This window comes from Benincasa hispida, chromosome 5 (assembly GCF_009727055.1).
Source record: "Benincasa hispida cultivar B227 chromosome 5, ASM972705v1, whole genome shotgun sequence".
Lineage (NCBI taxonomy): Eukaryota > Viridiplantae > Streptophyta > Magnoliopsida > Cucurbitales > Cucurbitaceae > Benincasa > Benincasa hispida.
In genome coordinates, this window is record NC_052353.1 from 1,454,708 (window position 1) to 1,526,796 (window position 72,089).

General features: G+C 32.4%; 5 protein-coding genes across 10 annotated transcripts; 3 read left to right on the forward strand and 2 right to left on the reverse strand.

The window, feature by feature from the left end:
• The first annotated feature begins 25,387 nt into the window (after positions 1 to 25,387).
• LOC120077463 (protein XRI1) lies at positions 25,388 to 29,236 on the forward strand. Its single transcript, XM_039031342.1, has 9 exons — positions 25,388 to 25,684; positions 26,344 to 26,399; positions 26,503 to 26,619; positions 26,770 to 26,909; positions 27,772 to 27,844; positions 27,946 to 28,048; positions 28,132 to 28,172; positions 28,270 to 28,353; positions 28,567 to 29,236. The coding sequence occupies exons 1-9, from the start codon at positions 25,662 to 25,664 to the stop codon at positions 28,842 to 28,844; spliced, it is 915 nt and encodes a 304-aa protein (XP_038887270.1). The 5' UTR covers positions 25,388 to 25,661; the 3' UTR covers positions 28,845 to 29,236.
• A 2,051-nt stretch (positions 29,237 to 31,287) lies between these two features.
• LOC120078795 (homeobox protein 9) lies at positions 31,288 to 32,613 on the reverse strand. The gene has a single exon (XM_039033113.1). The coding sequence runs from the start codon at positions 32,517 to 32,519 to the stop codon at positions 31,380 to 31,382; it is 1,140 nt and encodes a 379-aa protein (XP_038889041.1). The 5' UTR covers positions 32,520 to 32,613; the 3' UTR covers positions 31,288 to 31,379.
• Positions 32,481 to 37,237, forward strand: LOC120078004. The gene is made up of 9 exons (XM_039032170.1): positions 32,481 to 32,616; positions 32,786 to 32,845; positions 33,061 to 33,145; positions 33,361 to 33,420; positions 35,398 to 35,532; positions 35,796 to 36,534; positions 36,616 to 36,725; positions 36,776 to 37,018; positions 37,069 to 37,237. Exons 1-9 carry the CDS (start codon positions 32,601 to 32,603, stop codon positions 37,235 to 37,237), a joined length of 1,617 nt encoding a protein of 538 aa, XP_038888098.1. The 5' UTR covers positions 32,481 to 32,600.
• Positions 37,238 to 52,788: 15,551 nt separating this feature from the next.
• Positions 52,789 to 54,996, forward strand: LOC120078782 (cytochrome b5, seed isoform). Of its 4 annotated transcripts, none has more exons than XM_039033088.1 (4): positions 52,789 to 53,107; positions 53,653 to 53,736; positions 54,445 to 54,511; positions 54,620 to 54,996. In XM_039033088.1, the coding sequence occupies exons 1-4, from the start codon at positions 53,024 to 53,026 to the stop codon at positions 54,868 to 54,870; spliced, it is 486 nt and encodes a 161-aa protein (XP_038889016.1). In that variant the 5' UTR covers positions 52,789 to 53,023; the 3' UTR covers positions 54,871 to 54,996. The 4 variants fall into 4 exon arrangements, with proteins under 4 accessions (XP_038889016.1, XP_038889017.1, XP_038889018.1 ...); XM_039033089.1 differs by having other exon boundaries at positions 52,792 to 53,107; positions 53,653 to 54,077; XM_039033090.1 differs by lacking the exon at positions 53,653 to 53,736 and having other exon boundaries at positions 52,800 to 53,107.
• A 1,358-nt stretch (positions 54,997 to 56,354) lies between these two features.
• LOC120078050 (BTB/POZ domain-containing protein At5g48800) lies at positions 56,355 to 60,329 on the reverse strand. Of its 3 annotated transcripts, none has more exons than XM_039032236.1 (4): positions 59,899 to 60,329; positions 59,053 to 59,119; positions 57,642 to 58,814; positions 56,355 to 57,094 (listed from the first exon to the last, which is right to left on the reverse strand). In XM_039032236.1, the coding sequence occupies exons 1-4, from the start codon at positions 59,973 to 59,975 to the stop codon at positions 56,561 to 56,563; spliced, it is 1,851 nt and encodes a 616-aa protein (XP_038888164.1). In that variant the 5' UTR covers positions 59,976 to 60,329; the 3' UTR covers positions 56,355 to 56,560. The 3 variants fall into 3 exon arrangements, with proteins under 3 accessions (XP_038888164.1, XP_038888166.1, XP_038888165.1); XM_039032238.1 differs by having other exon boundaries at positions 59,053 to 59,212; positions 59,899 to 60,321; XM_039032237.1 differs by lacking the exon at positions 59,899 to 60,329 and adding an exon at positions 59,744 to 59,763.
• Positions 60,330 to 72,089: the final 11,760 nt, after the last annotated feature.

Here is a 72,089-nt window from a genome sequence, read left to right on the forward strand (position 1 = left end):
GAGCAGCCGTGGGTCATCTGGTAAATGAATGAATATTATCTAATTTTTTTTAATTTAAATTTATTTTAAATATTGTCTAATTGTTTTATAATTCACAGAGATTGAACAATAGTAGTCCGAGATCGATCTCTAATATGTTTTTAATAAATGTTTTAATATAATCTTTTATATTTATTTAATTCATTATTTTATTTCTTAAATTATGTTTTGTTTATATCGTATTAATATAGCCTTTTACTATCGCCTATAAATGACCAATCAAATATTATTTATACTCACAATCCAGCACTTCAACTACTAAGGTAGTCTTAGTGACAGAACTGAGTCGAACACAAGGAACTACTGAATTTCTCAAGTAAACGAGTTAAAGCCCGAGAGTAACCGATTGGGGGGAGAGGGAAGGGTTGAACTTGTTTTGTTGAAAAATTAAATTCAATTGCATGAAATTGGTTGTGATGACAATAAGAAAATTGACCTAGCTTGGGTTATAAAGGAATTCCCTCATTCAAATATTAGATCATAGAATTCTCATTATCGGAATCATGTAATTGCTTATACCTAACCAAATTAATTGGAAAAGCCAATTAATTTGTCTTAAAAAACTAATTAGTCTAATTCAATCCAATGAAAAGCATGCAAATTCAAGTTGTCCTAATTGCATCAAGATATGGGGCAAGTTAGGTTGAATATCTAATTTTCAAGCACCTAATTACATATTCATTTGATTCGATTCTAGGTCGGTTAGAACAATACTTATCCAATTTGATTAACAAGCTAACCTAACCTACTGCTTCCAATAGACTAATATACAATCAAGTGTTACAAATCATATGTTAATAAAAAAGCAATAATCATAAAATCATCAAACGTATGAAAACATGAAATTATTCCATTAAAATAGAATCGAATCAACAATCACAATATAATACGGTTTGCAAACTCACAAATACATGAAATTGGGGAAAATCCTAAAAGCCCAAGCTAGAAAGTATTACCTTAGCCCATTAACGACACGTTGATCAATGAATTTGAGTTCCGATACATCTACTGACCAAAAGTATGAGAAAAAATGGAGAGAATTCGAACTTGAAACGGTAAAAAATCAGACATAATCCAACCTAGGCAACTAAATATCCTATTTATAAAATCATAATGGCATATCGGCACTAGGGTGCAACGTCGTGGCACCGTATGCATTACACACAAATGAGGCATTCTGCCTTACAACGTCGAGCACGACGTCGTAGGGTACCGCAACGCTGTGAAGGAAGGGGAAAAATCTTCTTTCTTCACACTTTCCTTCTGAATAGTTACAATTTGAATCAATTTTGCCCGTTTTAGCTCCATACCGATACTAATGCCTGACTCTACCCTTAATGTGCTTTTTTGTTACAGGTTTGCGACGTGGAGCGATTAATCTTGTTCCCAAGAGGAGGAAAATGGAGACGTCATCAGTCCTAATTGAAAAGGTGTGATTGGGCACCCAAAATGATAGGATAAACAACATGCAACGCAAGCAAACATAATCTATAAACACTCTAATTACATTTAATTTAAGTTATAAAAGTATGCTAGAACACATTTTTCAAAAGTGGGTTTCAAGTTACATACCTTTGATTAATTCTCCCAATTTCAAGCTGCTCTTCACGTGATTCCAGCTCCAATTTGAAATTGAACTGCCAAGAGATCTTCTCTACTATTCTCAACCTTGAATTTGAGTGGTGGAACTCCAATTAGAGTGAATTTGTGAAGGGAAAAACTGGGTTTTTAGGTGAAGGTGAAAAACTACTGCATAAATTGATTTCAACAACTTTCAGCAGCTAATCCCCATATTCATCATAAAAAATTGGAGTGTTTCATCACTTTTCTTCATGTAGGCACACCTCCAAGTGGTTAATGCCAGCTCCAATTTATTGAAGAAGGTGAGCTAGGTGGATGATCCAAGGAGGAAACACCTCCTACTCAATAGAAAGTGGGGATTTTCCACTTACTTATTATTTGAATTTCCATTTTCTTTTTGTTTTTAATTCCAATTAATTCAAAGATTAATCAAAATCAAAATCACAATTTCAAAATTTTGAAATTTGAAATAAAATAAGAATTTAATTTAATTTAATTAATTAAATAAATAATAATTTAATATAAAATATTAAATTAATCACACACCTAGTTTTAAACATGAATACTATTCATGTAATTAATATTTAAATATTATAAACTCTCAAATTTCGTTTAATTTTCAATCAATTAAACGTTAATTAATTATATCAAATATAATTATACAAACCCTAATTTGAATTTGAACTTATTCAAATTCAAACCTCAATTTTAATTTGAACATTTTCAAATTGAAATTGATATCATTCCAAATTCATTCAATTTATTAATTCAAGGTGTTCATGTTTTACGAGCTAGTAAAGGGACCTTATAGACCTATAGATCATGAGCTCCAACAATTTAAGATTAATTGGCTAAAACTCTTTAGATCAAATTAATCAGTATTCGTTAACTATCAAGTCACATCACTATAGCTCGATAGTTGCACTCTCCTCACCGTAGATATATTTGTGTCCACTTGATTTAACCATAGTCAGTAAGTTAACCCTTCATAGGTTGCTCGTAATAACATTTGGGTCAATATGTTGTTTTACCTCCAATATAACGTCTTGCTTCTTAAGTTCCACTGATCCTCTACTGAACAATTCGTTTGTGATCCATTCATTAAATCGAATCCCTCTCGGGCCAATGAGAGGGTGGGGCCCCTTGTTCAAGACTTGGATTCAGTATTAAGAGAACAACCTTTCTCCTATCCCTAAGTCGGGTAGACGTGAATTTCGTCTTACACCCTATGTCCCTAGTTATCTACCCGGTCTTACCCCTGAAATAGGAGGCTTATTAAGCTGACGTTTTTTGAGCCAACCCTCACCTATGCGAATCTAAGGATAATCTCGAATAAATAGGAGTTCATAGTTAGCTCAAGATTAAGATCGAGTTACCTAGGTCATCTAAGCGAAATAGTTAGTCTTAAGTAGTATACAACATTATAAAGTAAGAATGACCTGTTTCTTGGTCTGATCTTATGCAAATTCATTGTATAGGACGCCCCTACTCTTCATGTCAATACATGAACGAATTAGGATCACTTCATTTGTAGCACCTTTACAACAAATTGTAACAACTTCAGAGTGGGCCGCATCCGAGAGTGTTACCAGAATAAGGCACTTTATGTCCATCTTTACATCTCTACATAAAGTTCAAGTACTCATGTAATAGCCATGAATCTTAGTTTATTGGATTTAGTCTTTATAAGTGCAATTTATAGATTCAATAATAACTTTATTGAAAAAATGTTAAATAACATCTTTATTGATAATTGAATATGTTTAACTTTACAAACTGCAAGTTTTAAGACATACAACCCAACAATACTCCCACTTGGACTAAAACTCCAATGGATTAATATGTATAAATATATACAATATTGAGATACAATGAGAGAATAACTATAAAAGAATATATACAATAAACTAAGGCATCAGATACCCATTATTTCTCCCACTTGCCCTAGTTGTAAGTATCTCGTAGACCTAGTCCTACTAAGTGACCCTCGAACACTTTAGTCGAGAGGGCCTTTGTAAATGGATCAACTAAGTTGTCTTGCGAGGCTATCTGCATGACAATCACGTCTCTGTGTACAATCTCCCTGATGAGATGGTATTTTCGCTCGATGTGCTTTCCACATTTATGGCTTCGAGGTTCCTTTGAATTTTCAATCACTCCACTATTATCACAATATAGGGTGACTGGTAGGTGCATATTTGGAACCACGTCCAAATCAGTCAAGAAATTTCTGAGCCATACTGCTTCTTTCACCGCTTCACTTGTAGCTACATACTTAGCTTCCATTGTGGAGTCAGCAATATAACTTTGTTTGATACTTCTCCACACTACTACTTCTCCATTTAGAGTGAATACTGACCCCGGAGTTAATTTTCTTGAATCTATATCGGTCTGAAAGTTAGAATCAGTGTATCCAGTAAAGATCAGATCCTTAGCACCATACACGAGCATATAATTTCTCGTTCTCCGAAGATACTTGAGAATGTTTTTAATGGTAGTCCAATGATCATATCCAAGATTGGACTGAAATTTGCTGACTATTTCAACTGCATACATATGTCGAGACGAGTACACAACATGACATATATTAAACTCCTTATTACTGATGCATATGGAATTCGTTTCATATCCTCAACCTCTTGAGGTATCTTAGGATTTCGTTCATTTGAAAAATGAATTCCATGTCTGAAAGGCCACATTTCTTTCTTGGAATTTGACATTTTATATCTAGATAACATTTTGCCAATATAAGATGCTTGGGATAATACTAAAATCCTGTTTTTGCGATTCTGAACTATTTGAATCCCAAGAATATAATGTGCCTCTCCCAAATCTTTCATTTGGAATTGTGTAGCAAGCCATCTCTTAACATCAGCTAGAAATTCTACTTCATTTCTTATGAGTAGAATATCATCAACATACAACACCAAAAAAGCGACAGCTTTGTTAACGATTTTAACATTTTGTTCAAAACCATAAGATTTGATTACAATGTCAAATCTCATATTCCAAGATCGAGATGCATGTTTCAATCCATAAATGGATCGATTAAGCTTGCAAACTTTTTGCTCTTAACCCTATTCTATAAACCCTTCTGATTGAGACATATAGATACTCTCTTCAAGATAGCCGTTTAGGAAGGCTGTCTTGACATCCATTTGCCATATTTCATAACCATAAAATGTAGCCATAGACAAGAGTATTCTAATTGACTTTATCTTGGCAACTGGAGAGAAGTTTTCTTCATAGTCTACCCCCTCTCTCTAGGTAAACCCTTTTGCCACAAGCATTACTTTGTAGTTCTATACCTTACCAGCTTGGTCTCATTTTTTCTTGTAAATCTATTTGCAACCGATGAGTTTTATCCCGTCAGGTTGATCTACAAGATCCCATACTGAATTGAAATACGTAGACTTCATTTCTTGGTCCATGGATTCAATACAATAGTCTTTATCCACATCATCCATTGTTTGTTTAAAAGTCAATGGATCCTCTAAGCCATCATCTGGTATAATGACTTGAGTTTCAGTTAAACCCATGTACTGGTTAGGCTGTTGCACAACCCTCCCACTACGTCGAGGCACTCTCAACTCTTGAGAAGGATGTGAAGTACTAATTTCATCAACAACTCTTGTTGATGGACCTACTCTATCAATAACTATTGTTGATGCATTTGTCATTTCTTTGGACATTTCTTCTATTACTAGCTTACTGCGAAGTTGATGATTCTTTATGTGGTCTTCCTTTAGGAAATTTGCATGTGTCGATACAAATACCTTTTCTCCCCGAGGATCATAAAAGAAACCATCTTTTGTCTCTTTGGGGTAATCTACAAATAGGCATACTTTTGAATGTCGTTCCAGTTTCTTAGGATTATGCATAACACGTGTGCTAGGAAATCCCATATTTTGAACTGATGTAAACTACCTTTACGTCTTCTTTAGAGCTCATAAGGTGTTTTAGAAACACTTTTTGAGAGAACCATGTTCAATATATACACTGCAATCTCGATTACGTGTCCCCCAAAAGAATTTGGTAATTAGGCATAACTTATCATGGAACAAACCATATCTAACAAGGTTCTGTTTCTCATTTCTACCACACCATTTTGTTAAGGTGTGCCAGGGGCTATGAATTAAGATTGTATTCCATGTTCTATCAAATAGTCCTGAAATTCAAGTCCATATACTCACCACCTTGATCTGATCGAAGTATTTTAAGCTTTTTACCTAATTGGTTCTCAACCTTAGCCTTATATTCTTTGAACTGTTCAAATGTTTCGAACTTATGATGCATTAGGTAAATATGCCCATACCTTGAATAGTCATCAACGAAGTTGATGAAATATTCATACCCTCGTCTAGCTTTAACATTCATAGGACCACAAAGGTCTAAATGTACCAGCTTTAAAGGTTCTTTGGATTTAAAACTTTTTCCAGAAAAAGATCTTTTTAGTCATTTTACCCTCATGACAAGATTCACACGACGATAATGAACTGTCTTCTAACTAATTTAGATAACCGTTCTTAACCAGTCTCTCAATCCTATTGAGGTTTATGTGTCCAAGTCTCAAATGCCAACGATAAGCATTTAGAGAAACTTTCCTTTTCTTATTATGAGTATGAGCTGTTTTAAACATCTCTATGTTCAAAATAGCTTTTACCTCAGTCAGTTTTAACAAGTACAAGTTATTTTCTAATTTTACGAAACAAACATTGATATTTTTCAAAGTAATGAACACTTCATCATTTTCGAAACAAACTTTATAATTTTGTTCCAGTAAACAAGAGATAGATATTAGATTCCTTTTCACATATAGAAGGAATGTAATAAACATTTTTAATTAAAATGTATTTATCTCATATAAATCACTTCATATCTCCCACTATTTTAGCTGAAACAACCTCCCCAGTCCCTATCTTAAAGATTACTTCGCCTTCTATAAATTATCTCCAGAAACTTGTTTCCCGAGAGAAAGTACAAATATGATTAGCGGCACTTAAATCTATTATCAAGGTCTTATCATTTTCCACCAAACATGTTTTGATGAAAAGTGATGACGGGCAAAAATGTACGTCATTATAAGTCTTTTATTTAGAATTATGAGGGCTGTTAAATAGAATATGCGGCAATTATACTAAAGATTCATGAGAAAACGAGCTTGCGTCGATCGACATTAAGAATCTTGGCTAACCCACTATTATGCGTTACTTTACGTCCAATTGTCTATTTTGGTAGCTAACTCAAGAATCGATCGCATGCGATGAATCTCGCCATCGCAAAGGTGTTGCATACGCGATCGCATATGTTTGACGTATGGATGTTGCGACCATTAACCGCATGCGTCCATCGCATAGAGGTTGCGGCTACAGAGTATAACCATAATAGAGGGATGACTGCAAGGGAGGTGGAATGCGATGATACTTCGGAAACCAAGCATGAACGCATACCTCAGGAGTATCAAAAGGTGATGTTGACATTTCACCTACCACGCTGTTAGTAGCAGAGATTTAGAGCAGGTCCATCACGCTGTTAGCAAATTAAATTCAGATAATGACCATTAATGTTGTCGACGATCAAGCTCTATAAATAGAAGCCTTAGTGCCCATCTTCAAAGGTAGAGACACGACAACGGTTAACGTGTAATAAGATGCATGGGAAAATAGATAAAATATGGGGATGTCTTCACCGCATCAATAAGCTTGATTGCAAGGGTAACCCTAGCAAACGCAAGCTAAGCGATTATGCTACACACACTTAACGAAGACGCACGCGATGTATATGCGATAGTGTCGAGAGACCTTATTTCTAAGTCTCTATTCCTGCTAACGTGCTTTCACACACAAACAAGATGACCGCATTCCACCATATCCTACTTCTGGGCATGCGTTGTGACTGCATCCTATAGACTGCATGTGTTGTGTAATAGCAAACAGAGCTTATCTCTAAGCCTCTATTATTGCTTATGTGATCCAATCTGACTCTCTCAAGCCTAGATTTGGGTTTTGGACTACTCTCTCAAGTATGCCTAAATGATGAATGATGCGCTCATAAGACAAGGTAATCACATAAACATGGTTGACATAAGATTATTCCTATCTCTAGGAATACTGCTTACTTTGCTTAATGCGTTCAACTACTTACCCTCTCGGGCAGTTGGTCGCTGCTGATTCTACTCATAGACAAGCATTATGTTCGCTTATAGACAAGCGGTACTATAACTTCACACTTAGGCAAATAGGATTTTCTCACGACACTCACGCAACGTACACCTCTCGGTGGTTTGCTACATGCTTCATATGTCTATGCCGCATGATTAAATATGCAATACTCTAGCAGTCTTACTTAGTGGTGCAATGAAAGTAAATGATGTTGAGTAAATGAAGATGGAGATGGAATCAGAGGAAAATATAGAGATACATTGATCACAAAATGTATTAATCTCTTAAGCCACAATGTAATACAATAAAAAGATAGAAGGGATATGGAGGGCCAGATGGAAGCAATGTCTTGCTTCCATCAGATGTGTGTCAAGGCTGCTGGTGGTGCCATGGACGGGCGGTGGAGTAGCCTCTCTTGAGATCTAACTCCAGCGGAGCTCTGGTCGTCACTCAAAATGGAAGGAGGAATGAAGAATTCTCAAGAATATATCCTCACACTTTCATCTAGATCACAAGGATCTGCCCTAAGGCAGAAAACCTTCGATGCCTTCAGGCAGGGAACCTTGGATAATCTGAAGTTGGGCTCTAAGGCTTCTATTTATAGAGCTTGATCACCAACAACATTAATGGTCCTTCTCTGAATTTCTGCTGTTAACGGCATGATGGACCTACTCTGAATCTCTACTGCTAATGGCGTGGTAGGTGAAATGTCAACATCATCTTTTGATACTTCTGAGGTATGCGTTCATGCTTGGTTTCTGAAGTATCATCGTATTCCACCTCCCTTGCGGTCATCCCTCTATTGTGGTTATATCCTATAGTCGCAACCTCTATGCGATGGACGTATGCGGTTAATGGCCGCAACATCCATACGTCGAATGTATGCGATCGTATATGCAACACCTCTGCGATGGCGAGATTCACTACATGCGATCAATTCCTGCGTTGCTACAAAAATAGACAATTGGATGCAAAGTAACGCATAATAGTGGGTTAGCCGAGATTCTTAATGTCGATCGACGCAAGCTCGTTTTCTCATGAATTCTTAGTATAATCGCTGCATATTAACGCATAATAGTGGGTTAGCCGAGATTCTTAATGTCGATCGACGCAAACTCGTTTTCTCATGAATTTTTAGTATAATCGTTGTATATTCTACTTAACAACCCTCATAATTCTAAATAAAAAGCTTATAATAACATAGATTTCTTCCAGTCATCACACCCTCAACTTAGAATCATGCTTGTCCTCAAGCATGCTTCATACTTAGGAAATTCATAATTCACCCTCTGGCTTTTCCTTTGCGATGACCAACCTCTTAGAGTATAATTCACTCATACTTCTAACCTTGGCAGCAGTGCTTTTCTCAACTTTGGCTACTTCTTCAAAAAGATCTTTTCTCAGCTTAAATTAGGCAAGCCTCTACTCAAAATTTTTTTACTCATGTCCCGCAACTTTGCGTTTAGCTTTTAATAATGTGTTCGTTTAAATCGATTCAAAGCTTTGCGATTTATTATTAGAGTGCGGCATTGAACCTGGTTACGCTCTTCTTTTTGGCTTGGCCCCACGGGTGTCATGCGGGCAGCCAACTTCGGTTGCGTGCCATATTCAACTTTGGTTAGCTTTTAACAAGTAAATCATATTTATCTTGTTGTTCGAATTTTGTATTCTCATCTATATAGTTCAAAACTTTAGATGATTTAGGAGATGGAAGACAATCCTCCATTAAAACTTGTTTTGAATCATCATTCGCTAGTATTTGTATGTTAAATTGATTTTACCATTAACTAATTCAGAAGCGAGTATTCTAGAAGAATTTGACATGTTGAAATTTTTAAACAAATTCTTAGTAGTAAATTGCAACTAAACTCAAAAACAAGTTTTAGCAAAAAGTAATAATGTACCCATAACCATTATTTATTTGCAACGATACTATAGTGAGTCAGAATAAGTGCTACCAAAGGGCAGTCAAATACTCTTTCACTAAACCAAGATATTTTTTACTAAATACTATCTCCAGAATAACTCTTATTCTTATATTTGTTTAGTTACTTTTTTTGGTCAGAAATTACTAACACTTTAGTATTTCTGTAAGTATAACCCTCCGTTTTCAGATTTCAGAGGTCGGCCCCAATGATGCTACCGAATTGGAGAGTAAAGGTGGGGAATGGAGCTAAGAAATCCTATCCATTTTTGGAGTTTGAGTTGTTCCGAATCCTATGTTACAATCTTTCGAGGGAATAGTCGTTGTTAAACGACTAGCAAGGGCTACCTAAAGCTAACCAGCAGGAGAACCATAGGAATTTCACGGTCCAAACTAACGAAAGAGACCTCGAGATACGTTGACACATATCCTTTACCTAATTACTATGAATTATTTCTCCTATTCACTTTGATCTTGACTCATACAAACACTTTCCGAATGGAGCTCACTTCCAGGGTGACATAAAGCGTCATATGAATCTCACGGTGTAAACATTTTAGGGACATGTAAGTTAAAATCATATATTTGATTTTTATTTGAACGACTTCCTCTTATTCACCTGAATCTTGATTCATACAAATGCTTTCCGAATGGAGGTCATTCCCAGGGTGACACAAAGTATCACATGAATCTCGATTGTGAACTCTTAAGGATGTGAGAGTTAAAATGACGTATTGTATATGTTATTAATCTCCCACTGGAGTGTCCAAATAACTTTATCATATAAGTTATTAAACTCCCACTTAAGTGTTCTACTATTTATTTGGGTATATCTTAGGTTTATTTCGACTAATTAAACAAACCTAAGTCTATGTGATTTATCCAAGTATAACGCTTATAAATGGATTTTAACCTACGAAGTCTAGGTGATAATTCGTTTTATTACCTCACATCGTTCGCGTATGCTTATAAAACCGGTTAACAATGCTCAATTATTCGACATAATCCCCAGGCAGGAGGTGTAATGTAGACCATCAGCTTAATAACCTCCAGCCTTAGACAGAATTATATATCGGTTGAGTTTGTAACCGTGATTTATAAAATAGCGACCTATTTTAACTATTTAAAACAAGTGTTTAACCTCCGTGAGCATGCAACTTTTCTCTCATTCGTCGTCAGCCCTAGCCGTCGAAGTTTATTCTCTCTGAAATCGCTCGACCTCCCTCCTCCGTAGACCTCCATCGACGTTTTTGCAAATTTCTTCTCTCTGAAATCGCTCTGTCTTCCGTCCTCCGTAGACCTTAATTTCTGAAAATTTCAAAGCCCTCCGATCAGACCGACCATCAAAGTTCTTCGATCTCACGTCTCATCCTCAGGTAGATACCATTTGTATCTTTCTTGTTTGGTTTTTTTTTTTGGGGGTGGGGGGCGTGTTTTGTTTCGAAGTCCTCTGATCTGAAGTCGCTCGTTTGTTTTGTTTCTTTCTTGTTTGGTACCATTTATTTCCATTTGTCTCGGTCTCAAATTGGAAATATAGTTTAAACACATTTATTCTCTCTTCTCTATTTGAAATAATTAGTTATCCGATGTTCTAAAATTGAAATATTTTGAAATAATTAGGACTTCAATTTCACTGATATTTACAAATTGTTAATGAAGAGTTTTATACAAATTTTAAATATTTGCAAATATTTCTATCAATGTCCCAATAATTTGAACTAAAGACGTGACATTGCCCTAATTTGAAATAATTTGAAATATTTCTTCTTTCTTAATGTCTTAATTCCATGCAAAAATAATTTGAAATAAATTTCTATCAATGATTTGATTACTTTGATTGAATTATGTTTGAACTATTACTTGTTGGTTTTGTTTGATTTTTGTGTTTACTTTTAGTTTGGGTTTACCCCTTCAATATGAATCTTCATACCAGTGTTTACTTTTAGTTTGTATATTGTAGGTAATAGGTAGTAGGCACAATGTCGACGAGCTTGACCAATACGAATAGTAATATTGAGACTGAGACTGCTAGCAAGATCAACAACTGTTCTAGTGTGAACGAAAATGGTGATGTTGTTGTTGAGATTAGCATGCCTTCACCAGAACTACAACCAACTCAAAAGAAGAGGAAAAATACGTCTATGGTATGGGATCATTTTACTAAATGCTCTGAATGTAGTGATGATCATCCACATACTAAATGTAATTACTGTGGTATGGTATATACATGTCATCCAAGAAGGAATGGAAATTCAACTATGAGAATGCATCTTGAACATTACCGTAAAAAAAATCCTTATCAGATAAAAGACAGTGAGTTAGATATAACTCAAACGAAGTTGGTATTTAAGAATAAAGATAATGATGGAGGCGATAATACAAAAACAGTGAATTATAAGATGTTTACTATTGAGAATGCTCGAAAACTAATTGCTGAGATGATCATAATTGATGAGTTGTCCTTTAAATTTGTGGAGAACGAGGGATTTAAGAGGTTTGTGAAAGAGACCTTGATGTGAACCAGATCTTGTTATTCATTCTCGAACTACAATTGCTAGAGATATTTTAGGAATATCTGTTAGGTTAAGAGAACAGTTGAGAAACATTTTTGTGGAGGAAGGATATAGGGTCTCACTTACGACTGATACTTGGACATCTATTCAAAATATTAATTACATGGTTTTGACTACACAATTTATTGATAGAAAATGGAAGCTACATAAGAGAATTATTAGTTTCTCTTTGATTGAGAATCATAAAGGGGAGACAATAGGAAAAGAGGTGGAGAAATGTTTGAAACAGTAAGGTATTGACAAGGTTTTGACATTAACTGTTGATAATGCTTCATCAAATGATGCGGCAGTTGCTTATATAAAGAAGCATTTTAAACATGGATTTGTGTTGACTAGGGACTTCTTGCATGTTAGGTGTTGTGAACATATATTGAACTTGATTGTCTGTGATGGTCTGAAAGACGTGAATGATACATTGACTCGAATTCGAAATGTCACGAGGTTTGTTAGATATTCTCTTGCTAGACTTTGCTAAATTTAAGAATTTTATTGAAGAGGAAAATATATCTACAATGAGTATTTTGTGTCTTGATGTTCGAACTAGATGGAATTCTACATGATGCAACTGAAAAGTTTGAAAAAGCATTTGAGAGGTTAGAGGACTACGACACAGTCTACATGAATGAAGAGAGTAAACTAACCACCAAAGATTGGCAAAATGCTAGAATTTTTACTAAATTCTTGTCTGTATTTTATGAAGTAACTGTTAGGCTTTCAGGGTTTCTTTATGTTACTTCCAACACAGCCTTCCATGAGATTAGTATTGTTTAGAATTGCATAAAGAAATATTCAAGTGTAGTTGGTCCTGATAATTTGCTTTTGCATGACATGGCTTTGAAAATTCAAGAGAAGTATGATAAGTATTGGGGGGAAAGTGAGAAAAAAATTTCCTTTTGTATGTTGCTTTTTTTTTTTTTTTTTTTTTACCCACGCTACAAGATGAAATCTTTTAAGTATTGTCTGAATCGATTATTTTATATGGATACCGCAATAGAAGTAGGAAATAAGGTGGAGTCTGTTTTGAGAAAACTGTTTGCTGAATATACTTTGTCATTGCTTACCCATCCTTCATCTTTATGTTCAATTTCATCATCTCAAGTATTTAAGGATTATGCAAGTATGAGTCAACCTTTGGTTTGTAGTGATAGTAGTAGTAATAGCTCTTTGAGTACTACATCTTCATCTAGAACTACTACTTCTACTGTTAGTACTACTTCAGACATTTTTTGTTTTGATTTTGAAGATATGGAGGAAGAGGATACACTAAGTGTGGATACAGAAGTTGATATTTACTTATTGGAGCCTCGTATTAAATTTGAGGAGAAATTTGATATCTTAGATTGGTGGAAAGGAAATTCTTCTAGATATAAGATTCTTAGCCAAATTGCACGAGATCTTTTAGCAATTCCGGTATCCACAGTTGCTTATGAGTCTGCATTCAGTACTAGTGGGAGAGTAATTTATCATTTTCGTTCCACGTTAGCTCAAACCATAGTTGAGGCACTTGTATGTGCGTAAATTGGTTACTTTCAAAAGTAATTAGCATTGATCTTCAAAGATATCTGAAGGATATTGTAATTGTTGAATAAGGTTCGTATCTTTAAAACATTCTTTCTATTCGTCAAATATATTTATATAATTAGTATTTTAATGAGAATCATTTTTGTAGACTTCTGAACAGGTTTAGAGGTGAAAATGAAGGAGAGGAACGAGAAGGAGAAGAATGAGAAGGAGAAAAATGTGAAGAAGAAGGTGGCTTGAACAAGTTTGTAATTTTTGTGTTTGGTGGACTTTGGGACTTTAATGTTTGTAGTAATTTTATTTATGTTTGATGAACTTTGGAACTTTTATGTTTGTATTGTAGTACTTATATTTATGTTTGATGGACTTTGGAACTTTTATATTTGTAGGACTTGTATTCACTATTTATTGTGGTGGACTTTGGAACTTTTATATTTGTATGACTTGTATTTATATTTAGAGATGTGCACTTTGGAACTTTTATGTCATTGTTTGTGGAACAAGAACTTTTTATGTTTGTAATACTCATATTTTTAGACTTTGAAATAATTTGTAAATTTGTTGTTGAACTTGTAGTGTTATTAGTAATCTAGACTAGTAATACCAAACAATTACTTTATTTTTAAATTTGTTGTTGAACTTATAATGTTACTATCGAACTATACTTTTAAATACATTGTGATCAAATTATAGAAATTCAGAAGACATGAAAAACCAGGAAAAACCTAAAAAAAAAAAAAAACGAATCACGAAACCCAACAGCATAATGCAGTTTGATTTGATTTCAGAAAAAAAAAAATTTCTAAAATTTGCGGTTCGGTTCGGTTCGGTTTGAGTGTAAAACCCAACCGTGAACACCCCTAGTACAATATCCACTATGCAATCGTGTTTTCCTTCGTTTCTCCTCCGAATTTGGTCTCGTTGTCTCCAGAACGTCACCGAAAAACCCACGAACGACTCAAAAAACATACAATTACATATTCGATCGCGATAATATGCCCCAAAACACAGGCTCTTACAAATCAAAAGGTAAATTGAAAGCGATAAATCTATGTGACCAATCCCGAAATATCCAATAATCATAAACCATTCATCACATGAAGAATTGGAATAGAATGCAAACCCACCATATGATTGCAAAATTAAATCTAGAAAATTTTTAAAAATGGGACCAAAACCACGCTCTGATACCAATTGAAGGAACCTGTAAAGGTCATGTGTGAAAACGTGGGGATCAATCCCAATTTTAATTTTACACAAAAACATAAATTACAGTAACAAGATTATGAAGAATTATAAAATTCACAACATGCCAAAAGGAAACAAAAGGAAAATTAGGGTTTAGAAACTCTTACCTTTGAAGAACCTTCACGTTTTTTCTTGGATGAGAATCACAGGAGTTGTAAGCTCTTGGAATTTTGGTGAAGGAAACGTTTTAGAGATAAGACAAGAGGACAAATTTTGTGTGGTATAAATTTATGTGAAAAACGTAAATTTTTTACATTGCTCGAAACTTCTTGGTATAGAAGAATGAATGATCACATCCCACTCCCCACTCCCTACTGAATGTGATAAGAAGAGAGATTTAAGGGGAGGGAAGTTATTTTCCTCCCGCTTAAATTTAAAATTAATTAATTTTAATTAATTATATATAACTATATGTTATATCATATATAACACATAACCTATGGTTTAATATCGTATCATATATAATATAACCTATAGTTTTAATTCTCTCATCGATGACATTTAATATAAATCTCATTTATATTGAATTTAATTATATGAATCCAATTCATATAATTAATATTTGAATCATATTCAAATATTTATTTTCTCTAAAATAAATTTTATATTTTAATATATCAAATACATTATAGCAATTATATCATATTTAATTAAACAAAATTAATTATATCATATATAATTAATTCCCTCAATTAATTAAAAAAATTTAAATTAATCCAAAATTGATTCTTATTTAATCCTTGTTAAGCTACAGATGGGACGTCATGGACCTATAGCTTGAAGCTCCAATGATACTTAAATAATTAATTAAACACCTTTAGTTATATTATTCAACATCCATTAGTTGTAGGACACTTCACTAAAAACCAACAACTACACTCTTCACACTACAAATATATTTCTGTGTCCGTTGGATATAACCAGTCAATAGTGCGATTACCCTTCACAAATTGTTCGTAAGTACATTTATACAAAAATTACCGTTTTGCTCCTGTAGTTACATCTAACTCTTTAAGTACGACTCATTTCTCTAATGAACAATTAATCATAGTCCAACTATGACTAAACCCCTCTTGGGCTAGGAGAGGGTGTGGTGCCACATTGTTCAAGCCCCAAAATCACCCTTAAGAGAGCAATTTATCTACTTACCCCGACCTTAGAGAATGAGTGAATTCCATCTTGTGTAGCTATGTTCCCAACTTCCCAATCAAGCGAATCCTCATAATGGTAGGTTTTTTAGTCGGCGATCTAGCCACTTTCACCCATACAAATCAAAGAATTGCTTTCATAGATAGGAGTTCACAATTCACTCAGGATTCAAGTCATGTCACCTATAGTCATCCTAGTGTAATGTAAGTCTCTATTATGAACTGTGTTATATAATGAGACCAGTCATTTCATGGTCCGATCTTATACAAACTCCTTTGTATAGAACACTTCCGCTCACATGTCTCCACATGAATGATCAGGATCATATTATTTGTAGCACTTTACAACAATTGCAACACCTACAAAGCGAGCCTTATTCATAGTGACATCAGGATAAAGTATCCAACATTATCCATCTACTACAGATCATTTAGATTATCACTTAAACATGATCTATCTGTATGTCTCTACATACATGTTTAAGTTATAGATGATAACCTTGGATGTTAGTTTATTGGTTTGTGGGTTTAATGCTACTAAATATCAAATAAAATATCTCATATTTTATTAAATAAATAAAATGTTTATATAATACAATTAAAAACTACATGACCCAACGAGATTTAGGGCATCAACCCCAACAGAAGTTATTTATGAGTTCAACATGCATTTTCAGTAAGCCTATGCCTATGTTTTATAAGCATACTTGATGTTACAAGGCATTATGTGATAATATACAATTTATAAAGTATGATTAGCTCATATGAGCATTCTGTTTTATGTTCATTAAATGCTTTCAATGTTTGCGCCTCGTATGGACCCTACTCCAATGTTGGTATCGAAGATATGATAAGGTATCCATATTCCAGTTATGTTAGGGATTCTTGATACCGAGAGTACGGTAAGGTGGTTAAGGCCCAATCCAACTCTGCATGCATGTATGATTTATGTCATTGAAGTTAATGAGATCAAGCAAAAGGGCTCTCTCTTAACTCAGACTAGGAGGTGATTGAGCAAAGGGCTCTCACTTCAGTCTAAGATAACGTTGTAAGGATTGAGCAAAAGGACTCTACCCCATGTTCAGATAGTAGAGTAGTGCCATTTTACAGTATTATACTGATAAGCTTTATTTCAGGATTTTTATTTAATATCATTTTATGTTTTCTAGTTATATTTTATAAACCTTGATGATGATCGTGTAAGTGTTTATGAAAACATGTTTATGTTATTTATGAACAGAAGTATGTTTTCCTAAATAGTCACTCACTAAGTATTTTAGTCTCACGTTTTTAAATGTTTTCTTCTCCAGTAGCGATTGATGTCCTGAAGCCGAGTAGATTTGCCAATCAATCACTGAACAAGATTTCTCGGGAAACTTGAGAATTAGGTGGTTTGCTATGTTTGTTTAACCCTGGTTTTGTCTATATATGTCATGGGGATTCAGGTTAGAGTTGTGTCAAGGATTGCAAGCTCAAATGTTTTATATCGTTATGTCTATTATTGAAATAAATGTGAATTTTCTATGCACTGTAGCACCTGAGTTAATAAGTTGGTGTTGAAGTTATGCATACATTGAGTATAAGTTTTTGAACTATATAACAGGTTAACAGGTGCTCAGGAAACATGATTATAAGGGTATATGGGTAGTAGTTGTCATAAGAGAGTTGACAATTATTGTCTTCACATCTCTTCTCGGATTAAGAGGATAATCAGGGGAGGGATGTGACGTCAAGAAAGTACTTCTTCAGATTTTTGAGAATAATCTTCTCTCCTTTTTCCTTTCAAAATAAAATACGTTTTTTTAAAGAGAGTAAGGAAGTCAAATTAACTTCAATTTAAAGGTGTTTTAACGAGAGAGTAAGGAAGTTAAATCAACAACTTTCCTTTTAACTCTCCTTAACCATGGGGAGTTAAAATTGAATCAGAGTTAAATTAAATTATATTTAGATTAATTTAATTTAATAAATAATATCAATATTAATTAATTAAATATTATATATTTAATTAATATTACATTTGAATCATATTCAGATATATTTCCCTCCCATAACCAATAGTTTTAATATGGATACCATTCATATTATATAGTATCTAAATCCTAGTCAAAAATATTATTCTTTCATATTATATAGTTTAATTTTGAATCTAATTCAAAATTAAATTTATAATATAATGTATATATAATACACATTATATTAATTGTATCACTATGATCTAAAAGGTTGGAGGTTCAATCCCCCATCCTGCAATTGTTGTACTTGAAAAAAAAAACTGTATCATATACAATTAACATTTAATTCCTTCATTATATGAACCTCATTCATATTAACTTAATATTTGAATCTTATTCAAACATTAATACTCTCATATTATAATGTTTGATTTTGAATCTAATTCAAAATTAACTTTATATTATAATGTAGTTGTATACATTATATTAATTGTGTCTCATACAATCAATGCATGTTCCCTTATTTAATTTGAACAATCAAAATTTATCCAAAACTAATTAATTCTCGTTTTATCCTTAGTGAGCTAGCAGAGGGACCTAATAGACCTACAAATTAGAAGCTCCAATGATTTGAGATTAACTAATTAAACTTTTTAATTATGTTAATCAACATTCATTAACTCTGGGTCACTCTACTAAAGATTCACAACTGCACTTTTCGCACTATAGATATATTTCAGCATTTATAGATATAACCGTTATCAGTAACTTGATCCTTCACGAATTGCTCGTAATTACAGTTGAATCAAATTACTGTTTTAGCTCCGTAATTACCTCTTACTCCTTAAGTGTCACTTATCCCTATAATAAACAATCAGTTTATAGTCCAACTATAAACTAAATCCCTCTCGAGGTAGTGAGAGGGTGAGACTTCATTGTTTAAAATCCAGAATCAGCCCTTAAGAGGGTAATTCATATACTTACTCTAAAGATGGGACGAAGTGAATTCCATCTCGTATAACTATGTCTCTAGCTCTCTACTTGAACGAGTCTCCCAGATGGTAGGCTTATTAAGTCAGTGGCACGGGCCACTCTCACCTATACAAATCAAAGGTATGTTCTCTTAGACAAAAGTTTATAACTCATTTAGGATTGAGATCGAGTTACATTCGATTATCTTATGAATATTAATCTCTTCAGTCAACGGTGTTCTAAAGAGAGATTAATCATTTCGCAATTCGGTCTTATACAAACTATTTGTATAGGATATCCCCACTCGTATGTCTTCACATGAACGATTAGGATCAAATCATTTGTAACACTTCACAAATATTATAATAATTACAAAGTGGGTCGTATTCATAGTGTCACAAGGATAAAACGCCTTACTTTATCCATATACTACATACCATTTAGGTTATTACTTAAACATGATCTACCTATATGTCAACCATATACATACTTAAGTTACATAAAATAATCTCGAATCTTAGTTTATTAGATTGAGTTACAGCTTAAATGTCAAATAGAATAACTCATTATTTTATTAAATAAATGAATTTTGTCTATATATTATAAACCATGAGATTTATGGCACGACCCCCACAATCTCCCGCTTGTCCGAAAGCTAGTGGGGTGTACAAAACAATATATTCCCTAAATAAATTTGAACATTTCAAATTATTCTTCCAAAACTTTTGATCCTTATTAATCCGTTGTAAGCTAGCAAGGAGACCTTATGTATATAACTCTAATGATCCGAGATTAATTAATTAAACTCTTTAATTAAATTAATCAACATTCATTAACTATGGAAAAAACACTATACCCATAGTTGCACTATTATGCACTCTTATACCCACAATTTAACCAAACTGTAATTACGAACAAGTTGTGAAGGATTGACTTAAGTGTAATGGTTAAATCAATGGACACATAAATATTCTACCGTTTATAAGAGTGCAACTATGGGTCTTTAGTGGAGTGTCCATAGTTAATGAATATTGATTGATTTAATTAAAAAATTTATCAATTAATCTTGTATCATTGGAGCTTATAACTATAAGTTCATTAAATCCCTCTACTAGCTCACAACGGGTAAACAAGGATATTGATTTTGAAGGAATTTGAAATGTTTAAATTATTTAACGAAATTTATGTTATTGTATATGATACAATTAATATAATATAAAGTTAATTTTGAATAAGATTCAAATTAAACTATATAATATAAGAGTATTAATACTTAAATAAAATTAAAATATTAATTTAATATGAATTAGATTCATACTTAAACTATATTTTAAAATTAATGTAAATGAGATTCATATAAAAACTATAGATTATGAGAGTATATATATATATATTAGAATATGATTCATACGTGTACATTGAATTAAATAAAAATTAATATATAGTTTAATTAAATTAGATTTGATTGAAGTATATTGATTTTATTTAATTAAATAACTCTCTTGTAGTTGCAGGAGAGTGGAGGAGTGGGGTGAGGGGAGTTACGTGTTTGTTTTGAATATATCTATGCATTTGATAGTTTTTTTGAAGATATTCATTCAAGAAATAATACAAAAGACTTACACCTCCCCCTTTCTTAATCAATCTCAAAGAAAAAGGCAAATCTACATAGAAGTGTCCTATGGAAATCCATTCTCTTTCATTTGGATCCCACAATCCATCCAAGTCCAAGAGGATAGCTGAGAAGACTAACTGGTGGTGTTTTGTTCGTGAGATTGCTCATGCTACTGAGAATTCATCAAGAATGGGAGAAGACTTGAAGAAATTGTCCTACAAAGGTAATATTCTTCTCCTTTCAATCCAGTAGGAAACATGCTTAATCTTGTGGTTTTTTTTTTTTTTTTTTTTTTTTTAAATGTTATGTGAATTAATTCTTTAACAAAAATTGGAGTAAAGCAATCACACGCTTCTGCAGGGGATTCGATCTCTTCAGGAACTACTCATCTACTTTTCCTAAACGGAAATGAGTGAATTTCATTTTGTGAAATTACGTTCCCAACTCCCTGTCCCAAAATGGTAGACTTATTTAATCGATGACTCGAGTCACTTTCACCCATGCAAATCAAAGGACAAACCCTCATAGACAGAAGTTCATAACTCACCCAGGATTAAGATCAAGTTATATATAATCATCTTGTATAATATTAATCTCCTCAATCAATAGAGTTATAAAGAGAGATTAATTATTTCGCGATTTGATCCATACAAACTCATTGTATAAGATACCTCTACTTTGATGCCTCCACATGAACGATTTGGATTACATTGTTTGTAACCTTTATAAAGTGGGTTGTAACCATAGTGTTACTAGGATGAGATACCCAACCTTATCCATCTACTATGAACCATTTAGGTGTTATTACTTGAACGGAATCCACTGTATATCAACTACATACTATTCAAATCTCATGAAATAACTTGGGATTTTGTTTATTGGATTGAGGATGGGTGCCTTATTCTGATAACACTATGGATACAACCCATTTTACAAGTGTTACAAATGTTGTAAATGTTATAAGGTCATCGGAGTTTGTTGTCGGAGCCTAAAATTGGTCATTAGAGTTGGTAGCATAGAGGTGGTCATTGGAATTGAGTCATTAGAGTCATCATCAGAGGTAGTTGTCGGAGCTCGGAATTGGTCGCGCGAAGGTTGTCGGAGCCCGAAGTTGGTTGTCGGATTTTAACTGGAGGTGGTTATCGGAACCTGGAGTTGGTCGTTGGAGTTGTAACCAAAGGTCGTTGTTGGAACTTGAAGTTGGTCATCAGAGTTGTCATCGGAGGTAGTTATCAGAGCTTGGAGTTAATTACCGAAGTGTGACAACAATAGTCGCTAACAATGGTTGATGGGTGGAACCATTAAAAATATTGGAAGAATAGAGAGTGAGAGTGAGTTGGTAAAATATACCAACTCAACTCCAATATTTAAAGTTGGTGTACCAAACGCTGAGTTTGTATATTATACCAACTGAACTCAGGTTGGTGAGCCAACCACCCCTTAAATCTTTTCTATTTATCGAACTAAAAAAAAAAGTATTTTTCTTTCATATCAATTACTTGATTATTAAATAAAAGGTTAGAAAAACCGAAATTGAAATGATTATCAGAACACCCAAAATGGAAAAAATAATCCAATCAAATGAATGTGCCCATAAAAAAAAATGAACTAAAGATTTCGAGGGAATAATCATGGAGATGCAACCTTACATTTATTAGAATGGAATTTGAAGCATTAATAAATAAATCATATTTGGAAATAAAATATTGTTTAATTTGAACCTTATTCTCCGGATACCAATTGGCTGAAAAAATTAAATGCTCCAACGGCTCAATTCAATGTGCGCGTGACACTAGTTGGTATAAATCATCCACATCCTGCCGTACACGTGTGCAGTGCAGTGGGTATTTATTATATTTACCTTCTTACTTTTATTATTATTTTTTAGTGTGAAAAGTTGAATTTTCAACTTTTTTTTAGCGATGTCAATTAATCCTAATAATATTTTTAATTGAGAAAACAATAATCGTTTTACAAATGGTTGAAAAAACCATCCTAATAAGTGAACATTATACGTAATTTCAACCATCATTCTTTTTGTTACAAAAATAAAACAATAATTTATTTTTGAAAAAAAATTACTACATGAAATTTTTTATTAACAACTATATTTTCTTTTTTATTTCATATTTAAAAAAACAACACTAACAAATGTATAATGATTATGTGTAGTCTAGGTTATATGCAATCTCATGTATTACTATTTTTGTTAAAAAAAAATTATTTACAAAAATTACTACATGGAAAATTTTTATTGGCAACTATTTGTATTTGATCCAAACAGGTGCAGTTCAACAAAACTCAAGTTCAATTGTTTGCAAAATATTTATTTTGATCATTGTATTTTAAAAAAATGACTAATTTAATCCCTACATTTTCATTTTTATTTCATATTTAAGTGACTGTTTTAATAGTTAAATAACCAAATGAACTAGAGTTAAAAGTATATGAATAAAAAACGAAAGTATATTTACCAAAATGAATCGAATTGAAAGTATAGAGATCAAAATAAATGTTTTAAAAGTATAAAACCAAAATGAAACTACCCAAAGATATTATTTTAAATCTTTATCTATTTCAATAAGGATATCGTTTTTTTCGGACTAAAATCTAATATATATCTTTTTATAAAAATCTTGAAAGTTAACCTTAACCTTTATTTATTTATCTATTTATTTGGGAGAAGAGGAAGAAGGTGAAATTCTAAAGAAGAACCAAATTAGGGTAAATTAAGGTTTGTAGGTGCTATTTATGTCTTTGACTTGGGTGAAAAAAAAAAAACAGTTTACTTTTAATTCACTAATTTAAATAATTTATATTTAAGATAAGAATTTTCTAAAAGAAAAGTGATTGATTGATTAAAATATGTGAATCTAGAGGGTCTTTTTTTACCAAGTATATTTGAAATATGAGTGATTTCAAAATTGATTCATCGTTATATTACAATAATTATTTTAAAAGTATATTATATCATTTCGATTTGTTGTTCTATTTTTATGAAAAATCGCTATCACTTTTCATCTACATTTTTTTTTTTAAAAAGAAAGATTTTACAATTAATTATATTTTCTTCGTTATTCCTTCTCTAAATTCTATTTTGTTATAAAAAAAATAATATATGTATAAATATAGGAGAAAGAAAAATAAAAGGGAAATATTTATTGACATTCATCCTCTAGGACTCTTTATTTTTTTTGTTTCTTTCCTTTTTATCCCTTAACCTAATTTGACTTTCTAAATTTAGTTGGATCAATTATTTAACTATACTATTGAAGATATGTCTTTTAAACTAATAACTACTTTTACTTTCATTTTAAGTAAAAAGAGATATAAAAATGAAGTGGTCACAAAAAAGTTGAAAAATGCACTAATTTTTCAAATAATTAAGCATTTAGATGGCTTAAAAAAACCACTATATGATAACGATTTTATTTTTATACATATAAATTTAATTTATTTTCACTTTTTAAAATCATATTTAAAATGGGAAAAAAAAAGTCTTGAAAGTTTAGCTATGATCATAAAAATGTATCAAGGAAGTGTATTATTATAAAACAATTTTTTGAAGCATTACATTTTTTAAAAAATAGGAAGTTTAAATTGTTCTTTGGGCTCTTCATATAAAAATGACCAATTTATTTACAAATTTAGTTAAATGACAACAAAATTATATTCTACCATTTTGCAATTTTGTTATATTTAAGAACATTTTTAATGATTTTGCTATTTAAAATAAAATTTCGTTCTCTAATATAGAAAATTTAAATATATTATCAATAAAGAAAGACATTAAAGTTGACATTTAAAATATATTTAGGTAGGTCAAAGTTTTATTTCTTTATTATTTTTTAAGTTCAACAATAAGTAGAAATGACGACTTAATCTTTGACTTTTTAGTCGAAAATATATTAACTATTTGATTGTGACATTATATTGAAAAATATTTTCTAACAACTTTGCTGTTTCAAATAAATTTTCTTAAATTTATCATTAATTTCTTTAATTAAAACATATATGTCCTTATTATTTAGCCATTTATTCTAATTAAAAATAAAAAGGTATCTCAATAATCAATAATCATAATAAAGTTTATTACAATTTCAATTCTAAACAATCTAGTAATCGACATCAATATGCCCACGATTCCAATTTTAGACAACTCCAGTAAAAACAACAAAAGAATATCAATTAGATTTATTTCTATTGATTTTCATATAATTGTTAGTAAATGAATCATTTGCAAATGTATTTTACATGAATCGTAAAAAATAAAATCTCATTTCGTAATTATTTGATTTTTTATTTTTGTTTTTGAAAATTAAGCTTATAGACATTATTTTTTCCTTCAAATTTCTTCTTTAGTTATCTACTTTTATTATTAATTTAAAAAACAAGCGAATATTTGAAAAAAAATATTTTTATTTTTAAAATTTGACTGATAATTTAAAAGAAACAAGAAAGTGTTTAATTTTAAAAAATAAAAATAAAAATAAAAAACGAAATAATTATCGAAGAAAACGTAAACAAATAAAAACTATAGTTGGATGAATAATGGTTAAAAAAAAAAGTGTGGAACCCATAGAGTAAAAGCGTGCTGTCACTGTCACGTGGCTCTGTGTTTTCTCTTTGATATCTCTTTGTGTCCCTTTGGGAAGAGGAAAATTGAAAAATTAAAAGAGGAGAGAAAATATCGAAAAAAAGGGGGAAAAAAAAAAAAGAAAAAGAAAAAGAGGACTAAGCGCTGGTTTGCGAGTTACTCGGTTAGTGGGCACTTTTCTCCTTCTTCTCCGCCCATAAGCCCCCATTATCTAGCAGACACCAACACAAAAATCCAGCCACCGAACTCTGTTTCTCTCTTCAAACCCCTCTTTTCCGATCGCATTCAACAGCAATTCATCAGGGTCGTTCTTGTGTCAATCTTTCAACCATGGATGATACCTCCACGAACAAGTAAAATCATCACCCTCTTGCTTAATCTGTTTGTTTCTTCGATTGTTTTGGTTTCTGCGTGTTTATTCTAAGATTTCTTGTAATGGGTCTTTTTAGGAGGATCCATCCCTTGTTGATTTTTTTGTTTTCGAGGAAGTTGCTTTGGGGTTTGTTTTTAGATGGGTGTGGTGGAGGAGGGGAGACTTTTGGGAGTTTGTGGTGGGATTGAGTTGGTTTTTTTTATTAATCCTGATTTTTTGCTTTTTATTTGAGGTTGCAATTGGGATGAGGATGGGGTTTTGGATCTAACTGAAGTAGTGGGTCATTGCATTACTGTTTCCTTCGTGCCTTTTTTGTTCGTGTTTGACTACTTGTGTTGTCACCAATGTACTATATCATCGAGAGCTAATTACTTGTTATATTGTTTGTAGTGTTCTTGCAGTCTTGTCCTTTCTCGGATCCCAATTGTTTATTCAATTCTTTTTCAGATAAATGGTTGTTATTATGTTAATTTGTTGAGATAATCCTCCCCTATGGTTTAATTTTCTCCTTTTCAACATTGGTCTTTCTGTAGTTTGACTTGCTTAGTTGAGATTGAACTGATTATTTTCCATTTCTCTTATGTTAATACGTGTTGCATGTATATAATTGTACGTTTCTTTATCGATTTTTTTAATTAGGGATTCTTGGAATTGGGAAGGAGACGGGTATACCATTCAGAAGGATACTGATATAGGTGAGTGTTTCCTGGTTTAATTTGTTTATTATGCATGATCTAATTACCTAGTGTTAAACTTGCTTATTCTTGAAACATCCTTTTGTTTAATTGTCATGAGTAGAGATATCAGAATGCCTGTGGGATGGGGTATCCGAAAATGGCGATCTTTCGTATGTGTTTGATGAAACAACTCCTGTTAAAGCTTGTGGGGACTTGGCATACCATGTTACGTGTGGTGGTAAGGAATTTACACCCTCCTCCAACCCCTCATTTCCTTCCCAGTAAATCACTTTTTTTTTTTCTTTTTTTGTGGTAATGTATACACTTGTATTTAGTGTAAAGAGTGCTCGGTTCTTTGTCATTTTTAATGTGGAGAAGTGGGATTCAGATGATAGGAACGAGAAATCAGAAGAATCCAGGGAAACTCAATCACAAGCGAAGAGACGGCGGATGTTGCAGTTTACTGCACAAGATTTGGAAGCTTCCTTCTGCCGTGAAGATTTGTCTTCTAGATTTCTAAAATCACATGTAAGTGATATGCACATCCTGTTTTGTTTTGTTTTTAAAAAAATCAAATTAAACAAGCATGATGTATGATCGAAGATTTCTAAGATCACATGTAAGTGATTTGCACATCCTGTTTGTTTATTTGTTTGTTTGTTTTTTAAAGTCAAGTTAAGCAAGCATGTTGTATGACCGAAATAATTCAGATCGACTTGAGTCCAACTTGTCAATTGTATAACTTGTTATACGTTATTGCTTATCAGGATTCATAATTGTTTTCCTTTCCTTTCCTTTCCCTTTTTTGTTTATATTTTATAATTGACAACTTTAGTGTTTAGGAGAACTTTATGTTGACAACTTTATGTTGACAACTTTATGTTGTTTGCGAGGAGCTTACTGACAAACTTTAGTGTTTAGGAGATGGGCTTTAACGAGGAGCTTTGTTGATAGGGGTTCCATTTTCTTTTTTAAATCTCTTAAAGAATCTAAAATATTTAGAGACCGAAAGCCTTTCTCATTTGTATTTTCTTTAAAGCTACATGATTTACTATCTGATTGTTCCCTTGTAAGTTCAGTTCTCTTTCAATGCCTTGTAGTAGATCCTCTTAGATACAAAAACTTCCAATATGATGTTAGACTTGTCAATTATAGAATTCATGTGAAATTTGAAGTGTTCTTTTGTTCTGTATCCAGAGTAAGGATGTTTCTCATTTGTATTTTCCTTAAAGCTACATGATTTACTATCTGATTGTTCACTTGTAAGTTCAGTTTTCTTTCAATGCCTTGTAGTAGATCCTCTTAGATACAAAAACTTCCAATATGATGTTAGACTTGTCAATTATGGAATTCATGTGAAATTTGAAGTGTTCTTTTGTTCTGTATCCAGAGTAAGGATGTTTCCAGTCCGGCTGCTCTCGCCGAAGTTTCATACGGGATTCCTGAGTGTTCTGAACTCTCAGGTTTGTCTCAAACAATACACTACTTAAATGTAAAAAATATGTATTGATGTCCTTGTTTGCTTGCTTCTTGGATTTGTCTAATCGTTATGTATTTGTCTTAGATAATGTGCTCATCTCTTGTCATGAGAATTTGGATCACTCACCTGACGGTTGGATTGCTGAATGCCTTAATGATGCTGATATGCATTGTAGCCCTGAGGATTTGTATGTATTTTGTGTGCATCTGAATTGTCTTGTTTGAAATTATTAATTTAAATTATATAAATGCCTTATAATGTGGAACTCAGGAACTTTGTTGGAACTTCAGACATTCAAATTGATGTATCAGGTGACATTTATTTATGTTTTTTCTTTCTTTCATAGTAAACTTTTTTTTTTTTTGAAGTGTCACTCTTGTTACAACATTAGTTTATTCGAACTTGTAGAGTTTTGTGATGGTGCACCTGAGTTCAAATCCAATGCAGTCCAACATCATCCTACTCGAGCTCCTCCGAACATAATCTTTAAAGGTTCTATTCTGCTCAACATTTTTAGTTAACATTTTTCCTGAATAGTATGAGATCGCTATATATTTTATGTCAATGGTAATTGATGACATCTTTTGAAGGTTTCTTTACGGTGGTGACACACCATGTTCGATTTTGTGTCAGTTGTCACTGATGATTCTTTCACTTTTATCCATCCAAATTAATGTCTTGCAAACCATTTGTCTGTATGTGCAGGTCGGAAGTCATATATTAGAACTCCCACTAAATTGGCTTCTTCAGTTGCCTACCCATTTGCCTTTATCAAGCCCTGTGGATTCCATGGAGATGTTACCTTGAAGGACATAAACCAGCGGATCCGCACACCTCCACCATCAAAATTGAAGCATCAACCCGAAGATCCATCTCAATCTTACCCAACTTCAGCTTTCTCTGGAAAGCCTGTAGTAGGTAAAACCAAGATTCACACTGAAGGTGGAAAGGGAAGCATCACAATCATGAGGACCAGAGGTTGAACAAACAATGGATAACGGTTCTCGCTATCCAAACTTTCCTTTTTGCTGCCTGTTGGTCCATCCTTGAGGGATTTGTAAAATGTTAGGGCCATCCAAGTAGTACAGAAGGTGATTAATTTCCATTTTTGGTGGGGATAGATAGAAAGAGAGAGATGTGTAGGAGTACTAGAGTTGCTCTTGGAATCCCTAATCATATAACTTCATTAATATGTTTATGCTTCCAAGTGAACTCTTGTAGGTTGTTCGAGTTCTAGTTCGACACCGATAAGATTTATGTCATTTTTAGACTCGAAAACACTCATTTTTATGTTTATTATCAAATCATTCCATTCCTTTTGCCTTGTGAAACTCTTCTGTAATGCTTTTGCTGAAAAGCTTAAAAAATTGCACTCTCTCTCTCTCTCTCTCTGCTTTTGTTTGGTTGACCATGGAAATATGAGAATCAAATAGGATCTTGTTTCATAGGCTTTGGTTAAAGAGAATAGCGGAGGTGAAAAGATGTGCTTGAGAAGCCCTGCTCTCTGAGCTTGTGCAATAGACTCTTCTTTTTATGCTTCATAAAGAAGTTTGGATAATGTTTTTCCACTAGAAACTTTTATCTCAGGATCTGCCCTCTGCCTCTGATGAAGATTCTTTATTTCTTTTTTTACTGTCACTTCTTTTGTTTTGTTTGAAAATTTTAGTATGGCATAATAAATAACTTTTACTCTATGTACTAGGTAGGCTTATTTTGGCAAGTGGGCTACTTGGGCCTGGATTTCTTTTAGAGATTTGGCCCAGTTCTCTAAACCCTAAATTTGTCCAATACCAATTAGATTAAGTCAACATATGTAAGTGTTAAAGTTAACAAGTTCAAAAAAATTGGTTTTTTTAGTTTAGCAGATGGGATGAAAGATCATACCTTTTATTATTTATTTATTTATTTTTCAATCAGTTTAAAAATATACGTAGTAGTGAGGATTTGAACTTCTGACTTAATTTGTCGATAATTTATGTCATTCACATGTTAAAAAATGTTCATGTTAATAAAAGTAATAATTATCTTATCTATGGTTTGGTTATACTACCCACAGTTGTACTCAAACTAATAAAAAGAAGTATGGTTAACTTGTGACCTAAAATTTGAAAGATTGAGATTAAGAGGAGAAGAAAAGTACACAATTATTCGATCTTTATGCTCATCAAACAAATTATAGGTTTGTTTGGATTAGGGTTGACAAAAATTCTCGTGGGGTGGGTCCCCACAGAACTCCGCCTTGATCGAGGTGGGGAATCCCTGGTTAATCGGAGATGAGGGTCAAACTGGGGATTATAACTGAGTTCTCAGTCGGAGATGGGGAGGGTATCCTCGCCCCATCCTCGACCCCGATTGATTTTTTTGAATTTTTAGTATATAATTATATATATACCCTATAAATGTATATTAGTTTTACAAATATTTATTTAATTATATATAATTGTATATATAACAAAAGAACCGGGGATGGATCCCCGCGGGGACCCGTTTCTCCTGACGAGGAATCTCCATTCTTGTCCTCGCCTTCAATTTGCAGGGACGGAGGCAAGGATGGGGAAAATACCTCCCATGGGGGACGGAATGGGGAATCCCCCGCCCCTTCTCGGTCCTGTTGCCAACTCTATTTTGGATTGACTTGAAAAAAAATGTTTTAAAATTTTTTTGTCTTTATTTAAACACTTTTGATAAGAACTTATTGAAATACACTTAAAAGCTATTTTGAGTGGTTGTCAAACACAACTTCTTCCAAAAAGACTTATTTTTTAAATTAAACATTTGAAAATGTATTCCAAACACACCATAAAATAAGCTAAGTTATTTTAAAAAAAACTTTTGAAACTCACTCTTGGTCTTTATAAACGTTTTAAAACTATTCTCAAAACTATTAAAATGTTGGATAAGTAATCAACATGATAGTGATACAAAGTAACATGAAAATGATTAGACATTTAGACACATACACTCATGTACCAACATTCTAAGAGGCTGTTTGGGGCGCTGAGATAATATAGGATGTGAGAAGTTCTGATGTCCGAGGAGTTTTGATCGAGTATGATCGAGTATATATGATATACAATACACGGAAAAAAAATGATAGTGAGATACAAAACACGTTCCAAAAATGGGCCCACAAACAATTAAAATTGGTGAGATAGGATAATAGACCTCTAAACACTGAGATTATATAGGATGTGGGGATATATCATCTCATGTTGGGTCCCCAAACAGCTCCAATAATTTTCTTACCAATTTTGAAAGTTATTACAACTTTTTGAAAGAATAAATGTATATTGGAAACAAAGAACAACGATTAAAAACATATATTCTATAATTTAGCATTAAACTAATAATTCATATAAATATACAATTAAGAATACAAAGATTAAAAAATCTTTAAGTGATATTTTACATTAACTAATTTTTGTGGCGGCAAAAATATTACCTACTCAAACTTAGAAATTTTAAATCCTCAAATAATCAAACAAATGATTTGAAAAGAGAAATAAAAAATAAAAAATTCAAAAAGCATCAAGGATTTCCGAGATGAAATTGCTGCAAGTGGGGCAGTTCCCGCGGCTGACCATCATCTCCTTCGAACAGAGCCGGCAAAAAGTGTGGCCGCAAGCCGCCAATGGCGGATTCTTATGCTTCACCATACAAACGCAGCAGGTAAATTCTCCACCAGTACCATCATCTTCATCTTCTTCGTATTCATCATCTTCATCGTCGTCGAAGAAATCTTCTTCAAATCCCATTCCGTAACTCGATCTTTCGAACCCCATTTCTCTGTCCGTCTCGTGCAACAGATCCATCAACGACATCCTCACCGGCTCCGTCGTTGGCGAAGACTCCTCATTCTCTGATCCGGTTGTTGACTCTTCGTTTTCATTTTCATTTCCGTTCTCGTTGTTTTCGTTTTGTTCTTTTTCTTCTTCCGCGGCTACCGCCGCAGCTGCGGCCGCGGCAGCAGCGGAAGCTGCATCTGCTGCTTCTTGTGCTGCGACGGCTTCTCTAGCGGACATCATTCTGTGGTCTGAGAAATTGGAGTATCGAATTCGGTTATCCCGATCTGGTTCTGTTGGCTCGGTGTAACTCTCCATTGGATTCGAGACACGGACTGAGTTATGGCGTGACATTTGCGGTCTCATGATTCGAGTTGGCGCTGCATCTGGAGACGATGAGTAATCGGAGGATTCATCGTAATGGGACCCTGATGAATCGCTTGAGCTGTTCATTGTTGAAGTTTGTCGAGACATTTGACGGCGAGTGGATTTGGAAGATTCTTCGGACGGATTACGAGTCTGATTATCGGTGGAGTTTCTGGATGAATGCGTGTTGAAACGGACTTGAGTTCGCCTTCCGATTAGAGAGCGTTTGGTGTGAACAGGAATATCAGAGGTCGGAATCGGAACCGTCGAGACCCAAGCAGAGCCGGCGCGCTTCAGCCGGAGTTTATCTCTAAAAGACTTCCAAGTCCTTTTGTCCTTTCCGAAAAGCCCCTTGCCGGCGCTGGGCTCCTCGTCGCGGATTATGTCCAGTAGGGTTCGGCCACGGATTTCGGCGGCCCTAGCAGTGGCCGGTGGCCCTAACCTATTGTTAGCCAAAACGTCGTCGAGTGTATAGCCTGCCAGGCTACGGCCGTCCTCAACTATCGACATCTGATCAGAAATTTGAGAATCGAAACAACCTTCCGTGTTCACGAATCGTTGCAGATCACAGAAAGAAGAAGAAATGTCAGAATGGAATTGAAACCAGGTCAGTAGAACCGACAGATCATTACTTTGCCGGTAAAACCTAATTAGTGATGCAAATTGATGATTATCAAAAACATAATCAAATTAAGCTTCACGAATTCATGCTATATTCTCTGATATTGACTCATTTTGGGATATTGTTAACTGAGAGATCCAATGTAAAATGACAGGAATGGCTTCTGTAAGAACTTGGATCTTAGCAGGAAGAAGAAGAAGAAGGAGAAATTCAGGTATTTCTGATGAATTCCCCTGGCTTTTCGATCAAATACTGATACAAATAGAAGATCATCAAAATAAAAAATCAAATTAAGCTTCAGGAGTTCATGCATTAATCATCTTACTTTCTGTATCTTGTGGAATCAAAGCATTTGGAAATTACCAAAGTTCAAAGAAACCCACCTTGGGATAATAAGTGAACAATGGATCCAACGTAAAAATTTGACAGGAATGGCTTCTGCAAGAACTTTGGAGCTTGGCAGGAAGAAGAAGAAGAAGAAGAAGAAGAAGAAGAAGAAGAAGAAGAAATTCAGGTATTTCAGATGAATTCCCCTGTTTTTTAAAATCTATTACTGATACAAATAGATGATCATCAAAATTAAAAAATCAAATTAAGCTTCAGGAATTCATGCATTAATCATCTTAGTTTCTTGATCCTCCGGAATCAAAGCATTTGGAAATTGCAAAAGAAAAAAGAAACCCACCTTCAGATAGTGAGTGAACAATGGATCCAATGTAAATTTGACAGGAATATGGCTTCTGCAAGAACTGTGGGGCTCGGAAGGAAGAAGAAGACGAAGATACTCAGGTTTTTAATTCAATTTCTCTTGTTTTTGGATCGATTTCTTTTTCTTTTTTGTTTCTTTTTTGTTTTTTTTTTTTTTGTTTTGTCTTAAAAAAATAAAATAAAAAATGGAGTTAAATTAGAAAGGGAATGAAGAATGTGGAAGGGAAGCAATTGGTTAGGAGAGGTTGTCTCAATTTTCGGAAAGTTGTGAGGTTGTAGAAAATTGTTTAAACAAAGAGGAGAGAAATGGTGGAAAATAAAAATAAAAAGTTTTGTTACATCTTCTTATTTAAAAAAAGAAAAATTATTGAATGAGGCAATGCAATGTAAAACTATCCAAAGTTTCCTTTGTATCGCCAAATCGATTATAACTCGATTAGCATATGAGTATGTTATTAACCACGAGATATATGGTTGGAATCTCTTTTCTCAATTATACTTAAAAATGCTTCATTTATATCTTTTTCCAATAGTTTTGTTGGAGAAGAAGCATTTTATTAGTTTTTTTTTAGTTAAATTATACTCAAACAAAAGAAAAAAAAAAAAATCCAAACTCTAATATGAATCTAATCATCACCTTAGATTTTGAAATGCTGAATTCTAACTAACGTTTGTTTGAAATTATGCTAAGAAAATATTCATGAAGTGAACTGATGTGACACTCAGATGCATGATTTAGAAGGCATATGTAACTATATTTACAATTAAAGTTCAACTTTATAGTTTATCAAGGTATTAGCATTATTTCAATTCATGGGACATTGTTTATAACAATGTTCACATAATAAAATTTGATATGTTAGGCATCATGTCAATTTACAAGAATGTTGTAAATAATGTGACATATCTTTCAATTTTACATATAAATTACTACATCAATTTTCATTTATCATTTTTGTTAGAAAAATTCTCCAACAAAAAATAATTTTAAAGTTTCAGGATTAAAATGAAATTTTTCAAAAATTAGAGGCATGATTAATAAATACGTCAAAGTCTTAGAACATTTTGTATAGCTCAACTTTTTTTAAAAAAAAAACCATTAATCTATTAATTTTCAAAAATTTGTATTTATTATAACCATTTTTTGAATATAGTATTCTCCTCCCTCTGGAGTCTAAGAGATTTTTTTAGTTCAAGATACAAGAGATGGTTGAAGTAATAGCATCTATTAAAGTTCATCGAGCATGAAGTATTAATTAAAGGTACAATCATGCCAAAACGTGATAGTCTTTAGATTTAGAGGCTCAATTCCTCGATTCTACGTATTGTAAATTAATAGATAAATATAATAAAACATAAAAAATAAATAAAATAAAATAAAGGTAGATTAAGAACTGACATGAACATAACTTTCTTGGTTAAAATATATATCATCTACTAAATTTAAAAGCTTTGAATCCATTATATGCATTAAAAAACAAAAATTTATAAGAAATAACATGTTTTCAAACATATATTTCACAAATATCAATTTTTAGGAAATATTTTGGCCTTAGCTTGACTCAGTTTCTGTTTTTCTTTTTAAAATTCCACTTTTATCCTTTCATGGAGCATTAGGGATAACTAGTGAAGTTATAAAGTTTGAGGAGTTATGAACTCTTAAGCCCACAGTATTAAGAAGTCAATAAGTCATAAAATTAATATTTTCTAGTCATGGGACCACAAACTCCGGGAAATTTGTACGGATGACCCAATTTTTGGGTCCAAAATGTCAAATTACATATTTTTAAAAAATAATATCAATTGGCCCTCTGCTTACGTCATCACGGTATGAGATTATATGAATTGCCTCTGATAACCGTCTCGCTCTCGTTACTTGGATCTTGCTCTCGCTGTCTATTTATCTTCCATCGTGATGTGATTGTTTGTCTCTATACGATTGATTTGATAATTTTCACAAATCTTTCTACAACTTAAAATCGTTAACACAACAAAATATATAATGGTGAATTTTTAAAAATCTAAACTTTATTTGAATTGTTATTTTGTTGAATGAAGATTTATTGAACGAGGTTTTCCAGAGCAGAGTTTTTCGGAACTAAATGGAGTTTTCAGAACGGGTTATTCAAAACAGAATAGACTTTTCTTGAACTTGGTTTCATTGGTGTTTGTAGAAACGTGGTCTCAAAAAAGGTATGTAAATAAACATTGTAAATAGCATAACGAAAAGGGTGTAAGAAAGAGCGACAACGAGAAAGGTGGAAAGAGCGACATTGAGTGACAGTGAAGAGAAGTGAGATTGAGCGAGAGAGAGAGACGCAAGAGAGCAAGATACAGCGAGAGGGAGAGAAATTGAGAGCGAGAGTCGCGAGAGCAAGAGCACTTGGGAGCGACAACGAGAGAGATCTATGTGTATTACTATCTACTTAATAGAAAAATGTTCTCTTGCTTTGTAGGATGACAGAAAAGTGTGTACTATTTCGATATGGAAGTCATTGGGATGAGAACCAAAATTTGTATGTTGGAGGCGAGCTAACAGGAATCGTTGTGCCTATTACCTTGAAGTATAAAGAATTTAAAGCTCACATTTACAGGGTTGCAAATGTAAATTGCTTAGAGTTTGATGTTGTTATGAGAGTTAAATATAAGCTTGACTTTGAAGCCCCTCCATTGTACATACAGAATGACGATGATGTTTACATCTTTCTTTGTCTGGATGATCTTTCTAGAGTTCAGCTATATGTAACATTAAAATCATACCATGACGAAAATGTGAAAATGATTCATGATGGTATAGGTGTAGATAGACAATACGAGGCATCATATGAGTTTAATCAAGAAGAATGTGATATTCCATTGTCTATGAACACTCAACTATCAACATTATCAATAGACAATGACAACATTCATGCAGTAGACTTAAAAAGAGAAACTCAATGTTACGGACCTGTGTTTGGTAATGAGAGATCAGCAGGCTTGAATTTTATGGATTGTGGTCCTTCAGAAGAGCATGATCCTTTCGTGGTTGATAATGAAAAATCAGTAGGATTGAATTCTATGGACTGTGCTCCTTCAGAGGTGCATAGACCTGTAGTGGCTGTTACTGAGAGATCAGTAGGATTGAATTCCATGTCTTCTTGTCGTAGAGGGGAATTGATTATGCTTGGCACCTCTTCATCTGAGACAGATGTTGAAGTTGGTCAAATTTTTTTGAGTAAGAGTGATTTAAAAATTAGATTGTCTATTCTGTGCATAAACAATAATTTTGAATATAAGGTAAGGAAGTCAACTAAGTCTTTGTTTACTGCTAAATGTATAGAAGATAATTGTAAGTGGAGCCTTCATGCAGTGAAAATTCCAGAGTGTGACATATTTAAGATCACGAAGTATATGCGGTCTCACACATGTTCTATTAGAGTTTTAATCATGACCATAGACAAGCAACGACTGCGGTAGTTGGTGAACTAATCAAAGACAAGTTTACAGACATAAGACGTTTTTATAAAACTTGTCACATCGTTGAGGATATGAAGAAAGAGTACGGCGTAAACATAAGTTACGGTAAGGCGTGGTGTGCAAGGGAAACCGTTTATGCTCTCGCTAGGGGTACTCCAGAAGAGTCGTACGCTGTTTTACATGCATATGGTGAAGCGTTAAAGATAGAGAGCCCAAGTACAAGGTTTGAAATCAAACTTGAAAATGATGTCTATTTTAAATATATGTTTATAGCATTAGACCTTGTATTAGAGGGTTTTCAAGTTGTCGGCCTATGATAATTGTTGATGGATCACATCTAAAAGGAAAATATAAAGGGATTATGTTGGTCGGCGTCTCCATGGATGGCAACAACCAACTTTACCCACTAGCATATGCCATAGTGGACAACGAAACTGATTGAGCTTGGAAGTGATTTATGTTGAACTTGAAGTGTGCCATTGGAGAACTCCGTAACTTAGTGTTCGTGTTCGATCGAGTGGTATCTATTGACAATACCATTCGTGCAGTTTTTCCCATAGTATTTCATGGATTGTGCACCTACCACCTAGAAAATATTACTCTTTCCAATTTTAAGGACAACATAATTGTTGGGATGTTCAAGGATGCAACCAGGGCATTTCGTATATCAGAGTTCCAAGCACACTGGGACCAACTACGTACTTTTTGAAATGGTGCAATATCGAAATATTTGAAGGATATTGGTCTTGAAATGTGGGCATGTGTTTACCAAACAGAACGAAGATATGATAACGTGACGTCCAATAGTGCAGAGTGTTTCAATTCATTGATCAAAGATATCAACAGCTACCCATAATGTGCTTGTTGGAACATGTTCGAGGCCTCATCCAATCATGGTTTTATGAACGGAGAAATTATTGGGCATCTCGAACGACGTTACACTCGGACTACTGGGAAAACTGATTAGCAACTGAGTGTGACAAGGGCAGATGATATCGAGTGGAGTCGATTGATTGTTATAGGATCCATGTGCGGGAGAATCGATTGGACGATATTGTGAACCTCCATACGAAGGAATGCACATGTAAGGAATTTGACTCACTCGGTATCCCATGTTTGCATGCAATTGTGGCTGCGTGAGAACAAAACATCCCCATCCATGGTTTTTGTAGTTCATTCTATAGTGTTGACTCCCTCATGGTTGCTTAAATCCACTTGGTCATATATCTGAATGGAAGAAACCTCTGGGATATGTGGAAAAACATATTGCACCACCTAGAAGAGTGGTACAAGTCGAGCGATGAAGAATATAAAGAATACCATCAAGAGGAGAACAACGCAGACAAATAAAATATGGTAGGTGTAGAAACTACGGGCATAATCGGCAAAACTGCAGTGAACCATTCATGTTCGGGCAACCTATTGATTCTAATCCAAATGATTCAAATGTCGGTCGATTGTAATTGTCTATGTGCCACTTGTCTTTGTAATTGTCTATATGTCACTTGTCTATGTAATTGTCTACGTGTCAGTTGTCTATTTACAAATCCACAAAACTGTAACTTTCTATGTGCCATTTTAATCCTCAAAACTGTAATTTTCTATGTGCCACTTGTCTATTTACAAATCTCTTCAAATGTATCACTTATCTCACTCTTCCTTTTATAAGGTCAATTAAATTGTTGACTATTCGTGAATCATTCTGGAAACGTCTCACTCTCGCCAATCTCATTCTTGCAAATCTCGCTCTCGTAATCTCGCTATCACTTGTAATTCCTTTTAAAATGTCTCGCTTATAAGTTTGATTACTAAAGTTTGTCTATTCATGGACCTCTTCAGAAATCTCGTTTATCTCGCTCTCCCTTTTATAAGTGTAATTAAATTGTTGGCTATTCATGAACCATTCTGAAAACATCTCGCTCTCGCATATCTCGATCTCGCGAATCTCGCTCTCGCTAATCTCACTATCATTTGTAATCCCTTTTAAATTGTCTCGCTTATAAGTTTGATTACTAAAGTTTGTCTATTCATGAATCTCTTCAGATGTTTCGCTTATCTTGCTCTCCCTTTTATAAGTGTAATTAAATTGTTGGCTATTCGTGAACCATTCTGGAAACATCTCGCTCTCGCGTATCTCGCTCTCGCTAATCTCGCTATCACTTGTAATCCCTTTTAAAATGTCTCGCTTATAAGTTTGTTTACTAAAGTTTGTCTATTCATGAATCTCTTCAGATGTCTCGCTTATCTTGCTCTCCCTTTTATAAGTGTAATTAAATTGTTGGTTATTCGTGAACCATTCTGGAAACGTCTCGCTCTAGCGAATCCCGCTATCACTTGTAATCCCTTTTAAAATGTCTCGCTTATAAGTTTGATGACTAAAGTTTGTCTATTCATGAATCCCTTCAGATGTCTCGCTTATCTCGCTCTCCCTTTTATAAGTGTAATTAAATTGTTGGCTATTCGTAAACCATTCTGGAAATGTCTCGCTCTCACTAATCTCACTATCACTTGTAATCCCTTTTAAAATGTCTCGCTTATAAGTTTGATTACTAAAGTTTGTCTATTCATCAATCTCTTCATATGTCTCACTTATCTCGCTCTTCCTTTTATAAGTTTAATTTAATTTGTTGGCTATTCATGAATGAATCTTCTATATTCATGGTAGTTCTACACTAATATTTTAAATAACATGTTAGTAAAATTATATCGATAATATATATAATATACACAATATACATGTATGTCAATAATATGGAGTGTTCGTACACAATTGACATGCCAATTGCATCCTATAGTTAGTCATCTTATCCTGAGTTATTACAGGCACTGTTAGCCACTAAATGTTCTAAGAATTTTGCAACAAATATTCCATAATCTAACGACTCGTGCTGTGTATTCGTAGAGGTAGGTCGGGATATCTTCCAACGAGACGTTTCGATGTCCGACTTCCAACGTTTCAAGTCACAGTAGTAAAGAAACGAGGTAGAGTGTAAGTCAGCGGTTCAAGAAAAGACTCCAACTTCTTCTTCAATGTCATGGACGGTAGTGAATCAAATACGAACAACCGGCCTTTATTTAAATTGAATGCTATGAACATCCAATGTTGATCGATTTTTGTTGTCGTATATACGAAGTCCACATCTGACCACTTGACATCGATTTACCCATGACATAATCCGGTAACGTCTCTTCCCCCCATGCTACGACAACATGCAAAGTTGACTTGTTCTTAATATATTTGTAGACCCCATCTCGAGAATTTAGGTGACTTTACACGACGAAAAGAACATTAAAAACACATAATAGTCAACTAACGTATTCCTATTCAAAAGTGCAGTAAATGGTTATCGTTATTCCAATTGGTAGGATGGTGAAATGGGGCATACATATGTCTGGTCGCCTATAGAATTTATATTTCATGAACTGAAATAGGATATTTAGGGTCTGCATCCAGAACAAGATATATGTTACGAGAGGGGAGTAAACTGTATGTACTTGGTAAAAAGGATAAAGATCGTAAACTTACGTCACACTCAACCCATGAACTTGGTTCAGTAAACTCCTGGAAAAAGGATTTGGATAATGGCTGAAATGCATTTTCTCGAACCTCGTTGTCCTTATTCTTATCGGCAATCTAGTTCACCATTTCCTTGAATATAACAGCTGGAACCTCATACTCCAAGGAGTATTGGATCGTTGCTTTAAACTATATCGTAGGTATCCCAGGGAGAGGGTACTTAATAGTTGGACGATCCAAAGGAAGTTGAACCATTTTCTTCTCTTTTGTTATTTTTTTTTTGTTCGACGGGAGGTGTGTATTTATCAACAACCTTTCTCTTACGTGTTGTTTTTCTACTCTCGACCATAACCTACAGAAATATAACAAAATAGTGAACATGTTGAATAACAAATATGAAGAAAGAAATTTTCGAATCACATAATGATTATACCTGTGAATCGAGATATAGGGTGTTAGAAGAGGTCGTGATATCAAGCTATACAGATAAATTGAGAGGTGGAGGTGGGGTAGGTGACTTAGGTGGAGGTGAGATAGGTGACTTAGGTGGAGGTGAAGTAGGTGACCTACGTACGGGTGGGGTAGGTGACCTATGTACAGATTGGTGAGTGACCGAGATAGAGTCGGGATGGGGGACATGGTGGCATCGTGGCCTATCTGTGGAATGGGAAACCTCGTCGCCTCAAACACCGTGGAACCCTTCATAGACTGTAATAGAGACAAAATAGTTGACAATTGTGCTTTCATGTCTCTCGTGTCCATCTCCAAGTTCGATACACGAGTATCCTAGNAATAGAGACAAAATAGTTGACAATTGTGCTTTCATGTCTCTCGTGTCCATCTCCAAGTTCGATACACGAGTATCCTAGCTCGATATTGAGCTGTTAATTCTCCGCAGGTACGAATATACACTAGGATCAACATTGCCTCCCTCCCCGTGGCCCAAAACCTCCGGGACAAAACACTCCTCCTCAGGCTCAGGACGTACGTCACCTACCAGCACATCATGAAACATATCCTCGCTAGGGATATAAGTAGGCTGGTGGATGTTTTGGTCCCCTTCAGATTCGTCGTCCCTCACTCCACCTTCTGAATTATACAAGGCACAACTACCTTGCTCTTTTGAGTGGCAACGTTCCCTGCTATTAACAATAGGATCTCGTATAAAAGCGAGACGTTTCCAGAATGGTTCACGAATAACCAACAATTTAATTACATTTATAAAAGGGAGAGAGCGAGATAACCGAGACATCTGAAGGGATTCATAAATAGACAAACTTTAGTCATCAAACTTATAAGTGAGACATTTTAAAAGGGATTACAAGTGATAACGAGATTCGCTAGAGCGAGACGTTTCCAGAATGGTTCACGATAGCCAACAATTTAATTACACTTATAAAAGGGAGAGCAAGATAAGCGAGATATCTGAAGAGATTCATGAATAAACAAACTTTAATAATCAAACTTATAAGCGAGACAATTTAAAAGGGATTACAAGTGAGAGCGAGACGTTTCCAAAATGGTTCACGAATAGCCAACAATTTAATTACACTTATAAAAGGGAGAGCAAGATAAGCGAGACTTCTGAAGAGATTCATGAATAGACAAACTTTAGTAATCAAACTATAAGCGAGACATTTTAAAAGGGATTACAAGTGATAGAGAGAGCGAGATTGGCGAGAGTGAGACATTTCTAGAATGTTTCACGAATAGCCAAAAATTTAATTAATTTTATAAAAGAGAGAGCGAGATAAACGATACATTTGAAGAGATTTGTAAATAGACAAGTGGCACATAGAAAATTAAAGTTTTGAGGATTAAAGTAGCACATAAAATGTTACAATTTTGAGGATTCGTGAATAGACAAGTGACACGTAGACAATTACATAGACAAGTGACATATAAACAATTACAAAGACAAGTGGCACATAAACAATTACAATCGACCGACATTTGAATCATTTAGATTAGAATCAATAAGTCACCCGAACGTGAGCGGTTCACTGCAGTTTTGTCGATTATGCCTATAGTTTCCACACCAACCACATTTTATTTGTCTGCGTTGTTCTTCTCTTGATGGTATTTTTTATACTCTTCGTTGCTCGACCTGTACCATTCTTATAGGCGGTGCAATATGCTTTTCCATTTATCCCGGAGGTCTCTTCCATTCAGATATGTGACCGAGTGGATTTACGGGTTCTGCATAAGCAACCATGAGGGAGTCAACGCTATAGAATGGACTGCACAAACCATGGATGGGCATGTTTCGTTCTCGCGCAGCCACAATTGCATGCAACACATGGGATATCGAGTGAGTCAAATTCCTTGCATGTGCATTCCTTCGTATGGAGGTTCACAATATCGTCTAATCGGTTATCCTGCACATGGATCCTATAACAATCAATCGGCTCAACTCGATATCGTTTGCCCTTGTCACACTCAATTGTTAATTGGTTTTTACAGTAGTTCGAGTGTGACATCGTTCGAGATGCCCAATAATTTCTCGGTTCATAAAATCATGACTGGATGAGGCCTTGAACAAGTTTCAACAAGCACATTATGGGCAGCTGTCGATATTCTTTGGTCAATGAATTAAAACACTCTGCACTATTGGACGTCATGTTATTGTATTTTCGTTATGTTTGGTAAACACACACCCAACTCTCAAGACCAATATCCTCCCAATATTTCGATATTGCACCATTTCGAAAAGTACGTAGTTGGTCACAGTGTGCTTGGAACTCTGATATACGAAATGCTCTGGTTGCATCCTTGAACATCCCAACAATTGTGTTGTCCTTAAAATTGGAAAGAATATTATTTTCTAGGTGGTAGGTGCACAATCCATGAAATATTGTGAGAAAAACCGCACGAATGGATTGCCAATAGATACCGCTCGATCGAACACAAACACCAAGTTAGGGGGTTCTCCAATGGCACACTTCAAGTTCGACATAAACCACTTCCAAGCTCGATCAGTTTCATTATCCACTATGGCATATGCTAGTGTGTAAACTTGGTTGTTGCCATCCATAGAGACGCCGACCAACATGGTCCCTTTATATTTTCCTTTCAAATGCAATCCATCAACAATTATCATAGGTTGACAACTTGAAAAACCTCTAACACAAGGTCCTAATGCCATAAACATATACTTAAAATGGACATCATTTTCAAGTTCGATTTCAAACTTTGTACTTGGATTCTCCATTTTTAACGCTTCATCATATGTATGTAAAACAACGTACGACTCTTCTGGAGTACCCCTAGCGAGAGCATAAGCGGTTTCCCTTGCATGCCACGCCTTATCGTAACTTATGTTTACGCCGTACTCTTTCTTCATCTCCTCAACGATGTGACGAGGTTTATAAACACGTCTTATGCCTGTAAACTTGTCTTTGATTAGTTCACCAACTACCGCAGCTGTTGCTTGTTTATGGTGATGATTTAAAATTCCAATAGAACATGTGTGAGGCCGCATATACTTCGTAATCTTAAATATGTCACTCTAGAATTTTCACTGCACGAAGACTTCATTTACAATTATCCTCTATACATTTAACAGTAAACAAAGACTTAGTTGACTTCCTTATCTTATATTCAAAATTATTGTTTATGCACAGAATAGAGAATATCATTTTTAATCACTCTTACTAAAAAAAAATTGATCAACTTTAACATCTGTCTTAGATGAAGATGTACCAGGCATAATCAATTCCCTTCTACGACATGAAGATATGGAATTCAATCCTGCTGATCTCTCAGTAACAACCACTATAGGTCTATGCACCTTTGAAGGACCAGAGTCCATAGAATTCAATCCTACTGATCTTTCATTATCAACTACGAAAGGATCACGCTCTTATGAAGGACCAAAATCCATAAAATTCAAGCCTGCTGATCTCTCATTACTAAGCACAAGTCCGTTACATTGAGTTTCTCTTTCCAAGTCCACTGCATGAATGTTGTCATTGTCTATTGATAATATTGATAGTTGAGTGTTCATAAACAATGGAATATCACCATCTTCTCGATTAAGCTCATATGATGCCTCGTATTGTCTGTTTACACCTATACCATCATGACTCATATTCACATTTTCGTCGTGATATGATTTTAGTGTTACATATAGCTGAACTCTAGAAAGATCGTCCCGACAAAGAAAGAAGTAAACATCATCGTCATTCCGTATGTAGTATGGAGGGGCTTCAAAGTCAAGCTTATATTTAACTCTCATAATAACATCAAACTCTGAGCAACTTACATTTGCAATCCTGTAAATGTGAGCTTTAAGTTCTTTATACTTCAAGGTAATAGGCACAACGATTCCTGTTAGCTCGCCTCCAACATACAAATTTTGGTTCTCATCCCAATGACCTTCGTATCAAATTAGTACACATTTTCCTGTCATCCTACAAAGCAAGAGAACATTTTTCTATTAAGCAGATAGTAATACACATGGATCTCTCTCGCTGTCGCTCCCAAGTGCTCTCGCTCCCAATTTCTCTCGCTCTCGCGCCTCTTGCTCTCACGTTGTTGCTCAATCTCACTCTCTCGCTGTCGCTCTCTCCACCTTTCTTGTTGTCGCTCTCTCTCTCTCCACCTTTCTTATTGTCGCTCTTTCTCACACCCCTTTCGTTATGCTATTTACAATGTCTATTTACATACCTTTTTTGAGACCATGTTTCTACAAACACCAACGAAATCAAGTTCAAGAAAAGTATGTTCCATTCTGAAAACTTCGTTTGGTTCCGAAAAACTCTGCTCTGGAAAACCTCGTTCAATAAATCTCCGTTCAACAAAATGGCAGTTCAAATGAAATTTAGATTTTAAAGAATTCACCATTACATATTTAGTTACGTGTTAACGATTTTAAGTTGTAGACAAATATCGTGAAAATTGTCACATCAATCGTATAGTGACAAACAATCTCATCACAATTGAAGATAGACAGACAGTGAAAGCGAGATCCAAGTAGCGAGAGTGAGACGATTATCAGGGGCAATTCATGTAATCTCATACCGTGATGACGTAAGCAGAGGGTCAATTGACATTATTTTTTACAAATGGGTCATTTGACATTTTGGAGCAAAAAATTTGGGCATCCGCACAAATTTCCCCACAAACTCCTTAGGTCGAACAATGAGTGGAGCTCACAGCTTTGATCCCCAAACTAAGGATGAAAACTAAAACCAACCAAATTGAAATAATTGTCATAATCTAACTGAATCAAATCAATTCTATTTTTATTGAAGCATTCGTTCAGTTCGATTTAGTTTAAAATTATTATTTTTTGAACAAAAAACTAGAGGTCGAAGGATCAACAACTAATCTCATGGAACAACATACCTGAACCCTATGACATTTAGTTTTAAATCATAGGTAGGTGGCTATCATAGATTGAACCTATGTCCCCTTAGCCCTTTGACCTTTTATTTTTATTTTTTTAATGTTTCCACTACCACTAGTCTAATCCAAGATGGTTACATAACTAATATTCTTAGAGAAATTGACATTAGGATAAAATTGGGCTTGCAATAGGCTAATTGTGTAGTTAGGAGTGTGACAAAAAAAAAAAAAAAATCTAATGTAAACCAAACTGATCCGTTGGGATGGTTTGTTTTTTTTTTTTAAGTATAAAATTAGACATCTTTGGTTTGTAATCAGAGAAAACAAAAAATTATTGGTTTGGATTGGTTTTAGAAAACTAATAAGAACCAAACGAAACCGAGTGTATATATATACTATTAAAAATAAATTCTAACCTTAGGTCTATTTCAGTAGTTTTAGTTTATTGTGATGCATGTATATTTGTTGTTTATAAAAAAAAGATCCATTATTATTATGGTACATGTATGTTTGTTATTTAGAATAAAGCCAAGAAAATAAACAAGAACATCCAATTTCAATCTATAAAAAAAGAAATAAGTTCAATTATAATTTGAAAAAGAGAAAAAAGGACTCATTCAACATAAAAATGAAAAATTAGAAGAAAAGAAAAAGAAAAAGAAAAGACCAAAAATAAAAAATCAAACCGATAATAATCGGACCGAATTAAAATCAATCGATTGATTTTATTCTTTTATTGGACATCAATTTAGATTCTTTCTTCTCAATTGTCCCAAAATCGATAAAACTAAACCGATTTCTCCTAATACTTGCCCTTAAAGAATTGTATTTGGGATGATTATGAGAGGGGTGTTAAATTGGGTGTTGAAGCCTAATTCATTGTTGAACAAACGAAGGGATTTCAATAGTATCCTAAACCCATCCTATTTGGTTTTTAGTTTGTTTTGTTTTCTTATCATTCTTTTACTACGATTTTCAATTTTTTAAGGAAACATTCGAATTCATGGGCAAATTTTAAAAACATATTTTTTAAATCATTTTTTCAAGTTTTCGAAATTTAATTTAGATATTGAAAGCATCCTTAAAAAATTGACAATAAATCAAAAAACACATAGATAGAAACATTATTTATAAATTTAACTTTTAAAAACGAAAATTCAAATAGTCATCGAACAAGATCTTTATTTTAATTTTTTATTTTAAAATTTTAAACTTACAAACACAACTTCTGATCAATTATCCACTTTTGAATAACTTTTCAATATCTAAATTAAAATTTTAAGACTTGAAAAGAACAAATGCTCTCTCAATTTTCCAGCTCTTATATAGGCATGCCTATGATTAAATGCTTTTTCTTCACGTGGATAGTATAATTCACCTCTACAACAACCTAAGTATCCTTTTATTTGTGGATTATAGAATCTACAAGATAATATTTTTCTATAAAAATAACGAAGTAAACCTTTACTAATAGAAATAAAATAAAAATAAAATTATCTAATCCATATACTTTGAAGTTTGCTCAATTTCAGTTTCCATATTTTATCTTTATTTTATTTCTATTAGTAAGGATTTACTTCGTTATTTTTATAGAAAAATATTATCGTGTAGATTCTATAATCCACAAATAAAAATAAAATATAGAGAATGAAATTGGACGAACTTCAAAACACTTCATTGTAGATTAGTTGTCCAATTTTAGTTTATGTACTTTCAATAAATCTTAAATTTAGTCTTCATTACTAACTTATTGTTATTTTTTTTATTAAAAAAGTTATCTATTAATACTTTTACTATAAATTTTGAAAACATATTCACATATTATATTTACTTACATGAAAATTATTATTATTATTTAACAAAGTTTGGTAAAAATTAACTCTGAGAGACTAAATTTAGGATTTATGGAAAGTACAAGACTAAAATTGGACAATTAAAAGTACAATGACCAAAATTGAACAAATTTAATTTTAGAGACCAAAATGTTATTTTAACCTAGAAATAAATACCAAATGAAATTAACATTATTCTACTTTTTTTTTTCATGAGTGTTCGGACCAACTTACGTGTATCTCAAATAATCTCAAGGAACAACCTGCCTAACCTTATAAGTGATAACTTCCCATTCAACCCAAATATATTATAAACCACATGTTAAAATCACAAACAATTATATGTTTTAGTTGGTAATACTCTTTCGACCAATATACAATTATGCTTTCCATTAGATGCTACCACCGATATATGAGTGTACCTTCAATAATCCCAATACAATTATTGAAATATGATCAATATCGAAGAATCTGGTGATGGTCCAATATACAGTTAGCTGTGGATGGTTTAATTATTAATTTGCTTTGAAAGCAACTATCACAGGATAATTCATTAGATTGAAGAATCTTTTGATTCTTCAATGAGTGTCCACTTGAATTCTCAATAATTTCTTCTTATCATTATAGTCTCTGGATGACCCAATCTATCATGCCAAATAGCAAATATATCTTGATCATGAACTTCAAGTTCATTGTTGCATATATTTCAATTTCTCGTATATGAGTATAATACAATTCAAAAGATAAAACATACAACTTTTTCAGTATACATTTTTCATTTGAGACAGTAGAGATAATATATAGATATTCCACATTATTCTTACTATCAGTCTCAATATGATAACCATTGCAACGTATATCTTTAAAACTTATGAGATTTCTCTTTGATTGACTAGAGAACAATGCATTGTCAATTGTAAATTTTATTCCTCTAGGAAAAATAATATTTGCTTTTCCAAAACCTTCGATCAAGTTTGCAGAACTTGATATTATATTTACTTTTATTTTCAACATTGTCAATTTGGACAAGTATTTTTTATTTGTAAGTATTGTGTGTAGTTGCACTGTTTGTAAGACATATATATTTTTTTGCTCATTTTTTAATCACCAAATATATGAAAATGATCCATGTTTATTCACTAAAAGAAAATTATTACAATAAGAAAAACAATACTTAAAATATACAAAAGTTACTAAAAAAACATGAAGATAGGTAAAAGAAAACAACAACATTAAGGTTAGATATTCTTAAAGTCAAAAGAAACGCTTGAAGTTCCATCAACTGTGCCTATCTTCTCTTTGGGAGGTTTAAAGAAGTCTACCACATCCAAATTTGTCATATGGGATGAGTCAAATATGTCATTATTCTGGTATGCAAAATTTGCTTCCACATTTTTCTCATTTTCCTTCAGGAAGGCTTGATAAAAGGCCAGTTAAGTGTTTTGACGTACAACAGATACGTGACCAATGCCCAGTCATTCTGCATTGGAAACATTTATTTTCAACACTCTTTAAACTCTTATCTTGTGGAGTTTTTCCTTTATGATCATCATTTTGTGTGGTTCTTTTGAAATTACCACCATGAAAATAATAATAATAATTTCTTCTTCTGCCACGATCATGACCTCGACCACGATCTCGACCATGGTTATTAACATTCACAGGGAATGATGTTGTTTAAGTTAGTCTAGATTCATGATTCTTAATCAATAACTCGTTATTTTGTTCGGCCACGAGAAGACATGAAATTAGTTCAGAATATAGTTTAAAACATTTCTCTCGATATTGCTGTTGTAGAGCATATTTGAGATATGAAATGTAAAAAATGTTTTCTCGTGGAATTGTAATTAATACATATCTCAAATAACTCATTATTTGAGATATGTATCAACATCAATAATTTTCTCTCCACATAACAACAATTTTGTTTAAATAATGCGGAATTATAATAACTTATTTAAAATCTTATAGTCTTGAATGCATTCACTCATAACGAGCTTTAGGAAGAATAACTATTTTTTTTTAATGATCATACATTTCTTTCAAATTTTTTCTACAAGATACAGAGATTTTTTTATTATAAGATACTCAATTTTTAATCCCTCATAGAGATGATGACGAAGAAAAACCATAACTTTGGTTTTGTCCTCACTGAATGTTGTATTTTCTTCTTTAATTGTTCCTCACAAGTTCATAGCATCTAAGTGAATTTCGGCATCAGGTACCCATGGTAAATAATTATTGTCATTAATATCAACGGTTGCGAATTCTAATTTTGTAAGGTTTTTCATGACAACATTATTACAAAATATTGTATTTATATTAGAAATTTAATATGTACTAAATATGCACAATAACAATTAATTTATTATTATAATAAAGAGAAAAAAATCGACTTACCTTTTGGACTCAGTAATGGAAGCAACAGGTGCTTATTATGAAATTGAGGAGCACAACAGATATGGAAAAAATATAATATAATAATGTGAAAATTTAGTGAAAATTTGAAGTGGAATTCTCACCAATGTGTGTTATTTTAAGATCCACCAAATGACAGTATTTATAAGCGAAGTGACAAGTAGGATGTGGTCTTATATTCCATCCCATCGAATAGAACATTGACATATAAGTTGCTACTACATGAACACCAAACATGAATAATTATAAGCACATGGACAACATAAAGATTGATCACATGACTTTTAGAACACTAAACAATGAACATCTATTTATTTTTATAATATTTTTTTCTTTTTATAAATACATTTTTCCTTATTTGAACCACACTATTCTTGCTTCATTTGCTATTATACCATAAATGCCTCACTAATAATTATTAAACTTATCTATAGTTTAGTCTACATCATGATCTGAATTTGAAATTTACAGAAATTGATCCTTAATTTCCGTTGATATATTTCTTTTGCAACTAAGAATGAGTAAATTAAAAAAAAAGTTTTTATACAAAATAATATTTAAAGGAAAAATATTTTATTAAAAAAAAGATTCAACACAATTTTTTATATTTGTTAAGAAACATCATATATATATATATATGAAGAGATATTTTCTTCTCATTATTATTAAAAAAAAAAATCTTGAAATTTCCGGTTTAAATGTGTTTAAAATAAAGATAAAATTGAAGGCACTCAAACGAGAGACAAAATAATATTTTTATTATGTGAATTCCTCCATTTAAGAACATCTAAGGAAGATGTTAGAAAAAATAGTTTCTAAAAAAGATGGTGTAGAAAAATGAAACTTATTTAAATTAAAAATAACAAATTTTCTGGACAATTTTTTCCTTTTTAGTATTTTATTATTATGTATCTCGAATAAATATATATGTCAATACTGGAAGGTTATTATGGTAATCTTCAAATAATATAAAAATGTCTATATAATGCCACTTATTTGTAAATATTGAAAGTTTCCAACATTAATGTAATATTATGTCCAATTTTTATGTAGAAACCCGAGATTTTAACCAATTTCAAAATGGGTTAAAGGGCCTATTAAATATAAAATAAAAAATTTAAGGAAGTATTACACACATATAGAAAATTTCAACAACTTATTAAATGCATTTTAAAGCACCGTGAATTATTAAAAATAAAATAAAAAATTTAGAAATTTATTAGACCTTTTCAAAATTTAAGAATCACATCAAAAAAAACTTTTTATATGAATTTGTGTCTTTGATACAAAGTTCCTGGATTTGTCATTTTGAAATGAAACTCATGTTATTTAATAAATTTTGTTGATTATGATGGTGGTGTTGATGAAGAAGAAGCAACCCCATGTTACAATTTTTTTTTTTTTTCTTTTTAATGTTTTTGTGTACAACTAGCAATGGAAATGGAATAATAAAGGGACATGATTTTCTTTTAATACTAAAGTGGGGGAACAAAAAGTTTTTATTCAAATGTGTGCTATTAATATCCACCATTATTATCATTATTATTGTTATTATTACTAAAATCCCTTCGCTATTCTTGATTTATTGTCATGTATATTATTGATATATCACCTAAACATATTAGATGATTTGAAACTGAAACGGAATGAAGCTCTCACATGAAGTAAAGTGTACATATCGAAAAGCATTGTAAAATAAGAACAAATTAGAAATAATGAAAAAGATTAATAATGAGATTTAAAAAAAAAAAATTCATATTTACAAATTCTTTGTTTATAGGGAGAAAATATTCCATTACTAAAATTTACAAGAACATGTAAAATACTTAAAGTTAAAGTATCGTTCTTGTCATTGCATTTGAATCTTGTTTCATTTTAGTCAATATATTTTTAAATATTTAAATTTAATTATTGTATTATCACACGTTTTAAAATTAGTCTTTACTTTTAGTTTATTAAAATAAAATAATTTTCGTTTAATTATCTCTCTATAAATTTTAGAAATATATTCACATATTTTTATTTTAGATGAAAATATTAATATTTTTTTTAGGACAAAGTTGAAAATACTAATAATTATTATTTAATCAAGTTCGATACAAATTAAATTCAAACCAACTATAATGACTAATTTCGAGATTTATTAAAATTACAAAAAACTAAATTTAGACATTTAAGAATAAACCTACTTGGACAGAAAATTTTTTAGTACCAGAAGTATGTATAGTCCTTCCATTTATTGGTAGCGATGTCTATCTTTTAAAAATAATTTGGGGTCCATTAATATTGAAAAAATATATTTTCGAAGATAAATGTCTTGTATAAATGTACTCTCAAGATTAAAAAATCTAAAATTTTTCTCCAAAGTTGCAATCATTTAGCCAAACCAAGTGGTCCAACCACCATATATATAACATGTCAAGGAAGATTTTTTTCTTTAAAAAATGCATTATTATTATTGACTAATTGAACTAACAAAGTCAGACCGCAATTAAAAGAAAGATAGTTGTAATGGATGATACTTTAAGAATTAATAATTAAGTATATAATAACATTTTAAAAAATATATAAAAATAACAAAATTTATCTGTGATACTCTATCGCTAATAAACTCTTATATCTGCAATTTTTTTATATTGTGTTATATGATATATTTACAACTACCACTTAAAAAAGGTATAGTCCAATCGAAATATTAAATATTCATCGATATGTCTATATTTTAATAATATTTCTACATTTTTATAGCTTCAACATCAATAAATTTATTTTTATCATAAGAAATTCATAAAACATAAAAAAAAAATGTTATTTTTTATTTTTTTAAATTTTTTTTTAAAAAAATATCCATGGATATCAACATACTGTTGTGAAGAAGCAAAATAGAAAGGAAGAAAAAGGGAAGAATGGTTGGTATGAGAATGGCATTGCATCGGCCTTACCTTTACCTACCCAAACGCTCAATAAGAAATAAAGTGATTTTAGATTCACTGTCTTACCAACCCCATTTCCCACCATCACCCTTCAAAACCTCCATCTCTTTCGCCCCCTTTTACCTTCAAAACAACACAGATTTGCCTCTCAGATTACACTACACTTTCAATCTCCGACCATGGGCGGCCGCACCGTCTTCTCTTTGGCTGAGGTTGCCTCTCATGACAATCGCAACGACTGCTGGTTGATCATTGAAGATAAGGTGTTTGAACATTTGTCAATGTGCCTTCAATTTCTTTTCTCTTTGATGGGTTTCTGTTTTTTTGCTCTTTTTTGGATCATTCTTATCTTGTTTCTAATTTATATGGTTAGCACTCCACTGGGTCTATTTGATTTTGACTGATGGAGTTTCATCGATGGGATTACTGTTCTGTGTTCTGTTTGATCCTGAATTGGGCTTCTGACTCTTACTTTGGTGTATGTAGACAAGTTTCACTGAATTTTGTGGGTCTCCGGAGAAAGAGATAGTTCTTCCAGCGATGTTGTTAGATTCTTTGTATCTTCTTTAGCCTCGGTTTCTAGGCTTTTTTGTAATTATTATTGGCTAGGTCTCATTTTACTTGACTGGACTGTCTCTTCTTTTCTCTTTGATGGGTTCCTTATCCTTCTCTTGTTTTTAGCTTATATGTTTAAACATTCCACTTGATCTATTTGATTTTGGCTGATTGAGTTTCATTAATGAGATTACTGTTCTGTGTTCTGTTTGATCCTGAATTGGGCTTCTGAGTCTTTCTTTGGTGTATGTAGACAAGTTGTTCACCGAATTTTTGGGTTCGTGAAGCGAGAGAAATAATAGAATTGGCAAGAGAAAGAGAGAGTTCTTCCGGCGATGTCTGGTCCATTGCTAGATTCTCCTTTATTTCTAGACTTTTTTGTAATTATTGGTTAGGTATCATTTTACATAATTAAAGCCCTTTGTAGTTCGGCTTCCTTTTCGTTCTTTTAATGCCTCAATGAAAGTCAGGTTTTTCATTAAATAATAATCTACCTGTTCAAGCTCTCTGGTTTAAGAGTATTTGACTTCCCATCCATATATGATGTTTACTTTTAATTTCTGTGGTAGACTGGTAGGCAAACAAAATTACATGTTTTTCTCTTACCTTAAAATTTTGTTCTCCTCTTTCTCCCATATCAGATTTGCATCCAGGCTTCTTGGCTGCATATTGTTTGTGGTGAGACAACTATGGAGCAGTATGAATGATTATTTAGCTCCACAAAAGATGTCTTTTAAACCCCATTTGGCAACCATGGCTTTTGATTTTTAGTTTTTAAAAAGAATCTTATTTCTTCTCAAATTTTTACGAAGTTAAATACTTGAACCAAATTCCAAAATAAAAAACAAGTTTTTAAAAACTATTTTTTTTAGTCTTTTAAAATATTAGTAAAAAGTAGATAAGTAAGCAAGAAATTTAGAGGTAGAAGGAGTGTTCATAGACTCAATTTTCAAAAATTAAAAACTGAAAACCAAATGGAGTCGTATATTACTGATTAAGTTTTGTTTAGTATCATTTTCATTCAATTCATGCCTTAATCCAACAGGTGTATGATGTAACAAAGTTCCTAGAAGACCATCCTGGTGGTGATGAAGTCTTGTTGTCAGGAGTTGGTATGGAGAAACAAACAACTATAACTTTTCACTGAAATATGCACCTAATAAGATTTGTTTAAAATACCAATGGTGGTTCTTCACATGATGAAATCTTGTTATCTACAGGTAAGGATGCAACCAATGATTTTTTCGACGTTGGGCACAGTAGCGCTGCTAGAGCAATGATGGAAGAATTTTACGTAGGCGATATCGATAGCTCAACTATTCCTGCAAAAAGAACGTACACTCCTCCAAAGCAACCCCTATACAACCAAGACAAGACACCAGAGTTCATTATCAAGGTCCTCCAGTTTCTTGCTCCCCTGATAATTTTGGGCTTGGCTTTTGGCATCCACCTCTATACCAAAACAACTTAAACATTGAAACTATATCTTTTTTTTTTTTTTTTTGAAAATTGGTTCATTTTGTTCCAATGAGTATACTTTGCTTGAAACTTGTTGTATGATGCCACTAAAGAATATGTCAACTTCCTTTGTTCAGCATTTTCTTCTTGTCTTTCTGAGTCTGAAGCTTACTTTCTGTTGTTTACTGTTTGCTTGCAAAAATTTATTGGGAGTAAAGACCATTTCTTCTATGGTTTTTTTCTCCTTGAACTTCATTAATGCACTGACTTCTAGTTTCCCAAGGAGATGAGACATAATAAAATTTGAGCATGTGTACCGTACTTGTACACTTACACCTGTTATTTCATTTCCCCCTCTTGATCCTGAAAACTACATGAGAAAACATTTCTTTTAGTATGACAATCGATGAAAGGGAAGATTGAATCTCTAATTTCAAGAAGGAATGCATGCCAATTACCATTGAGTGAAGAACATTTAAAGCAGAAAATTTTTAAGTAGTTATAGGTGTTAGAAGAAATGTAGAGCAAAATTGAAAACTAAAAAAAAAGTTGAAATATTCTATTGATCATCGTATTTTGGATTTTGTTCAATTTTAGACCCAATATTTTCATTTGTCCCAATTTTCTAAAGTATAGTCTAATGTTAGTTTATTTTGATTTTCAAAAAAGAAAAAATGGGTCTTTTTAAATATAAAAAAATATTTAAAATTTTTTACATTTTTCGGGATCTTTCTATTTATAAAAATTTCCGGTAAAAAAATCGTTATTAGCATTCACTTTATATATTCATACTTGCATGAAATTTATTATTATTTAATCAAATTTAATAAAAATCAATTTTATATGACTAAATTTAATACTTATTAAAAGTACATAGATTAAATTAAGATAATTAAAAATATAAAAACTAAACGGAATGAAATCTAATGTATATGGACCAAAATAATATTTTAACCTTCTTTTAAAATAATCCGTTAGAAGATTGAGATTAGATTAAAAATGACGATGAAATGGTTTAAAGAAGGCAAGAAGTCTATATTAACATTTCAAAAATTATCTCAAATAATCCATAAAAGTTTGGAATTAATATGTTGGGGTTAGTAAGATTCTGTTTGAGGTCTAGAATTGTGAATGTGAAAAGTGAAAAAAAAAAAAGAAAAAGTGAAATTAATTGGAAAATGTAAAAAAGTAGAGATAGAAGAGAAAATGAAGTTGTTTGATAAATGTGAAAAGTTAAAAAAAAAAAAAAAAGAGTTACTCGATACATGTGCAAACTTCAGTTGAATTGTTTATATTAACTTAAGAAGTTGGTGGTCCAAATAGCCCATAAAAATGCAAAAAAGGGGCAGGAAAAAGAGAAGCAAATAAAATCATATTGAGTTTGTGATGATGAAACTGTTCTTTATGGATTATTGAGATAATTCTTGAAATGTTAATCAAAAAATGAAATCTAGTGATAGAATCATTCCAAACAGAAACATTCCAAACAATAGCATGTTGAACCTTTAAGAAAAAGTTGGTCTATAACATTCAATACTATTGAGATTTAGTTACCAAAAACATCATCAACAAAGAAGAGTTCTTGGCAATAGTAATCATTTACAAGTTACAAGTAGATTGAAATAAAGAAAAAAAGGAAGAACTTGCATTATACTTAACAAAGAAAAGAGACTCTGCATTGCACCAAGTGATGTAAATTGGAACTATTCTGCACTTGTACATGTTCTTTCAATCACTTTAGAATCTGTCCTCTGTGAATGTTTTGATGGCGAACTCGAACCTCTTGAAGAGCTATGCCGAAACAAGCTCATTTTACTAAATTTCCTTGAGAAAGAACTCATGAATTTACGAGAACTGGACTTCTGCATGTCCCTCCTCATGCAAACATGTTCTTTCTCGAGATCATTCAATCTCATCCTTAGCCGTGTCAGTTCAAGTTTTAATTCGCGGTTTTCTCGTCTAAGTGATGCATAGTTGTCTCGTGGAGACATTGCTGCACTCAATGCACCACTGCTAATCCGCCACGACTGATGCGAAGGTTTGTAGTCTTCGTCGCCGCAAGAATTCGACAATGCATTACGAAGTCTTAGTTGCTCGAAATACAGGACTTGAACCATGCATTGGAGAGGAAGGCGCTCATTTTGAGCCGCATGAGCACTGGCCTCCGGTGAAAGTTTCTGAAAATCTATTAGTTTGCAAAGCTTCTTCTTGTCTAAATCTGGTAGACCTTGATGAGCCTGTGGTAAACCAAAAATAAATCATTCAATCATAATGAAAACATCAAAAGACATACAATTATAGAACTTGGTGCAGCATGTGAGATATTGAAACCATGAAGAATTGAAGAATAGCCGATTTAAGAGGTTCAACTTTAATCTTCTTCGCGGACTGTCAAAGGGTCACAAAGATCTCCTAAGTTAATTTGACATCTAAGAGTTTTTCTTATTAAGCTCACTCGAAGATTCAAATAGACGGCCGCCTCTGAGTAGGTATTACTTAGAGGCCGTGGACCTTAGCCAACGGGACCATCCTTTGGGAGTTAGAACCAAACAAAAGTATTCTTCAAACCCAGTTAACAAGGCCAAATTATGGTGTATACACTTATATACACAAGAGTCACCTTTAACAGTCATGAATGGTTGGTCCAATCTACTCCAATGATGCTCTAACTTAGGGAGGAAGCTTTTTGGCTTCAAGTGTTTTGATTTCCAGAGTTATCACTCAATTCAAACTTAGTCTGCAGGAAAAGAGATCATGATGGTGAAAAAAGATGCACATACGTACTTTAAGATAGATATCGATGGCTCGATATAATCCATCGTGGATGGTTCGTGCATGTGAAGGTAAGGAATCTGCAATGACCACGAACTTTGAAAGCTTGAGGTTTGCATCAGGGGCAATTTCAGCAAGGTAGTTGTCCACTAGTTTGGATACTTTAAACAATGCACTTTGAGATGGCGAACGAGGACTATCCGATTCAAAAACAGAGGCGTCGTCCATTTCTTCCTCACTATCGTCTTGTTGAGAGAAGTTTACCAAAATCCTGTGAACTGTGTCAACATCAAATAAAGTATCAGCTGAATGTTTGAAGGATGGAATCAGAAGGTCATCAAGAGTAGCAATATCCAACTGGGATCCTATCCTTCTCTCGAGGTCGAGTCTGCAAGCAACAGAGCAATCAAGCATCACAGCACTCCTCAAAAGCCCGAAAAGGAAATTGATTGGAACAGCCAATTTTTCAACTGGCAAAAGGCTGACTATTGTCTCGACAACAATTTTTTCTTGACCATTTGACCCTGTAACAAAATCAACTTTTGTCTGGCCAGATGGGTTCCATAAGCTGGATTTCTTTGTCAACTCTCTTTGAGCATAATTCACCAAGGATGCACCTATGCTCTCAGGACGAACCCCTCGACATTTCATGGCAGTAATGACTCTTTCGTACAAGTCGACACGAAGAACAGAGATATCTTCAATCCACCAGTCACTATCACACTTGGCCTGCTTGCTCATGTGAAGTCTCCCTGAACTGCTATACTCCAAGCGTGAGAAGCTTGAAGCAATTTGCTCTGAACAAGCCTTCGATGCTATTGCATCGATGCAGCGGCTAACTACTTTCAGCTCATCGGCAAGAGGGAGTAAGTTCTCACATTGCTGCAACACTTCAACACACATTTCAAGGTTCTTGGAGACGATGCTCTCGAGATATTCTTCAGCTCGCGAACCAAGATTATCCTTTGAGAACTCTTCAGTCATTTCAAGATAATCAGATATACAACATAGCTGAGCAACATTTCCCGGAGTAATTTCAAAGTTGATCCCATAACAGAATTTTGCTGCCAGCTCAAAAGACTCAGCCCCTCCTGGTAGATTGAGAAGCTCCACCTTCGAGATGTCAGAATCTCTATGCTCTGCAACTAACCTTCGAATCCGCCCACTTCGAGAGACGAGAGGGAACTGCATTTAGTAATCGAGTTAAACCAGACATTCATTAGGAACTATTGATTTGAGCTAGCAGAGGCAGAACATGTGTTCAAGAAATAATCTAAAACTCTAATGGATTTTTCTGTATATACAATTACACATGAATGCTTTGTCTCTACAAGTTTAATCTGCAACGAATTTTTGCAGGATGAGAACACATTTTTCAGAAAACTACACTAAGAAACTAAATAATTCAAGTTCTCAGTATCACCTTATGCAAGGAAAATGTCACTCCAGCCACTTCTATTGTAATATCGCTAGGAACATCACGAAAAATCCTACACGAACCAATAGCCAATTATTCAAACGAAGAAATGCTTACATTTGCTGAGAGGATTGATAATCATCATCAATTAGCAGTTAGCACCCACCTAGAGTTTCCACAAATATTTAGCACACGGCACAGTAAACAACATTGTGTAGCCAAAATATATCTAGAATTTCAATATAGCAAACATGTAGTCAACAAACCAACGCTAGAGATGGCAGTCAATCAAAGCAGCATATAGATCATCTCAAAACACTCAGAAGCCAGAGCCAGGTGAGACATCAATTGATATACCATAAACAAATCCCAAACAGGACAGAACTTGCTTGCATAGAAAATCTCCAACTTCAGTGAAAACCAGCACATGTCGACTCCTCAGAACATTCAAATTCAAGGGATTGTAAGAAAGCATGCTTTCATCGAGAGAAATGAAAGAATATACAAGGACATAAAAAAATAATTACAGATAAGGACTCCAATCCAAAACATCTAGACCAAGCTCAAAATTCAAGGGACGACCAGAAAAAACTATTTAGACCAAATAACAAGCACCCACATAACAAAATTTCAGAGATCCTGAAGGGCTAGAATAGCAGAAAGTACAAAAGAACAATGACCAAAATGGCAGCATTACACCATAGGTAGTAGGATATAACCAACAACCCAAGTTAGCAAGTACACACAACAGCACAAAATCTAAATTAACATGTACTCAAGAGGTAGCTAATGACTATAGATACCAAAAGATCATCAAAGATAACAAACAAACAAACAAACAAACAAACAAACCATTCATTGCAACGGTGGCGCACAGACTTGGCGAGAGACAACTGTTGCTGGAGCTGCAGCATGTTGGTTCGGTCCATTCGGAGGAAATGAACCGAGGGAGATCAAAGTAGAAGGTCACTAGGGGAAAAAAATCGATGGTGGGGTTTGGGAAACAGAGAGTGTAAAGAGACAGAGACAGAGATAGAGACCCAGTTGGGGAAAGGTGAAGAAGTTCTTTGGCCATTGTCGTCAAACAGGTGGAGTGCATTTTTGCAAATCAATAGATTGCAATTGTCCAAAGCAATGGGACCTTATTGGTGGGTCATGCCTTTGATTAACACTCCACAAATTGTTTGCAATCCCATCAAACCTTACTAGATTCACTAACTTTGTGCCTTCTTTTTGGGGTTTTTTTCCTTTCCTTTCTATTTCTTTTTTCTCTGTGATCATTTCCTCCCTGTTTGAGCAGGCAAACAAGCGCGATAAAGGGGCAAGAAAATCTGCAATCTTTGAATGGAAAAGTCAAAAATCAATTCCAAACTGTGAGATCAAAGAATCGATAAAGAAAGAATAAATAATTAAAAAAAATGAGCGGGAAAAAAGTCGTTATTTAGTTTGACAAATTATGATCTCATTTTCAAACTCTTCTCCTTCAGCCTTATGAACTGTAAAAAGAAATCTTTTTCATCTCTGTTTTTTGTCCATCCAGAATTTCAAAATATCACTTAGGTCCTCCAACTTTACTTATTACCATGCCTACCCAAGAGCGAGTAACTAAAAGTCAACCTTATAATTAACACTAGATGTGTATATAGGTTGGGTTGAACATATTTTTAGAATCAACACGAAAATTCGGGTTGATTAGGTTGACAATCCAAATAACCCAAATAAAATCTTCAACTCAACCCAACCCTTAAAATTCAAGTTATAACTTTTTTTTTAATTAAAAATATGTAAATTTATATACAACAACGACTAATAACTAAAATCGCATAAAATTCAAATGTTAAATATCAAATATCTATAATATTTATTGCAAATTTTAAACAAAGACAAATATCACGACAATTTTAAAAGAAAATATTAAAAAATCACAAAGTAATGAATACAGAGTAATCAAACCTTAAACAAATATGTATATATATTATTAATATATATAAAATTCAGCTTGGGTTGGGTAAACCCAAATTTTTTTTAGCCAACCCACAACCTAACTCAACCTAACAAAAATTAGAAAAAAGTAACCCAATGCAAACCAATAACAAAATTAACCCAATCCAACCCTTACATTTTTAGTTGGGTAGTCCGAATTGGGTTGTCAGATTATTTGAAAATCCCTACTTGCACAAATACTACATCCACCTATATATTTTTTTTCTTTCTACCTATATTTTTAAAAGTTTTAAAAAAATTGAAAATTAAAAAAAAAAAAATTGTTTTTGAAAAGTTAGGTTTGTTTTTATAATTTGACTATGCATTCAAATCTTTATAGAATAAATTAGATAACGATTCGATAATAATGAAATTAAGAAATAAATAAATATAACATCAATAACTAAAAACTAAAAATGAAAGCGTTATCAAATGTGATCTAAAAATTGAAAACGCGTGAAATTATCAAGTGACTTGTATAATAATTATTAGACTAAATTATAAAAAGTAGGACTTTTCTCCCATTTAAAAAAATATCTAAATCCTTTTAAAACATTGTAATATTATTATTTCATAAACGTTTCAAAACTATTATAGTAGTAGAAGTTTGTTAGAATGTTTGATGAAAATTGGAATCGATAATAATATTGTCGAAACCTAAAATAAAAATTGAGACCTAAATACTATCACATTCATTTCAGTGGTACCATAGACTCATGGTAGGTCCTCATTTCTATTCAAAATTTTTATTTGATTTTTACTCCCAGAATAGCTATAAAACATTTATAAATGGTCGAGATTAATATTACAACTAAAAAAATGTGATTTTGTATACAAAAGGATAATTAAGAAGTTAAGCTTTTTTTTTTTTTTTTTTTTTTTTGTAATTTAGTCCAATTATTAATTTTCTCCTAAAATTATTTCTACATATTTTGGAAAGGGAAATTCCACCAAAAGTATAGGCCCATAGCCATAAGCTTTGATTTGATAGTTAAAATTATAATTGTGGTTGTAATTTTGCTTCTTAGTTATATGTTGTAATTATTGATTAATTGGTAACATCAATTTGATAGTTGACACTTCAAACTAATTAATGAAATTTTATAAAATTTAAGATCTATATATATATATATNTATATAATTTTTTCTGAAAAGGGCAAAAATAGACTTGAATGAAAATTATTATTGTTTAATTTCTTTTAGACACGAATCATTACCAAATTAAAAATTTCTTTCCTTTCATAAGTTGATTTTACAAAGTCTATATTGTGACTACGTCAACACTTGCATGAATTGAGGTAAATTTAAAATTTTATATTGAATCAATCTTAATTTTAAAATTTAAATTTTATGAATTTGAATAAATCTTAATAGGTCTTCAAACTCTTAAAATTATTTAGTAAGTACGTAAGTAGCTTTGATGTATCTGATAAACATTTGAACGTTCAACATTTTTTTAATAAATTAAATTCACGAACATATTATTAGACCAAAATTCAATGTTTAATGTTTTATTAAATACAAATTTAATTATATGTATGGTAGATTCTTTAGTTTTAAAAATTGCTAAATATGCTGGGACTTATTATGTAATGCTCGAGTTTAGAATGGTTAGAGAATGAGCCGAGATCACATTCGAATGAGAGATCTGAGAATATGAAATTATGATTAAGAAAGACTTTAAAAAATCGAAGGTTACTAAATAGGCACGCTTTCCTTTTCGTTGGATCAATCATATAAATTCCTAAATTAAGCGTATCTAGCTTTGAGTAACCGTATTGGTTTGTAGGAAGAGTCTTCACTTTTAGAAGCGGTTCAAGAAAAGTACATAATGTGGTAGGTCGAGAAGAATGCAGGAAAATGTAAGTTCCAGGTCTATTTAACATTTTTAAAAGTTCAAGAACCTACTAGGCACAAACATGAAAGTTTAAGGACAAAATCAGTAATACAACCACTATGATATATCATACTCAAACGAACTAAAATTGATTTAAGTTAATCAATTTTGTTGAATTATTTAATTTCATCTCATAGCCCTAAAATCTAGAACATGGCAGACATATATTAACCTTTTTTCTAATTAATTGTCAATTTAAATGTAGTTTTAACGGATAAATACATCTATTGCCACCATTATAAAAGTTAGATGGTTTGATTTTCACCTTTTTTTTTGGGGGGGGGGGGTGTTTGAAAGGAATATTTTCACCAATTTGTTGGAGATGTGAAGTAGGAAATAAGCAAAAAAAATGGGAGTGGGGGACAAAATAACAAAACTTATATAAGATGCCAATATGAAAAAGTAGCCAAAAGAAAAAAAAAAGTAGATTGTTTTCCTTTCGGCACTTAGCTAAATAATCATCATCATCTTTTCTTTCTTTTCACTTTGTCACACGACATAAAGCAAACAAACAAAAGAGTCAAAAAGAATTGATTGCAATTCAGTAATACTTTTTAAGAAAAAAAAAATTAAGGTATATAAATTAGGAGGGCAACCAAAAATTAAAAAATCAAATTCAACCAAATGATTCCTCGTTTGGTTTGATTTAATTTGATTTTTAGTATAAAATTAGATATCTTAATTTATATATGAAAAAAATTATGCAATTCGAATTTTCTTAAAAAAATTAATATAAATCAAATTGAATCGAAATATATATATATATATATACCTTTAAAAATAAATTCTAATAAAAGGTTGCTTTTAGCATTATTGTATATTGTATGTTTGTTGTTTAGAAAAAGAATCACTTATTAGGGGATGCATGTTTGTTATTTAGAGAAAGGCTATAAATAAAAATCATAAACATTCAATTTCAACTTATAAGGAAAAAAAGGTACAACTTTAATTTAAAAAATAGCGATCAAGTGATAACAAAAGCATAAATAAAAATGAAAAATTATAAGAAAAAAAAGAAATGCAAAAAACTAAGAACCAACCCGATAGATGGATTGGTTTTGTTCTTTTTGGACTTCAATTTTGTTCCTTTTTGTATATACTGGAATGGTTTGGTTTGGATTGGTTTAGTTCTTAGTTGGTCCTAAAACCAACAATATTGAACTAATTGAACTAAAATTTTCATTCTTAACATAGATGGATTGATTCAACTCATCATAAATCAAATTCTTGAAAAATTAAATCGTATTCTAGACTAAAGTCGACTTCATCTAACTCTAGAATAATGAAATGGTTAAACACACTTTTGTCATTTTTAAAATCAGTCTAAAACATGATTTTAATCATTTAAAACTAATTATGGTGATATGGAATTGTGTTTAAAGGTGACAATAAAAATGCACATTTAACCATTTTAAAATCATTCATGACTTATCTTGAATTTATGAATTTAGGAAAGCTAAAACTTAATCCAAAGTTAGACTGATTTTTACTTTTTCCAATTTCTACTTCTACCATTAAAAAAGTGGATTAAAAAGAGGATTAGGGTTAGAAATGAAAGATGACAATATAATTATTAAAAAGCATATAGAATATTATTGTCCACCACCCTCTAAGTGGGGTCACTTTAGGGATCATTATTTTTGGACCCATACCCTTATAATTGCATTTTAAGACCTCCAATTTGATATGAGATATCTCTTCCACCACCTTATATGTGTGTATATATATATTATATACCATATATATATCTTCCCCACATGAAGACAAAAAAAACTTTGAGCTTAAGACAAAGTCTTTTAAATGTATGTTTGACATGCATGTATGGGTTCTATATATATGAATTACAAAAAAATAGTGTATGAACATGCATAGATTAAATATGGATGGTAGATCCATGTTTTTTGTTTCTAAAAATATTATAAATAAAGGAAATTTGTACCCACCACATGTAAATGGACAATTGGAAATTGAAATATCACTACATAAATATGAATCGATAAGATATACATGGATTTATTATATGGGGCATGTGATTTTCTTGATTTGAATGATATTTTTTCTTCTTCTTTAATTCTAAGACCAAAGATGTACAATGTCACAAGTCAAAGTATTCCATATCCTTACTTTTGTCTCTTGTGCTAGGTTTTGAAAATGCGGATATCCTAATTAAATGCATGCATATAAAAAGAGTTTTGGCTTTAGGTTCATTTTATCAAATATGGGAGTATCTCAATTTTGGAAATTCTCACCATCCTTTGATTGAAAGTGAAACATTTGGGTAGCTATTAAGATGAATCTTCACCAAACCTTAGAGAGTGACCAATTTTGCTCCTAAATTTGAACGGAATAAGATTGTGTACTTTTAATTTTATAACAAGTTAATCCTTTAATTTTTGTGCGTAAATATTTAATCCATGAACTTTAATATTTATAAACAATATAGTATTTATCGTTAAAAAAATTATTAAGATTTAATGACATTTATAACATAAGTATATTGATAAACTAATTAAAAATCAATATAATAAAAATTGGCATTCAATAGGGATTAAATTGTTACAAATTTGAAAGTGTTTAGAAAGTGTTTCCAAAATTGAAAATATAATGACTAAATAGTTGTATAATAATGTTCAATCACTAAACTGTTACAATAATTTTGAAAAACATGGGGATTAAATTATTGCAAACTAAAATTTATTGACCAAGACCTCACTTGGTAATTACCGTACCATTTGGTTTTTTATTTTTGAAAATTAGGAGTGTTTGGGATATTGGCTTAGGTTTTTAACTCAATTCACCACCAACTTCACAAGTCGATATTAAATAACTCAACATCACCAACTTCGATAGTGTTCGCTACTGAAGTTTTTATAATTATTGAGGAACTCAATTTTCTCCTTGTTCTCTCTCTCCTTCTAATGTTTCCAATGGCTCCACCACTAGCCACCGTGAATGACCAAGTACTCTAGGGACAATCAGCGACGACAATATTCTCTGATAACCACATCTGACTCCAATAACAACTATCGTCGACACTGCTGGTGTTCGTTGCTATCGTGATTTGCTCTAGGAGTGTATTGTGTAAAATAAATTGGAGAAATAAGTTCTAAGTATAAGTGATATATTTATGCTTCGATGCGTTTAAGTAAATGTAACGCGTTGGGGTGTCAGATATTTGCAGCAAAACGCACACAACTCCTTCTAATGACGTTCAAGTTTTCCTAAACTAGACCCAAGTATAAATCTAATTTAGGTTCTTGGTAAGTCCAGGGTCGAACTCAGGGATTCAGTTAACCAAACGCAGACCTTGCGTTGTATCTACTATAGGGGTTTTCCTAAATAAATGTGAGAAATGTGTTATTTACACCAAATTGTTGTGCCTGTAGAAGAGATGCAAAAGAGTTGAGTAGTGAATGATGGATCATGCGAAAATGAAGTTTAAGGTAAGTGGACGCATCGGTCTAAGACAGTGTACACAACTAGGATGTGGTGTGAATGAGATGGGATGGTTTGCTTATCTTTTGTTTATGCGTCAAACTTCATTCAACATTTCTCAATGCAAATAACATACAAAGTCTATCTCTAGGATGCATGCGTCTAACATAAAATGCAATAGACACCAGTAAGTTTATCTCTAGTTATACTAGGCGTCCTACTTAATGCAGCTTACTTATTCTTTCGAACAATCTAAGTTAAAAGATGCTTTTACCAATTTGTCAAGTTGGCTTGAGCTTTAGAATGAAGTTGTGCATAAAGTATTAATGCATTCAACATAAACAAGAAATAAACAATGGCAAGTATGATGGATCAAACATATGAATTTTATAAAGAAACAGAGTCTTTACAAAAGCAATATTTAATCAAATGGAATGAAAGTGATAAATGAGAAGAAGAAAACTGAGTCAAGCCAAAGAATATAATCTCTTGTATTTCTTTGGCTCAATCTCGTTGTGTATAATCATTTGTTTAGGAATTGGATGACGTATCTTTCTCAAGAATGGTTTCCTCCGCTTCCTGACCGGTGGTGGTGGTGGTTCTTAACCCTTCTAATCGTCTAGCACCACAACACAGCCTCTACAGAACTAGAGTTATGACTACAATATACAAAAAGTAAGGATTTTTATAATTTTCGAACTTCTTAACTCTGAAGGGACTTTATCTGTTTATAGGCGCTGGTCATGTCCACTTGGTGAATGGGCAGCATTAAAGTCCATGTCCTGGTTAACATTAAAGTCCATGCCCTGATTAGCCGTCTGACTCTCTGAAGCTTTTCAGATGCCGCCTGCTGCGTGGAAGCTTTTCAGACGCCGTTTGCTGCAGGTGTGCCCATACTTGCAAGTGGTGATATGACATAATCAGCCTGGAGCAATGAATCTTCTCTGTGTTGAACTCCCTCCGATGCATGGCCCATGCATTAGAGCTTTTCCTGCGGCACTTGTCTAATGCATTAGCGTTAATCCTTGTATTGAAATCCTGCAATACAATGCGTTAGTGCCTCGATATTAGTAATAAAACTTATTTTGCATGAGTTTGTTAATGTTTGAATAAATCCATGCTTCTAAAAATGAGAAGAATCTATCATTAAAAACCTTAGTTGTTCCAACTTAAGAGCAAAAATAACTTGTATTTCTACAAGTTATCACCTGGCCCTCACTCTGACGACATATTCTGGAAACTATCTCTAACAAAGATTGCCTTCAATAATCATCTCCAGCGACCACCTTCGACATTCAACTGTACGCGACTACCCATTTATTAGGTCATAATGTTTAATATTTTTCATCTTATATAGTAGTTTAATATTAATAGAAACATTTTATGTACATACCCAAACCAAACAAATTTATGAATAAAAACACTTGGACAAATTTATGAATAAAAACACTTGGAAAAAATTGAACCAAACACATTTATATTTTTCTAAGTTTTTATAAAAAAGTGTTTGAATGCAAATGACTTTTTGAAAAACATTTCATCACCTGAACTGCATCTTCTACAACACTCGAGAATTCTACCAATATGACTAAGTCAGGGTTTTACTTTCGCTTAAAAATATCTCATACTTTGGAGAAAGTTGTCATCTATTATATATTATCCTGATCATCATCTTATTTAGTCAATCTAGGATAACGTATATGCATAATAACATTCAATCACTAAACTGTTACAATAATTTTGAAAAACATAGGGATTAAATTATTGCAAACTAAAGTTCATTGACCAATGCTTCACTTGGTAATTAACCATTTGGTTTTTGGTTTTTGAAAATTAGGAGTGTTTGGGGTATTGACTTAGGTTTTTAACCCAACTCAGTGTTTGACCCACCAACTTCACAAGTCGATATTAAATAACTCAACATCACCAACTTCAAAGTATTCACTACTGAAACTTTTACAGTTATCGAGGAATTCATTCTTCCCCTTTTTCTCTCTCTCATTCTAATGTTTCCAATGACTCCACCACTAGCCACCGTCAACGACCAAGTACTCCAAGGACAATCAGCGTCGACAATATTCTCTGACAACCACCTGTGACTCCAATAACAACTATTGTCGGCACTACTGGCCTTACAACATATTCTGGAAACTACCTATCACTTTCAACAATTATCTCTAGTGACTACCTTCAACATTCAACTGTATGCAACTACCCCTTTATTAGGTCATAGTATTTAATATTCATATCTTATATAGTAGTTTAATATTAATAGAAACATTTTATGCACATAGCCAAACCAAACAAATTTATGAATAAAAACACTTGGAAGAAATTTAATTAAACACATTTATATTTTTCTAAGTTTTTATAAAAAAGTGTTTGAATGCAAATGAATCTTTGAAAAATATTTCACCACTTGAATTGCATCTTCTACAACACTCGAGAATCCTATGAACATGGCCAAGTCAGGGTTTTACTTTTGCCTAAAATATCTCATACCTTGGAAAAATTGTCACCCATTATATATTATCATGATCATCCTCTTATTTAGTCAATGTGGGACAACGTATATGCATAATAAACCCTAACCTACAATTTGACACAGGATGCCATAAAAAGCCCTAAATCCCTTTAACAACCTACTTTTTTGTGTGCTTATTACACCAATATTTTTTTTTTTTTTGCAAAGGTATTGTATTAAAGTGTGAGCTAGGGGAATCGAACTTTTGCCCTCGAAGTTGATAGTATAAACAATATGTTAGTTTACACCAATACATTTCACTAATACAAAAGTATATTGTAGTTTTGTTGTTTGTATGAAACAAGAGAATTTTGTCTACCTTAAGTACAATGGTTACATGTAAAATTGTAAAATATATGTAATAGTTTTAAGTTGACATCTCAATTGAATGTTCAAAATTTGGAAAAATATGTGGGCAAATGACTAATTAAACAAAAAGTTAGGCAAAAAAAAAAAAAAAAAAATCACCACAAAAAATCATACTTTTTTATATAACAAAAAATTGCATTAGATACTATTGACTTAATGATTCAACTCTAAACCCCAAATACAAACTTCCTAATTCCGTAGATATATTAACTTTCATACTTCAAAACTCAACTTAGAGCTCCAAACAACTTCTAAGTTTATAAACACTACATCCACCTATAAGTTTCTATAGTTTGTTTATCCACTTTATTTTATTAGTGTATTCAAAAACCAAGTCAAATTTTGAAAACTAAAAAAATAGTTTTCTAACAACTTATTTTTGTTTTAAGAATTTGATTAAAAGTTGAAGTATTTCTACCAGAAACACGAGAACAATAGTATAAAATTTAAGGAGAAAACAAGCCTAAATTTAAAAAACAATAAACAAATTTGTTATCTAACAAGGGCTAAATTGCTACTTTCAAAAGACCAAATATGTTTTTTAAGGTTTTTTTTTTTCCAATAAACTCTTTGCACAATAGACACTAAACATGTATAAAAATCAAAATAAAATACGAGAGATATAGAACAATAGAAAGAGAGTAATAAGAATAATTTAAATTCTAATTCTGTATTATATATAATCTTTCAAATTTGAAATTAGGAGGTAGGAAAATTTGAGTAATTTTGATAGGCAAAATTTTAAATTCTAATTTCTCTCTCTATTTATATATACTCTTTCAAATTTGAAAATGGGAGGTAGGCAAATCAGGCATAAAATTTTAAAATCTTACACTTGTTTGATAATCATTTGATCTTTGATCTAAGAAAGTTAAACATTATTTTATAATATATGTAGTTGAAGAATCAAACATTTATCCTCGAAATCGATAATAAAAGTTGTTTTGTAAGTTAAACTATGGTTCTTTTGACTTTTATAAATTAAGTTTATGAACGCTACTTTTGTGTCTATTGATTTATAATTTATTTTGTTGTCTATTTTTTATGAATACTTTTTTATTAAAGTCAATTTATGAAAAATAAAAATAAAATAGTTTCAAAATAAACTTGTTTTTGTTTTTTTACTTAGTAAAGATGAAATTCTCATGAAACAAACACAATTTTTAAAACCTAAATGATTATCAAATGAAACCTGACTTTCTATGCCTTTTATTTCGCTTGATAATGGTCAAGTGATACTTGCACAACTTTGTCCATGACTTTTTAAAAAATATGTTAGGTAGGAAAATCAAACATTTAATCTCGAGGTTGATGTTCAAAACTTCATATCAATTGAACTATTTTCATTTTGGTTTATCTGTAGTTAAATTAGCTTAAAGATATTAATATTTTTTATAGATCAATGTTTTTAATCCCACTACTCATTAACATAAGGTTATATTTATAAAGAGAGGAAAAAAAACATTTTTATATACAAATCATATAGCTAATTATCCAAATCAATTCAAATTAATTAATTTGAGACAAACACACAACAAATCAAAATCTAAAAAATTTCACAGATTCATGCATGAGCCAAAAAAGAAAAAAAATTCACAAAATATATAAAATTGATGTATCATGAAAAATGAAAAAAAAAAAAGTTTTGATTTGATATGTGGAAAACACATCATGAACAAGAGATAAGTTAGCAACTTGGACACCAATCATTCCACAAATTTGTATAAATAATTATTTTTTCATTAAAAAAAAGGAAAATGCCTTTTTTGAGATGTTTAAAATAAGCTTTTTTTATATAAAAAAAATATTATTATTTATTTTTATTTTTTTAGAAGTTGTGAAAGAGAAAGTGAATTTTGCATCATTTGGTCTATTGCATGCGAACTCATAAGTCATAATCCAAATATTTGATAAGACATACATTAAAAGCATCCAATGTAAATTCCAAAGTTTATTTTATTTTATTTTATTTTATTTTTGTGAAATATAATTCTTTTTTTCCATTATGAACTTTATTTGAAAATAGCTTTATTTTAATTTATTCATTTATGTTGTTTTTTATTCACCGTTGATGGATGGGAAAATTAAAAGAATATTGTCCTTTTAGAAACTATTTAGGAAAATATTGTTGTTTTCAAATTATTTATAAAAATATTGTTTTTTTTTTTTTTAAATAACTTGAGGGTTTAAAATTCGACCAAGATATGTCGAATTTTGAACCTCGACCTTGCTGATGTCATCGCCTAAAATAAAATTTTGTATTGGGAGAGAGTAAGAAAAAGGAAGAGTAAGAGAGAGCGAGATTTTGAGCGAGAGCGAGATAGCAAGATTTTGATAGAGAGCGAGAGTACACTTCAATTTTTGGGTCATCTGTACAAATTTTCTTTTTTTTTTCCTTTTTAATTATTACACATTCCACCTTCTTTCTTTCTTCCTTTTTTTTTTTTTTTTTAATTTTTCATTTTATAAAAACAATTTCTAAAAACATTTTATTAATTTATTTAAACTCTAAAAAGAATAAATTAAAAAAAATAATATCTCATAAAAATATAAAAAATGTAAATTAAATATCTCATTTATATAAAAATAATTACAAAAATCAATGTGTCCCACAAGGCGGACGTCGTCGATTTCGAGCTGGTTGTCGTCACCAGAAGAGAGATATCATCGCCATATGTTTTGACCATTCGTATAAAAATTAGGCAAGTATGCATAATATTTTGTACGGGCTCCCAAAATAACCTGAAACACAAAATATTATATTAGAGAATATTAAAGACAATACAATAAAAATGTGTATAAAATAATCAATTTAGGTTCAGTGTAATGTACCTG

Excerpts from the sequence above, each read along its gene's own strand:
- LOC120078050 (XM_039032236.1), bottom strand. The coding sequence starts at position 59,975 with ATGGACCGAACCAACATGCTGCAGCTCCAGCAACAGTTGTCTCTCGCC. Across the intron at positions 58,815-59,052 it reads TGACATTTTCCTTGCATAAG|TTCCCTCTCGTCTCTCGAAG; the intron begins GTGATACTGAGA and ends TACTAAATGCAG. Across the intron at positions 57,095-57,641 it reads CCATCGATATCTATCTTAAA|GCTCATCAAGGTCTACCAGA; the intron begins GTACGTATGTGC and ends GGTTTACCACAG.
- LOC120078795 (XM_039033113.1), bottom strand. The coding sequence starts at position 32,519 with ATGTCGATAGTTGAGGACGGCCGTAGCCTGGCAGGCTATACACTCGAC.
- LOC120077463 (XM_039031342.1), top strand. The coding sequence starts at position 25,662 with ATGGATGATACCTCCACGAACAA. Across the intron at positions 28,049-28,131 it reads CATTGTAGCCCTGAGGATTT|GAACTTTGTTGGAACTTCAG; the intron begins GTATGTATTTTG and ends TGTGGAACTCAG. Across the intron at positions 28,173-28,269 it reads CATTCAAATTGATGTATCAG|AGTTTTGTGATGGTGCACCT; the intron begins GTGACATTTATT and ends TCGAACTTGTAG.
- LOC120078782 (XM_039033088.1), top strand. The coding sequence starts at position 53,024 with ATGGGCGGCCGCACCGTCTTCTCTTTGGCTGAGGTTGCCTCTCATGAC. Across the intron at positions 53,737-54,444 it reads GAGAGAGTTCTTCCGGCGAT|GTGTATGATGTAACAAAGTT; the intron begins GTCTGGTCCATT and ends TTAATCCAACAG. Across the intron at positions 54,512-54,619 it reads AGTCTTGTTGTCAGGAGTTG|GTAAGGATGCAACCAATGAT; the intron begins GTATGGAGAAAC and ends TGTTATCTACAG.
- LOC120078004 (XM_039032170.1), top strand. Across the intron at positions 32,846-33,060 it reads AAGAAGAAGGAGAAATTCAG|GAATGGCTTCTGCAAGAACT; the intron begins GTATTTCTGATG and ends AAAATTTGACAG. Across the intron at positions 35,533-35,795 it reads GAAACGTGGTCTCAAAAAAG|GATGACAGAAAAGTGTGTAC; the intron begins GTATGTAAATAA and ends CTTGCTTTGTAG.